This window comes from Gymnoscopelus microlampas (genome assembly GCF_963454915.1).
Source record: "Gymnoscopelus microlampas genome assembly, chromosome: 19".
NCBI lineage: Eukaryota > Metazoa > Chordata > Actinopteri > Myctophiformes > Myctophidae > Gymnoscopelus > Gymnoscopelus microlampas.
In genome coordinates, this window is record NC_139956.1 from 38,908,443 (window position 1) to 38,980,531 (window position 72,089).

Genomic DNA, 72,089 nt, shown 5'->3' on the forward strand with positions numbered 1-72,089 from the left:
GCACACACACTCCCTGGGTGCCAATTCAGAACCTCTCCCCCAAATTTTTCACATGGGCCTGTTATATACAAAACACATTTTTTGACAGTACTCCTACAGATTTATCCAAACATCACGCAAATCGGTATACATTATCTCTATAGTCATTAAACAAAAAGGGTTTTCTGATTTTTCATAATCCATCCTGATTGGCTAAGAATGGCTTCCAAAGTTTGCAGGAGTGGTCCGTTTTGAACAAAATGTCTCAAATCATGAATGCAGCGTCCAATTGCGGTTAAACCTTGCACTAAGTTGAGGAATAAATGCCACCCTTTCAACATTGCCTTATTATAGTGCCACCAGGAGGCAGATTTTTGCAAAAAAAGATAGGTATATATATTTTACTCCTACAAATCAAATCACGCAAATCGGTACATATTATCTCTTTAGTCAAGTGATCAAGACGGATCCGTCCGATCCATCCGATTTTTTACATTCCAACCTGATTGGCGAATTCCGAACATTGCTGGTCCAAACTAACCTACCTGACCTGGTGGAGACCTGTGCTCTGAGAAGCACTTTTTCTAGTTTGATTTCAAAAGAGTCAATATTGGTATCCCCACAGATTAAAAGTACTCTTTGGTTATTTACATCTCTTCGATCCAGTCCTTAAAAACCTTTATACTAGAATAAACTAATTATTGCATTTTTACTATTTTAACAGATTTCAATTGGTAAACATCGTGACTACTAATTGAAGCCGAGGCCGAATTGGGCCAAATCGCATGGATGAGCCCTGACAGCACATGGTTGGTGCTACAGACTCCAAATTTCGCACACAGATAGCTCAGACCTTTGCCTACGATCTTAGCTAGGCCTCGACCCGACCCTATATGCGGTTTTCCGGAACCAACGCGAAAGGTTCGGAATCTCCATATGCGGAGTCCTGACTACTAATTGAAGCCAATGGACGCCGAATCCAAATTGGCCCGAATCGCATGGATGAGCCCTGAAAGCACATGGTTGGTGCTACAGACTCCAAATTTCGCACACAGATAGCTCAGACCTTTGCCTACGATCTTAGCTAGGCCTCGACCCGACCCGATACACAGTTTTTCGGATCCGGCACGAAAGGTTTGGAATCTCCGTATGCGGAGATGACTGACATCGGGCTGTTCCGGAGCAAGCGCTGACTCATTGTGACATCACTTCATAAAAGGCATCACATACACTAGATGAGTCAACAAAAAATCTCTGAGTGTGGCATAAACTATAGTCTTTCTTCCTCTCACTCCGAGGTGACAGATGAAAGTATATAAGCCGGCTTCTAAGCTAAGTCCAGCACTCTTGACAGACGGTTTTCCGGAACCAACGCGAAAGGTTCGGAATCTCCATATGCGGAGTCCTGACTACTAATTGAAGCCAATGGACGCCGAATCCAAATTGGCCCGAATCGCATGGATGAGCCCTGAAAGCACATGGTTGGTGCTACAGACTCCAAATTTCGCACACAGATAGCTCAGACCTTTGCCTACGATCTTAGCTAGGCCTCGACCCGACCCGATACACAGTTTTTCGGAACTCCTCTGAACAATGACATCCGAGAAATCAACAACATATGCTTGGCTGACTTACCTACAGAAGAGAGAGTCTACCTTTCAGCCGACTCAATTCAGGAGAACGACCACAAGGATTACGTGACTGTGGAATTACTCAATTCACTGACACCCTCTGGAATCCCTGATCATAACCTCAAATTGAAAGTAGGCGCACCAGTCATGCTGCTTAGAAACCTGCAATCAGGTCCTGACCGCACTCTCAAGAATGGCACCAGAATGGTGGTAATGCAAATGATGGACAGAGTCATTGAGTGTGAGATTGCAGTAGGCACAAACAGGGGTGAAACAATCTTCCTACCAAGAATACCTCACTATGACAGAGGTGAGCTTCCCTTCACCTTCATTAGACGACAGTTCCCTATCCGCTTAGCATTCTCTGTTACAATCAATAAGGTACAGGGCCAAGAGAATGAACGAGTTGGCATCTACTCGCCTAAACCTGTGTTCGCTCATGGCCAACTCTACACAGCCTTCTCTAGAGGAAAGAGAGCCAGCGCTGTAAAAGTTTTCATTGTGGATAATGACAAGGGCATTACTGACAACATTGTTTATAGCGAACTCCTTTAGGATAATGGGCATAAATGGACACAGACAGACACAGAGATCTCCATATACGGGCATAAAAGGGACACACCCAGACACATACAGAGATGTCCATATATCACAGACACAGATAGCTCCATATATGGGCATAAATGCACACACAGATGGGCATAAATGGACACAGGCAAACAGATGGCCAAAACGGGTCCTATGACAACAGGTATAATGGGGTTTGATTTAAAGGGTGGAGCATTCATTCCCTATTTACATCGTTCCTGTGTAGGCCGGTCCCCGACTAGACCCTCGGCCACCCGAAGGGCTAGACCCTCGGCCGCCCGAAGGGCGGCCGAGCTTCTAGTTCTACTAAGTTATCAATCACAGTTGTCATGCTTTCTACCACCATATAGTTCAAATTACTATCCACATGCACAGCTACTCCCCCGCCACCCTCACAATATCAGTTTATATAGTTAAATTCACAGCGTTGTCAACGGATGTTATCTATGAAGTTGGATGGGGTTAAACAGGTTTTCACCCTGTTCCATTATGATATTGTGTCATACAATTGTGATATTGTATGTTCAATGTAATTTACAGCACTCATACTTAACAAGAATCTGTCATGGTTCTGTAGTGCAGTAGTTTTCAAACTGTGGACCATGACCCTTAAGTGGGTCACAGAAAGGGGTCAGGTGGGTCGCATTTTTGTCTTTCTTTTTTTAAATACATAAAATAAACTTTTGTATGGATGCATATTCTTTCAGTGAGTACTGTAAGCTGAATGGAAACATTTACATGTTTAAGACCCCCAACTTGATATGTATATGGCAGCGGACCCCCATCTGAAAAGAGTTTGAGTCTGGGGCCTCCTTTAAGAGAGTTATTTTCAAGATTTATCTAAATGTTTTGAAAGGTCTATAAGTGCATGTTGCATCACAAGCTTATAGTAGATTGTCTATTGTCAAATAGTATACAAGGGTTAAAGTGGTTAAACTGATTAGATCCTGACCAATCCAGTCGGTGTGGATTCATGTTCCTCTCATTATCATCACGTTATCATTAAGACCTGATGTCACTGTTAACGTCACCAAAACACCTGATGTCATGACCAGACCCGATGTTGCTATTAATGTCACCACAACACATGTTCTTCCTCGTGTGCCGTGTTAAACACAAGGAAGAACATTTCCTGCTCATCTGCATTCTCTCTGCATCTTGATGAAAGTGTGTCCATTTCCACACCCACCTATAGTGTATATAAGAGAGCTGCTGTTTCTGACATTCAACACTTCAACACAGGACGAACCACAACACATCATTCTACTGAAGGTTTGACATGACTCCTCATCTCCTCTGTCCTTGTTGTTACTTCTCTGACTTTCAGAGGTATCTCTAACATGTCTGTTTCTTTCTAGAAGGAAATCATCTTCATCTCCGTCATTATCATCATCATCATGACCATGAGGATGCTGAGTGTGCCTCTACTTCTCTGCGCTGTGATGGTCTGGACCACTGCTGCTGCTCCTGGTGCAGGTGTGTGTGTGTGTGTGTGTGTGTGTGTGTGTGTGTGTGTGTGTGTGTGTGTGTGTGTGTGTGTGTGTGTGTGTGTGTGTGTGTGTGTGTGTGTGTGTGTGTGTGTGTGTGTGTGTGTGTGTGTGTGTGTTCTATAGCTAAAGCAATTTGCTTTAATTATTACATTCTACTATAAAATGAACAAATCTGCCCATCCATCAGTCTGTATATCCTTCGGTCTGTCCATCCTCATCCTTTTTTTCTCCTTAGTAGGATGACCAATCAATCTGAGCTTGCACATGGGCATTGACTTTTCCCATATTTACGCTGTTTATTAGCGTTTTCACCATAGGGTCTGCAGTCACAATCCCATAGCTTGGATGAAATGCAAAGCCTGCAAGCAATCTATGGGATCTGTAGTTATACAGTCCTATAGCTCGGATGGATGGCAGGTGGAAATACATGTACAGTATGGACTAGTATCTTGGAATGGTACAACAACAAAAAATCATTTAAAAAGTTAAATTGATAACAGATGTGTTTCTGTTTACAGTAACTGTTGAAACTGGCTCATTACTACCTTGCAGATTATTTTGTTGTTTTAGGATTTCCTGATTTTGTTAGTTTAGGTGTTGTTGTTGTTGTTGTTGTTGTTGTTGTTGTTGTTGTTGTTGTTGTTGTTGTTGTTGTTGTTGTTGTTGTTGCTTTCAAAGGGTTGACTTCAATGTCTGTTGTATTTTCAGGAGAGCATGCAGTTGTCAAGAGGTGTGCAAATGACTGGATTGAATGGAATGGACACTGTTACATATTTGAAAAGGCTGTGATGGGTTGGGCTGATGCAGAGGTAGAATATACGAACACATGATTTCATCTTGCACTGTATTTCTATATGCATCTATGTTATTATGTGATTTGAATACAATTCTGTTGTTCTGTAGAAAACCTGTTTGTCTCAGGGTGGAAACCTAGCATCCATTCACTACAAAAGAGAACACACATTCATTCAAGGCCTGATACCTTCCAGTACTCGAGCGTGGATCGGTGGCTATGATGCAACAGGCACGGTAAGGAACATTAACAATTATAAACTGTGTCTGATAAAACGTTACCTTATATTATACTGACATGGTACACTACACACTGTACCTGCATGTCAACATAGTGAGTTGTTAAATGGTAACATATTATAATGTATTGACGTTTATGATGTTGTATTGTCATCTAGAATGGTGGTTGGATGTGGAGTGACGGTAGCCCAATGACCTTCACAGACTGGGCGAAGGGAGAACCCAACCATGGACTACAGAACTGCATGGTTTTGAACGGCAGCAGTAAGTACCTTTAACAAAATGTTTGTTTTAACAACAAAAATGTATAATAATAATAATACAAATTATCACTAACAGCACCTTTACATAATAACGTAATATGAGACTTAATGTGGTCTTTATATTAAACTTTCTCTTTCTCTTTATATAACAGGTCAACACCTGTGGGATGATATCCAATGCCTTTATGAATATCCCTCTGTCTGCAAAAAAACAGCTGAGAGCGCTGAATAACGTGGAGATTACGCACGCACACACGCACGCACGCATGCACACACACGCACGCACGCACGCACGCACGCACGCACGCACGCACGCACGCACGCTTTGTGTGTGTGTGTGTGTGTGTGTGTGTGTGTGTTTGTGTGACTCCTATATCTATGCCCTGCAAAGCCAAAGTGCAGTAACTACACAAAATAATCAAACTAATAAAAAGTATTTAAAGCGCTTCAATTGGTCAGTCAATTGGGTTATCTGTATATAAAGTGATTTTGCACTAATTGTAAAACCGTTCATAAGGTAATTGTTTATCCCCCAAAAGCATGAAGACTGAAAAAAAAGTCTGTCAATGTGTCCAAAAATATAGTTGCTGCACTTTGGCTTTACACATTGTAACGCTACTGAAGGAATGAAGAGACAAGTGACATTAACAGCAGATGGACAGTGACTCTCAGGTGTTGTGGTGATAATGAGAGGAACATGAATGGAATGGATGGTTTGATTTAAGCAGCACATAACTTGCTTCAATGTCTTTACTTGCATCAAAAAAAAAGAATAAAAAAATCATTTAAATAATTCAGTTTGAGTCATTCAGAGAGAACCTCTGCTTTTTATGCTGCTCCTCTGTCATGTCCACCTACAACAATATACAGTATGCTGCTCTTCAACCCATTAAGACCTGAGGCCCATTCTAAAAATGTCTTCTAAATCCTATACAATATTCTGAAAAATGTTGTTATATCAGTGCAGTCCTCATTGGTTTTCAAACCTTTTCATGTCATGGATCTGATGTTAATGAATGTGGTCAAAGTGGGGTCCTTGAGGTGGTTCCAGTGGGCCCCAGTAAAATGTGTTAATATATCATTATAACAATCTGTTCAACCACTTTAACGCTATTTTATACTTTGGATATTCAAAAATAAAAAGGGCTTCCATTTAGCAGTGGTGGAAGAAGTACTCACATGTTTTACTTAAGTAAAAGTATCAATATCACCATGTAGAAATACTCTGTTACAAGTACAAGTCGGGTATTAAGAAGAATGTACTTGAGTAAAAGTATAAAAGTATTGGCATCAAAATATACTTACAGTCCTAAAAGCAAAAGTACTCATTATGTAGAATGTTCCATTACACAAGTTTTCAAATGTGTAAAATGTATACAAATCTTTTGAAAATAGCAGATCTAAAAACTCACAACGTGTCGCTTTGCGAAGTGTTGTGAGCTAATAGATCTGCTGTTTTCAAATAGCCGAAGAATTATATAGGGCTGAAGTGGTTAATGTATGTTCTGTAATAATAATCTAAATCTACAAAGTAACTAGTTTCTAAAGTTTTCAAATAATTGTAGTGGAGTAAGCCTCAGAGATGTAGTGGAGTAAGTAAAACTATTGAAAACTGGAAATACTCCAGTTAAAGTAAAACCTCAGAATAGTAGCCTACTTGAGTAAATATACTTAGTTACTTTCCACCACTGCCATTTAGCCTACAAACACATCTTTATGATTTTCAACTTGAAGCACACTGCCTTCCCTATGATTGTGTTTAGCAGGACCACTGTTGCTGAATAAATGAGAAAACAGCAGAGTAACTCATTTTGTATCTGCTGACTGAAGTGGATGAAGAAAATAACTGCAGACAGCAGTGTGATTCTGTGTGTATCTGCTGACCTCAAGTGGATAAAGACAAGTACTGTGAACATCAATATATTTCCCAGAGATACAGCATGGTAGTATGACAACTTTTGCCAGTGATACAATTAAAAAGGACTGATATCGTTTTTGATGATGTTCTTGTTTGCATATCAAATATTTGCTTCTGGGGGTCCCTTGAACAAAATATTTTGAGATGGGCCAAATACATATAATTGTGGGGGTCCTTGAGACGTTTGAGAACCACTGATCTATAGCAACATACATTTTTCAGAGTTAGGATTTAGAAGACATTTTTAGAATGGGTCTCAGGTCTTAATGGGTTAAAGAGCAGCATACTGTATATTGTTGTAGGTGGGGCGGCAGTGGCTCAGGGGTAGAGTGGCCGGGTAGAGTGAACTGGAAGACCGCAAGGTTCCCAGTTCGATCCCGGGCTGGGGCGCTCACCCTAGAGTTAGTGTCGAAGTGTCCTTGAGCAAGACGCTGAACCCCTAATTGCTCCCGATGAGCAGGTTGGTGCCTTGCATGGTTTCCTCCGCCATTGGTGTATGAATGTGTGTGTGAATGGGTTAATGGCACAATCAATGTAAAGCGCTTCGGATAGAAGCGCTATATAAATGCACCATTTACCATTTATTTACCATTTACATTTTATTTTTCTCAAAGGTCAAATCAGTCTTCATGCTTTTTGGGGATAAACAATTACTGTATGAACGGATGTACAATTAGTGCAATATCACGTTATATACACAGATAACCCATTTGACTAACCAAATAAAGCACTTTAACGTTTTAATTAGCTTGATTATGTTGTGTAGTTACTGCACTTTGGCTTTGCAGGGCATAGGTATTGGGAGTCACACAAACACAAACACACACACACACACACACACACACACACACACACACACACACACACACACACACACACACACACACACACACACACACACACACACACCTGCAGCAGCAGCAGTGGTCCAGACCATCACAGCACAGAGAAGTAGAGACACACTCAGCATCCTCATGGTCATGATGATGATGATGATGATGATGGAGATGAAGATGATTTCCTTCTAGAAAGAAACAGACATGTTAGAGATACCTCTGAAAGTCAGAGAAGTAACAACGAGGACAGAGGAGACGAGGAGTCATGTCAAACCTTCAGTAGAATGATATGTTGTGGTTCGTCCTGTGTTGAAGTGTTACAGAGACAAAGCAGATAGGAAATGCAAAACCTGCACTTATTTCCTTGATAGTGTTTTCCCTTGAAAACCCCACTCTGCCATAGTTCCTTGTCACCTCTGCATATGGAGTTGTATGGAGTTCTGTTTTTAAGTTGGTGAATAAAGAGTATGATGTGGATATAAACATAAACCCTATATATTCCATGACTGGACCTGATTACCTCTGCAATACATTTCTAGTAGATTGCGTTTTACATTTTAATTACAATGTGAACTAATTCAGATTGGCTGACTTGAATGAAAATCCTCGATCTTGTATTTGACACTTACATTGTAATAATCAGAGACATGACACCGGTCTGGTTTCTTTTCGATGGTAATTGGGGAGGCGGCATCCTCTCTAGTCCCCTTTTCCTGTGATGTACCCCAGAGATACATTTTGGGTTACTGTATTGTTTTCAATTAGAATTTCACTTGGGTCATATTATTTGTAACCACACCATAATTTGAACCTGCGAGCGTTCCGGGTTCTCAAGAGGCCACACTACCTCCTGAACCACGGCCACCCCGACTTATGTCACGGCGCACCATGGGAACCACCGCTTTAGACCAAATGTATATATATGTATGTATATATATATATATATATATATATATATATATATATATATATATATATATATATATATATATATATATATATATATATATATATATATATATATATATATATATATATATATAATCTGAGGGTTCCTGATATGAAAAGGTTTGAGAACCACTGATCCATGGTGTAGCAGCATAGCAGCATAGTACACAAAAACAGGTCCTTATAAAATAAATCTCTCTCTCTCTGATTGAGCTATCCCTCACCCATCTTCTGGGGTCCATTTTTAGCAGCATTTTAAACGAAAACAGGTCCATATAAAATAAATCAGTCTCTCTGATGGAGCTATACCTTACCCATCTTCTGGGGTATATCCTTAGTAGAAAATAAAATACATTGTAAAATAAATCTACGTATGTGAGGGCTACACCTCACGCCCATCGTTTGGGGTGCCTACTTAGCTGCGTATAAAACAGCTCCTTATATAATGCAGTACTTTTTTTCCAGAAAAGATGAGGATATCTTTCTGACAATGTCACCTGCTGTGGAAAACACCCTCTCACGCTGTGCCAACATGGCAATGTGAGGGTACAAGCTGTCATGGCCTTTCCACCATTTCAGTGGATCATCATCCATGGGAATGCAGTCCGCTGCCCTGTACAAGTTCACCTCTCTAAAATAAAATAACCTGAATTAACCCTTCCATTGTGTTATAGGGTCATTTTTGACCAGTTTTCAAGTTTAAATAGTTAAAAAGTACCCTTTACATTTCTTTATTGGAACAAGGCTTCATGATATCCTAGTGGCATTTCTTCCTCGGCCTAGTGAGAATGTGCGTGCAAAATGTCATGGAAATTGCATGCTGCGTTCATGATTTGCAACATTTTGTTCAAAACGGGCCACTCCTGCAAACTTTAGATGTCAATCTTAGCCAATCAGGATGGAATATGAAAAATCTAACAGATCCATTTGATCACATGACTATGGAGATCATGTCTTCAGATTTGCGTGAAGACATGATCTTTATTTAATTTAACATTTAACAGCAGTAGCCTATGTTAATTTGTTTCACTCCATCTATTGTTATTATAACTTGTACTGTCCTGTCGCATGCCATTGTTGCTACCAGCAAAAGTATGTTTATAAATGTTTAAAAGTATCTATAGTGCCAATCCAACCCTGTCCTCTTGAGATTCAGGTTAATTCATAGGCTACTGCGTGGTATGACGTGGTATGTCGCTTGCCGGAAAAAAACACAGATTTTCAGCATATACAATACTGTTGTGCAGTGGTTTATAAATTAAGCTAGAGTATAAATTAAGCTACCAGCTAGCTCATGTCGCTTGTAAATCGGCTATTTTTGCTATTTGTGTAGGACATACTGAATTTATAAGTGGTTAGCTCATTTGTAGTTCTTCTGATTTCATACACTGCAAAACACAGTGACATCTCTGTTCAGTCATTCATTCGTGTTTAGTTTGGCTCGTTGTTCAGCAAGGTAATCACTGGGGCCTCAGTTCACTTAGGAAGAAGAAAGAGGACAAACTAAAAAAAAGTGCTCCTCGGAGCACAAGTCTCCGCCAGGTCAGCTAGGTTATTATGGCCTCCTGGTTGCGCTATAATAGGCCAATGTGAAAAGGGTGCCATTTCTTCTTAGGCCTTGCACGGCAATCGGACACTGCATTCATGAGTTGAGGCATTTTGTTCCAAAAATGTGGTTTGCTAAATTAGACCAGCTGGTGGCGCTATAACAGGCCAATGTGAAAAGGGTGGCATTTCTTCCTCGGCTTAGTGGGAATGTGCGTGCAAAATTTCACAGAAATCGCACACTGCGTTCATGATTTGAGGAATTTTATTAAAAACGGACCTATCCTGCAAACTTTAGAAGCCAATGTTAGCCAAGTAGGATAGAATATGAAGTATCGGACACATCCATCTTGATCACATGACTATAGAGAGACTGTGTACCGATTTGCGTGATTTTTGAACAGAATCTGAACGAGTAAAGAGCAAACAATGTGTTTTTCAAATCTCAGCCTCCTGGTGGCGCTCTAAAAGGCATATGTGAAAAATGCACGGCAAAGGCTTTTCCTTGGGGTGTGCATGCAAAGTTGCACGCAGATCGGTGCAGTTATAGCTAAAAACGTGAATCGGCCTGTTATAGCCACCATGAGGCTGATTTGAAAGTTTTCAAATGACAATTCTTCCTGGGCCAAGTGGGAATGTACGTGGAAAATTGCACGGAAAGTGCATGTTGCGTTCATGATTTGAGGCATTTTGTTCAAAATGAACCAATCCTGCTAACTTTGGAAGCCAATCTTAGCCAATCAGGATGGAATATGGAAAATCGGACAGATCCGTGTTGATCACATGGCTATAGAGATACTGTGTACCGATTTGTGTGTTATTTGGAGAAAATCTATAGGAGTAACATTAAAAAATGTGTTTTGCAAAAGTCGGCCTCATGGTGGCGCTATGACTGGCTGATCTGAAAAATGTGGGGCAGAGGTTCTGCTGTGGCATCCAGGGAGTGTGTGTGTGCAGTTTCACAGTGATTGGGCCAACGGTGGCGGAGATTAGCTGGTCGCAGACAGAAGGACGGACGGACGGACACACGGACACACGGACACACGGACGGACGGACGGACGGACGGAGGGTAAAACATACTCTCTCGCCATGCCTATCGGCCTGGCGGAGACAATGATGGAGAGATGAGAGGTGGAATGAGAAGGAAGTAAGCGCCGAGGAGAGAAAGATAGTCATCTGGACCCACTTTAGGACAATTCTCATCCCTCCCTCCCACACTCCAAACCGGAGACCCCACCTCCACCTCCAACAGCCTTTCACCATTATCTTCTTTGAGGTGCCGTCCTATTCACGGCAAGTGAAATATGTGCTTCCTCGGGGGCAGAGGAGGAAGTGTCATCATCAACCTCACAGACATTCCCATGTCTGTGAGGTCAGAGTCGAGACAGATTGATTATTAGAAAGATTCCTCCATAAACCTCCTCAGATCGCATATTTTAGAGCTGTCTGTGCTATAAATTAACCACAAGGCTTTGTGTTCGGTTTTGCTTTGGTGCATTTCTCCAGATGTCTCTTTTGATAACGAACAACTTAGCCAAGCACGTAAAATGAACAGAACACAAGTACATTTTGAATTCCGGACTTTTACTTGTAGTGTGTGTGTGTGTGTGTGTGTGTGTGTGTGTGTGTGTGTGTGTGTGTGTGCGTGTGCGTGCGTGCGTGCGTGCGTGCGTGCGTGCGCATATGCGTGTGCGTGCATGCGTGTGTGTGTGTGCGCGTGCCTCTTCTCCATGCGTAGCGGCCCGGTGTTGGCTGATTGATATGGCTTTCCCGGCTGTGGGCAGATTCCCGAGCATAGCGAGCTTTGATCCCCGTATCATTTTTTAACATTCCAGGATGCTACGCTGACGTGGGAACAGTAAGGGAACAGCTCATATAGACGACACACACACACACACACACACACACACACACACACACACACACACACACACACACACACACACACACACACACACACACACACACACACACACCACTTACGGGACGAGTACCACACACAGGGGTAATTACTCACAGAACAAAAGCTTATTGGGTGAATCAAACTTCTGTTTAAAATCTAAACTATTTAAAGTTCCATATAATTCATTTGACCACAAGTTTTCTTTTAAATATTTTCTTGGATTTAATGGTTAGACTTTCAGACTTGTAAGGCATTTGTGTTTCATTTGATTATAAAGGTTGGCTGGATTTTTTTTTAAGACTGCAGTATAGTGTAGTTTATTGTGTATACTATACTATACATTATTCATTGTTCTCGCCATAGAGGACAATCACACCATTGCTCGAAATTAGTGGCCAGCATATGTTTTCTTGTGGTATGGCGCTCCTGGCGTGCGCTCCTTTCTTGCGCTGTAGTCATGTTTTTGTGGCAGTTTTAGACGCGCATAAAAGTAAAAAAAAGTGCAGAGTCACACCGCTCATCACAGTGTTTTGTTAACCACCTGGACCGGAGTCCCTTAGGGCTCTATACTACTGTAGTGTATTTTCTGTTTTCTGTTATTGTGGGGAAAGCTTTCGCTGACGCGCTGTGAGCTTGTCGATCTGCTTTGTTCTGTGCAATGACGTGTGTGTGTGTGTGTGTGTGTGTGTGTGTGTGTGTGTGTGTGTGTGTGTGCTCTCAAGCTCACAACGCGTCGTATCGCGACACGTTATGAGCTTGTAGATCTGCTATTTTCAAGCATTTTAGTACTTTTGGTACTTTAAGTATATTTTGATGCCAATACTTTTGTACTTTTACATTTTTTTTTTACATTTTTAACAGGTCCTTGTAACAGGGTATTTTTATATTGTGGTATTGCTACTTTTACTTAAATAAAATATCTGAGTACTTCTTCCACCACTGCAGACATTCATGCCACCCACACCACTACACCCCCCCTGTTCACCCCCCCCCCCCCCCCCCCGTATGCAGAAACATGTAGGTTTATGAGAATCTACCCACACCACTACACCCCTCATCCTGTCTCTAGCCTTCTCACCATCATCACCCTCCTTCCTGTAGAATGACATGTGACCATGAAGAACCAATCACATGCCAGAGAAAACCCACAGACACACAGACACATACATGACTCATGCACAAGTCAGACATATGAGGTGTGTCAGACATATGTGTGTGTGTGTGTGTGTGTGTGTGTGTGTGTGTGTGTGTGTGTGTGTGTGTGTGTGTGTGTGTGTGTGTGTGTGTGTGTGTGTGTGTGTGTGTGTGTGTGTGTGTGTCTGCGTCTTAGGGCTCTATACTACTGTAGTGTATTTTCTGTTTTCTGTTATTGTGGGGAAAGCTTTCGTTGACGCGCTGTGAGCTTGTCGATCTGCTTTTTTTCTGTGAAAGCTTTCCCCACAATACGGATGCTGGGGTTTAAGTGGTTAACATCAGGCAGCTAAAACATATACGCTCTCTGTGGACAGAGACACACAGTAACAATATTTCTCCCCCTTAGTCACCTGTTCAAGGCTGTGTTTCATTGTTACATATTGTGTACAGGTACATAAAGTAAAACTTTTGTTTGGCTTCCTTCAGACAATGCAACAGCCTACAGTAGGAGTGACTAAGGCACACACACACACACACACACGCATGTGCACGTGCAAGCGCACACATACACGCACGCACGCACGCACGCACACACGCACGCACGCACGCACGCACGCACGCACGCACGCACGCACGCACGCACGCACGCACGCACGCACGCGCACACACACACACACACACACACACACACACACACACACACACACACACACACACACACACACACACTCACCTCACCTCATTTGATAATGCATGTGATCAATTGATCCCATAATAGTTTACTTCTTGGGTATACAGTCCTCATCCAACAGCAGTACTAGTGATATTTATATCATTCACAAAATAAAATCATCAGTGGTTAGATGAACCCACAGTGTATATGCATAATACTCCAACCATACAACCTTGATGAGTGAGTTTCACTCCGAGAAGAGAAATGAACGTCAACATTACTTTGGATCCTTGATTTTATGCAGTTATTGTTAATAAATATTACACAGAGCATATTCCTTCTGTTTGCACTGTGTTTGCATGTGTTGGCAGAGGGAGAGTAGCGCCCAGGATTACATTGGCAATTGGCACTGGGTGAAAAAATGGGTTACAAAATCGTGGGATAAAAAAAAAAAGTTTTCACAATGATACCAATATATAAGAAATTAACTCCATTGATCCAAGCTGGAACACAATCGATTGATTGACCATAACATGCTCTAAAAATGCACGCGGGCCACCCATCTGACCAGTTAATAGGCTGCCGTGTTAAGTGGTTAGAAGGGTGGGCCGTGAACGCTTTTGAGATTTTCAAGTGGGCCGTGATGCAGAAAAGGTTGAGATTCACTGTCCTAGACCACCGATTACAGATGTTTTGGCCGATATTTTGTCAAAGAGTGCATGTGGTATATTGAGTCTGGCCTTGGAAAGGATGGTGGCTATGAAAATGAGTGAGTCAGTCAGGCAAAAATGAGGTTACAATAAAAATAGGGTTTATTGAAGATCGTAGGAAGGTTCTCGTGGTTCTGGGGCTCTGGGGCTATTGTCCTGTCTGAGGTACTTATATGTTGGTTGTCCATGTATGTGTACTGTATGTACAGTATGTGCTCTCACTGTACACATGTGTGAGGGGTAAGATGCCCGTGCGTGATGAAGATGCGCATACATGTGTGAGTGAGTGTGTGTGCATTAGACAAACGTGCATGGATGGAGATAGCAGTATTTGTCCCTATATGGCATTGGAGTGAGCCTGTGCGTGCATACATGTGTCGTGCATGTATGTACTCTTAATGTAAACCATGTGGCACCAGGTGTCATTTGTCTGTTTTATGGGCGAATGTGTGTGTGTGTCCTAACTTACTATGTGTGTGTGTATGTTGGTGTGTGATACGTGCGTGAGGGTGTGTGTGTATGTTAATGCTTAGGGAATCATCAATCTGTTGAGGAATGTGTATATGTGTGTGTGTGTGCTTGGGGCCGTCGAAGAATGAGTATGTGTGTGTGTGTGTGTGTGTGTGTGTGTGTGTGTGTGTGTGTGTGTGTGTGTGTGTGTGTGTGTGTGTGTGTGTGTGTGTGTGTGTGTGTGTGTGTGTGTGTGTGTGTGTGTGTGTGAGGGGCCTTGTGTGCATGTGTGCATATGGTGTGCGTGTTGTATGTGTGTCCTCAGATACGACATGCAGCATTTTATAATCAATTTGAAAAACTTTAATATTTGATTAAAGTTTCTGTATGAGAACGTTGAGCTTATGACCAAACAAATACATACAAATAACTTGTTGATGAATAAAGAATAAACGCATAAACTTACCTTTTTTATCTAACCTCTTAAGCCCTATTCAAAAACAAATTCAAAATGGTTAAAAAACAGCTACATAATTGCTAATACCAATTGCGTGAAAAACGTTATATGAAAAGGTTATATATATATATATATATATCTATATCTGCACACCTACATCATTCTGTAAATCCAATTAGTACATTTGGAATTCACATAGACCCTTGCTGTAATGACATTGTTTTGCATGCATGTGCATGGGACACCCAAAGTCTGATTTGTACTTAGTCATGTCCCGCACCAATGCGTAGTGAGTTTGTAGATCTGCTGTTTTTTTGCGCGGGGCACTATTGTTTTATCGATGGTGGATACTGTTAATGTGCGTGACAACAGAAAGGAAATTCAACTCAAGGATGACAGTTTTACACACGCACACAGCATAGTGTGTATTTAAGGGAGGTTTTAGGACAATCAAGGTAAATACAGGCTTTTATTTGATGTATGATGACGCATCAATGTTGTCAGTTACTTGGAAGTCGGACATGTGTATTTCACGTGAAAGTGTGTCCATTTCCACCCCCACATAACGTATATAAGAGCTGCCGTTTCTGATATTCAACACTTCAACACAGGAAGAACCACGACACTCTACTGAAGGTTTGACGACTGCTGCTGCTCCTCCTACTGCAGGTGTGTGTGTGTGTGTGTGTGTGTGTGTGTGTGTGTGTGTGTGTGTGTGTGTGTGTGTGTGTGTGTGTGTGCGTGTGCGTGTGCGTGTGTGTGTGTGTGTGTGTGTGTGTGTGATCAATCGATCAATAATGCTCATTACCACTTTAGTATCCACTACTATGGCTGTTATATTTACCTCACTCTGGATTGCTGTTGGTACATTTTCATTAATATTGTTGATAGACTGTACATATTCATTAATATATTCATTGTTGATAGACTGTACATATTCATTAATATATTCATTGTTGATATAATCAGTGGTGGAAAAATTACTCCAATTTTTACTGAAGTAAAAGTATCAATTCTGCAATGTAGAAATACTTTGTTACAAGTAAAAGTCTGGTATTTGAAATTTACTTGAGTAAAAGTTAAAAGTATTACAATGTACTTAAAGTACCAAAGTAAAAGTAGGCTACTCATTATGCAGAATGTCCCAATTCACAAGGTATCATATGTACAATATACAATCTTTTGAAAATAGCTGATCTACAAGCTCACAATTTGTGTTGCAAATCCTGCATATTGCAGCTTTAAAGAGGTAGCTTACCTAAATTGTTTTCTTCCATCAATTGCTCACCCCATGAAGCCTTGAATTCATGGAGCTTTTGTTTTTGTCGCATTCCTGATCCAATTTTCCAATATTTCTAATTATGTATTAGTAAAGGATAAGGATAATTCCTTTTAACAGGTCATTCATGAAAGTCCTTGCGGTCTTGTTTCCAATGAGAACCTGTGAGCATTTAGGGGTTAAGAGTCTTGCTCAGGGACAAATTTCATTTCATCGACACATACTGTATGCTGGCCTGGCCTGGAATCGAACCTGGGGCAACCAGGGCCTCTGGCTCCCGGGCTCACTAACCACTCAGCTATGGCCGCCCACATAGGAGGCTAATCTTAACTAAAGCAATACTATATTTAAAATATTGTTTTGGAGTTATGCATTTTTATATAGTTCTGCCTTGGCCTCATATTTACTTCAATTGGATCAGGAATGCGACAAAAACACAAACATCTCCTTGAATTCAAGGCTGCATGGGCTGAGTAATTGATTAAAAACTTTCTTTTGGGGTGAACTACCCCTTGGCAGTCCTAGGGCTCATTCACTTTTCACCTTTTTAGGGGCTCAGATATAGTTCTGGGCTCAGCCTGACTATAGTATATTAATCCATCCAATCCCGGAACGCATCTGTGCCACTTTAGATGTCTTTGGCTATTCAGTAATAGCAGATATATAAGCTCATAGCACGGAGCTTAGAGATCTGCTATTTTTGGGGGAAAAATCTAGATTTTTTTTTAAATCTTTGAATATATAGGTATACATTTTTAACAAACATTTTTGCTTCTGGGGGTCAATGGAACAACATATTTTGAGATGGGGGTCCACGTCCAAATACATATCATGTTGGGTTGTCCTTGACATGAAAAGGTTTGAGAACTATAACAACATGTTCTCTTTAAAAAAAAAATATGGCAATGGTAACAATTTCAGTTCTTTAGTTTAGTTTTTAGTTCTTTAGTGTATTTATTTTTCTCAGTTCTCTGTATGCTGTAAATGTCCAGTCAAATGATGTGTGGTTTGTAGGCAAGGGTCTTTCCAAGTTCTCTTTCTTCACCATCACTGTGCAGTGTGCTGTGCTGATGAGACACATAATTACTTAGAAAACGTAATGATGAGAGAGCTCTATCCAGTTCCATGTATGGTACACAAATCCATATGGCTGAGATTTCAGTTCCTTCTTGTCAGTTCTCAGTCTGCTGGAAAGCTCTAGTCAAATGATATACCCTATATGGTTTGTCAGAAAGTGTCTTTCCAAGTTCCCTTTCTTCACTGCATAGTTGTTGCAATTCATTCCCAAACTCATTCAAGTCTTGTCTCATTAGATACCGTCTGCACACTCATAACATGAAGACCCTCCAGAGCCTGTTTCTTGTGGCTTTAGCCCTCTCTATTGGTGAGTAGCACTTTACAAATGTTGTTGATCATGCTACAATCATGGTGGTCATATGAACTATATATTGTCTTTTTAAAAGGTTTTCACAATTTGTCAAAATCAATGCAAGGCATTGTGAGCTTATATTTTGAACAGCCGAAGTATAAAATAGGGCTTAATTGGTTTTGGTTAATGTATGTTTAGTATTAATAATCTAAATCTGAAAAGTAACTTGTATAAAGTACACTATTCGCCTCTGAGATGTAGTGGAGTAGAAGTATAAAGTATTGAATCAAATCCAAGTAAAATTTGCAAAAAAATACTTACATATTCAAAAGTACATGCTTTTGAAAACACTTAAGTATTCAAAAGTAAAAGCAAATGTTAGTATCAATGCATTATAGTACAGATACTCAAATATTTGACTTAAAGGTAAGGTAAGTGATTTACTTTGGCTAAAATAAGTGTTAAATAGCTCTATATTCTGATCGTACTCATTGCTATAGAGTGTTTGTTCAGTAAAAGGAGTCTCCCAGGTCTCTCCAGCTCTATATTAAACAGAAAAGTGCTCTTTCAGTGCTCTCTCCTGATTGGTTTAAATGTTGGCACCTACCTGAAAATGTACTACTGTATATTCTAAAGTTTACTAAAGAGCTGGAGAGACTGCTGTGACCGAATACACGCTCTGTAGCAATGATTACTATCAGAATATAGTACTTTAACCTTTTTAACAAAGAAAAAGAAAAAACAACATATCACATCCATAACTTTAAGTACAATACTCAAGTAAATATAGTACTGTCCACCACTGGAAATAATGAAGTGAAGTAGCATAAGTACCATAACAACGTGCTTAAGTGCAGTACTTGCTGATCATGACTTGTTTGACTACTATAGGGTGGTCATATGAACTATAGACATTATAGGAAATGCATACATACATTCAATATATGTTTGAGTGTACTGTATATGCATTTATGTGGGAATATTTAATTGTGTGAGTTTACTTGTATTACTATTTATAAGTCCACATATGTCCCCAGAAGTAGTAGAATTTGTAGTAGAATTTGAGAAATAGTCATTATGAGGACACATTTGCTGTTTTATGGTTATTTCTTTTTATAAATTTAGAGTTTGGAGGCTTACAATTAGGAAAAATTTCAGGTTAGGATTAGGATCAAGTACTTAGAGGTTAGGTTAAGGGGTTGGAGTTTGGAGTTATGCCTGTGTTATACTTAGTTGCGCGTGAGCTTGTAGATCGGCTATTTTCAGTTTCAGGTTTAGTGTTATAAATGGTAAACGTGTGTGTGTGTGTGTGTGTGTGTGTGTGTGTGTGTGTGTGTGTGTGTGTTTTGTGCTGTTCCAGCCCAGGCACGTGATCCGAAGAACCTGCTCGATTTTCAAAGCGTCATTAAGTGTGCGATTCCGAACAGCTCGCCCCTCAGGGACTATGCTGACTATGGCTGCTACTGCGGCGTGGGAGGCTCCGGGAGACCCGTGGACGGACTGGACAGGTCAGTGCCCTTTCACCACCACAAAGTGATGAACAGCTACATCAGTGGTTCTCTAGACTGAAAGAACGAGCCCAATTGATGGTCTTGAAGGGCGGATCCAAACTAGCCGGCAGATTCCTGCGGCGGCTTCCTATTGCTTCACCAATCTATGACTTTCCTCTTTGAGACTTTTGGATTAAAAACATCTCTTACGTTTAAACAAACAAACCAAAGCTTTGTTTCACATGCCTTAAATTATGCATCGTTTCTCTCCGTTCTAAGAGACATTAAACCATGAAAGAGCTCTTGTTCAAAAAGGAGTATGACTCCTTGTCTCCAGATAAAATTTTCTTTTGAAACTTTTTTGACAAACTAAATATTCTGTAAGTGCCACAAGGATGAGGCCTGCATAAAAATATTACACAAGCATTTCTGTATGCACCTGTAACATTTGATTCCAAACGCATTTCTATCAATTGTTACACCACACACATCTTTATTTATTAACTTTCATAACAATTTACAACATAAGAGGAGTTTTTTTTTTTTTTTTTTACAAGTTCCAGGTACTACATTAGCCATCGATTGTGTTCTTGTGGCCCACCATCTAATGGCTTAGAAAAAGTTTAGTACTTGCCGAGCCCTGCTTCACACCACTGGACCAGGTGCATCAGACAATACATCTGTGTGAACATTCTTGGCCAGTGAGCTGATTCAGATTCAGAAGTCTCAATTGTGTCTCTTTCTTTGACATTCATGTGCTGTCAGGTGCATGACTAGTCTCCTATAGCACAGACTCTTCCACAGCTCTGCCTACCCTGTGGAGAGTCTGGCCATGCGAGACTAGTGCATGACTGTTGTTGTTACAAATGTGTCTCTTTCGTTGAAATGTAGGTGCTGTCAGGTACATGACAATTGTTACGGTGTTGCTCAGAAGCATCCTAAGTGCAGGAACTTCTGGTTCTTCGTTTCCCCTACATACAAGCCTTACTTGAGGCCCTACCAATGGAGCTGTCGTGGAAGGAAGCCAACCTGTCAAAGCAAGTACATTTGAGCTGATCCCTGTTTATTTGACACATTCTTGCTGTAAAAAAAAAAAAAATGACCAAAAAAACGCATCTTTATAAAACGTTTAGTTCAGTTTGTTGATTCAGATTGGAGTCCCACATAGTAAAAGAAGTATTGTTCAGCTACTCTCAACCTGTGGCCCCGGGGCCCACTGGTGGGCCATGAGGATATTGCACGCGAGCCCCAAAATAATTGGCAAACGCTAAGATTGTATTGATAATATGATAATATTAATATACAAATATTGTAACAAAATGTTTTTCTTTAAAATCTTTTGAATTTCTTTCTCCCATTTCTCTACACCATTGATTGATTGACCATTAAAATAAACACTGAAAATGCTGCCTATATATATATATATATATATATATATATAATGTGAAATGTAGTTTACCCGTCTGTCTGAGCAACTGCTGTTCAGATTCTTTTAGGTGCTGTAAGTGATATTGTTTTGGTTAAAGGTGCTATAAGTGGTATATATATATATATATATATATATATATATATATAGATATATATATATATATATATATATACACACACGTATAATATATATATACTGTATATTGACCACATTAACAGAGGATTTTACTTCCCATCCTCAGATGGTCCTCAAAACAACGAATGTCAGTGGTTTATCTGCGAGTGTGACAGGAAGGCTGCAGAGTGCTTCCGCAAGAATGTCTACAATCCTCAACATCGCAACCTCGACCAAAGAAAGTGTCGTCCCTCTCGGGGCTAAAGCACACAGGGGAAATGAAGAGCACCCGCGTGTGCGTGCGTTGCGCACCCAGGAGCGCGGACACAAATCGGCGCCACTGTCCGTTTCAGTGACACCTACTCTACTACTACACCTACGCACGCACGCACGCACACTTTAACCACACAAAATCTTTGTGTGTGTTTGTGTGTGTGTGACTCCTAATATCTATGCCGTGCAAAGCCAAAGCGCAGTAAACACAAAATAGTCAAACTAATAAAAAGTCTTTAAAGTGCTTCAATTGGTCAGTCAAATGGGTTATCTCTATATAAAGTGATACTGCACTAATTGTATATCCGTTCATCAGGTAATTGTTTATCCCCGAAAAGTATGAAGACTGATTTGACCTTTGAGAAAAATAAATAAGTCAATCTGTCAATGTGTCCAAAAATATAGTTACTGCATTTTGGCTTTACACATTGTAACGCTACTGAAGGAATGAAGAGACAAGTGACATTAACAGCAGATGGACAGTGACTCTCAGGTGTTGTGGTGATAATGAGAGGAACATGAATGGAATGGATGGTTTGCTTTAAGCAGCACATAACTTGCTTCAATGTCTTTACTTGCATCAAAAAATAAAATAAAACAACATTTAAATAATTCAGTGTGAGTCATTCAGAGAGAACCTCTGCTTTTATGCTGCTCCACTGTCATGTCCTCCTACAATAACATACAGTATGCTGCTCTTTAAGACCTGAGGCCCAATTTAAAAATGTCTTCTAAATCCTAACTCTGAAAAATGTATGTTGCTATAGATCAGTGGTTCTTAAACTTTTTCACATCAAGGACCCCCACAATTATATGTATTTGGCCCATCTCAAAATATTTTGTTGAAGGGACCCCCAGAAGCAAAGATTTGAGTTAAAAATGTTACTTTAAAATATATATATTTTGATTTTTCAAAAATAACAGATCTACAAGCTTTGTTGTTGTGGTTACAAATAATATGACCCAAGTGAAATTCTAATTGAAAACAATAAAATGACCCAAAATGTATCTCTGGGATACATCACAGGAAAAGGGGAACTGAGAGGATCCCCCCTCCCCAATTACCATCAAAAAGTCTCTGTCAGTGAGGTGAAACCAGACCAGTGTCATGTATCTGATGACAACCCATTTCCAGGCAAATTATTACAATGGTGTCAAATACAAGGATTGAGGATTTTCATTCATTAACTTAGCTTAACACTGTTTTCTTGCAATCACTTCTGTGTGTGCGTGCAGCGTCCGTGTATAATCATGTCTTGTGCAAGCTGCCAGCAGGCCAAAGAACTAATTCCCAATGAACAGCTTTGTGTTGGGGCACTGCATGACCATACCAGGGTTTATTTCTCAATTATGACTGTAGTACACAAAGAAAAAAAGAAAATAACTTGACACAATATAAACAAATAATTTGACACGAAATATAACAGCATTTTGGATTGATTTAAAAAGGATTTAATTGCTTCCGCTAAAGAAAATAGTCCATTAGATTACAGTTGCAACAGGTGTAACAAATGAGTTGATTATTAAAGCAATTAACATCATTTACCAGACCTCATTCTGCAGAATTATATGATCCAGGTGATCGCCATCAGTGGTTCTCTTCCAATTCTCATAGAAGCATCTCAATGTTACAGTGTCCCCAACATCAGCTGTTCTAAGGCCTCTGTATATTGATGGAAGGCTGAGGCTTGTTTCAGATTACTGTAACTGCAGCTGTAAAAATAGACATCAATTTCAGAATTATCAATATGGAGTAGGCTATATTAGGGTGCATCAAAAAATACAATTTTAACCTGCTGATCTGTTAATGTGATAAAAGTGTTCCAATGCATGTTGTTACAACATATGCAAAATATTTTTGCAATACGAGGTGATTTAGAGGTGCAACGGCCATCAGCTTTTATGGCAAAAGGGGGTAACCAGCATACTATGCATGTTTTTACCTTTTGTTTATTTGTTTGTATTTTTTTTAATCTAATTTAATATTACTGCCATCACCAACACATTGTGCATAATGCACTTTAGCTACAACTTTCATTTCGACATTCAACATAATGTTTATTTGGTAGCCATGCTAACCTGAGAGAATCAAGGACAATTCTAATGCTAACGAAGCACAATGCTGTGAGGCAAAAAGACTCCACCCTTGACCTGAAGACAATTGAGGTAATCTACTCTCTATTCTTTGTGTTGATGTACTTTTATTAAGGATATTTTCATATGAGTTGTACTTTTGGGAGCTGCCTGGCAGGCACGCTTTACCAAGGAGCAGCAGGAAATGACAGGTGAAGTCCAGAATGGCGATGTTGGAGAGCGAAAGTGATGAGCATAGCGAAGACTGGCACCACAGCCTGCTTTCCACCCTACATCCTCAGCCGGCCGAGTCTCGTGTCACTGGCTACACTGTTGAAGATCACACCGATGCAGCAGGCTGCCTTCACGCGCAAGTTCAGAGTTGGGCGGTAATTGTGCAAATATTTCAGCATCCTATGCGACAGCAGATCGATCACGCCGCCAAGTGCTGGAGGCTGTCAATAAAGAACACCACAAGCAGTGGACACCATCTCCCATGTGCACCCTGCACTGGGACAGCAAGTTGACACTGATGTTCAGCAATGTGCGCCAGTTGGAGGAGTGTTTGACAGTGGTGGTTGGAGATGCGGAGCAGCTCAAACTGCTTGGTGTGCCAGCGTATACAAAGAGGAAAGACGAGGCGTGCGTAGAGATCATCGCCCGGCTGACATACAAGCTACTGCAGGACTGGTGCTGTGCCGACCAGGTTATCAACATGGTATTTGACACCACTGCATCACAGCAGTCTGCCTTGCCATCCAGCTCTCACTTGGTAGACCACTGCTCTGGTCCGGGTGCCGGCATCACATTAGTGAGGTGCTCCCTACCACATTTTCACTGATCTCAAGGTGGAGACGTCACGCTCACCAGAAGTTACCTTGTTTAGGCGTCTGCAGGACAACTGAACTTGCTGCCGCACAATTACAGTGGCCCATTGTCCCACTACATTACTGCCAATGCCGAACAACCGTTACTGGGCAAGTTACGTGCTGAACTCACTGTGTGTACTGCAGCAGATAGACTACAAGCGAGGCGACTACCACAAGTTTGTGCATCTGTGTCTTGTCTATCTGGGTGCAGATGATGCAGCACAGACTGCAGTATACTTTCAACGGTCAGGAGCTCTGCACAAGGCGTGCTGGATGGCCAAGCTCCTCTACACTCTCAAGCTGGCTTTGATGGAGCAGCATATCGCCATGCTTCCCCAGGGCATCATCACCACATGGCAGTAGGTGCCGAAGATTCTGGTGTTTGCCATCTTCATTACGCACATCTACGCAACATGGTGGCTGACCTGTGACACAGCCGTAGATGCCGCATAGAATGACCTCAAACTCTACCACAACCTACAAGTCTGTTGACGAGGGCATTGTAACATCAGCCATGAAAGCGCTGAAGAGGCACCTCAGGTACCTGACCGGTGAGAAGATGCCCCTGGCACTCTTCAGCACCAAGGTGCCAGCTGCGTCGTGCACTTGTGGATGCCATCTTGGAGCACAAGCTAGATGATCTTCCCATGCAAGCCCCAAAGCAGCGTTTTGGCACTGGTTTCGGCAAGCCAAAGCTTCCAATCCTCTCGCCGACCACTAAGTTGGCCGACCTCGCCAACCCAGATTGCTGGTTCGGTATGCACCAGCTGCACATCGATCCAGAATTTCTGGATGAAGAGGATTGGGCTACAGTGCATCATTCCAGGCAGGTGTGGTGAATGTGCGTGCCATCAACATTGTGAAAGACTGTGCCGAGCGTGGAGTCAAACTCACAACGGACTTTGTGGCATCAGCCAAGAGTGAGCAACATCTGCAGAATCTGCAGGCAGTTGAGCATGACCACTGAACAGCCCAATCTTCGCTGCTGCAAGCGCAAGCTGAACACAGTGTTTTTTTTGTTTTTGTTAGAATGTTCGAATTTTTTATTTTTCTGAAAATGTTTCAGTGATGTTCAATGAAAATGTCAATGTTTCTTCTTAATAAACACATTTTGCTCTTTTCAAAAACATCTTCTCAATAACTGTTTGTTGTATTTTTGAGAAATGACCATGTTATGTTATCAAGAAATGGGAGTTCAAAAAGCACCCAAAACGACATTTTTTGGCAAAATAGCAAAATTTGACATGCTGCGTTGCACCTCTAAATCTGAATGAATTTCCCCCAAACTTTGCACAAATCATTTGTATAGACAATGGAACAAAATGCAACACCTAACAGTTTGATATTTTGAGATTAAAATTTTTGCATTGAATTTTGATGCACCCTAGGCTATATTCAAGAGAGAAGAAAAATATGCTCAAAAGGTATACAAATTCCAGGTCCAGGCACTCAAGGTGGATTTTGTAGGTGAAATTTGGGCTACAAACATTAATCTACCTTGAGTGCCTGGACCTGGATTTTTGCATGCCTTTTGGCATAGTTTTTCCTCTCTCCTGAACATCATTCCCTTCCATGAGCACTGGTGGTCTGAGGGATACCAGTAGCACTCCTGTAACTTATTTTTTTCTGCATGGCATGTATAGTGATCCAAAATGTTTTATGGTCAAATTAATTACAAAAAAGCATTAGTCTGAACTTTATACAGAATGATATGATCCAGGTGATCGCCGGTAAGGTCAGTACGTTTTAAACACACATTAAGCAATTTAAAATGGCCCAACTTACCCATTTTCTAAAAGAACAGAAATATGAGACTTGTGAACTGTTCAGAGCCTCTGTTCAGAGATGTGGTCGACTTTGATTGGCCAACCAGATCTGTTTGAGTTTGGTGAATGCCTTATTTAGGTCAAATAGACCACCTATGCATTGTCTCCTCCTATGACGTTTTATTTAATTGATTTAGAACAGATTTCTGAACAACTATGTCCTCTCATTTTTGAAGAAAAAACTATTCCCATATTGTTAAATCAATAGGATCACAGAGAAATAACTGGTAAACTGTCATATGTTTAACAATAAGTTAACTCTTATAATGTAAAATGAAAACAAATGGACCCTTGACACCTTTTATTATTATTTTTATTTTAATTATACACTTTTAATTCTATACTTTGTGTAGACATTTGGTCCTTACTCACTCACCCCCACTTTTCTATGTGTTTTTCAGCCTGGAACCAACATGGTGGAGTATCTCCAAGCAGCCAAGAACTCCCAAACTGAAATCTACGTCCTAACATTGGTCAACAACTCTCAGCAACCATCTCAGGTCTTTGCGATTATAGATGGACAGGCTTTGGAACAGGAGAAACTTCTTCAGGCCATCGACGTCTGCTTCAAGGCCTACTACATCTTTAACATCGAGTACCCCAAAAAGTGTCAACTTGAGTGGGACTTCTAGAGTGTTATCTACGGAATTTCACTACAAGAGTCCAAGAAAATGGTTGAGTTTCTGCACACTAGCATTCTGGCTTGCCAGTAGAGCTCACACACAACACCCCCAACACATTACCCACCCAATCAACCCACGTACCCACCCATTCAACCCACGTACCCGTTAGTCATTGAGGGCAGCCATGTTGGCCAGGTGGCCATTGAGCGGCTACTGCTTCTGCTTTTAGACAAACACTCAGTCTTCATCGTGCTCTCTGGGGGAACACAAAGAATCCGGCGTGTTTCTATAGGAACGTCATATTTAGTAAACAGTGCCATGTTGGTCCCTGTTACATAATAATGTCGCCCTGATATGTGTACTCTGTGGGGAGGAACAACCTCATTATGTCCTGATATGTATTCTCTGTGGGGTGGAACGACCTCAATGGTCCCAAAACTCTTTACTTTTTCTAATTTAAAAAAGCATCAAAAATAGCAGATCTACAAGCTCTAAAACGAGCTTCTTGCTCTTGTAGATCTGCTGTTTTTGATGCTGTAGTGATCAAAGTAGGGGTTAATAGAACTCAAAAATGTTGTTAATGTTTAAATGTTCATTAACTTTCCATGCTTGTCATGCTTTTGTTATAATCTTTTGGTATTATATATGAAGTTTACCACTTTTTGAGTATATAAGTAAAGAGCTGTGTAAGAGGCTGTTTCAGATACAGGGGGAGAGGTAGACGTAGCCTGCTGCAAGACTGATATTCTGAACTCTCACCCAGCCAGCTCAGCTAATGAAATAATATACTTGGAGCTATTTAAAGACTCATTGCAAAAGCATGCAGTGGCGGGAGGAGATGTGTAACACAACACACATGGCAGGATAAGACAGGTTTCCCCTGTCTGACCTGGGATTGCCACATGCACTTGAAAGGTCAATATTCTTGGATTAAGAAACTATTCTAATAATGTAATGAATAATACTTTGACCTTTTAGGCCGCTATAAAATAGATCTAAGAGTGGCGTTCAGGAGCTCACTCCGCTACTTCTACTGAAGGTTTGACATGACTCCTCGTCTCCTCTGTCCTTGTTGTTACTTCTCTGACTTTCAGAGGTATCTCTAACATGTCTGTTTCTTTCTAGAAGGAAATCATCTTCATCTCCATCATCATCATCATCATTATCATGAGGATGCTGAGTGTGCCTCTACTTCTCTGTGCTGTGATGGTCTGGACTACTGCTGCTCCTACTGCAGGTGTGTGTGTGTGTGTGTGTGTGTGTGTGTGTGTGTGTGTGTGTGTGTGTGTGTGTGTGTGTGTGTGTGTGCGTGTGCGTGTGCGTGTGCGTGTGCGTGTGTGTGTTTATGTGTATGAAATTATTACTGAGTTCTATAGCTAAAGCAATTTGTTTTAAATAAGTTCTCTTTTCCCACATTATTATTCTACTATAAAATGAACAAATCTGCCCATCCATCCGTCTGTCTATCCTTCGGTCTGTCCATCCTCATCCTTTTGTCTCCTTTTTTGGTTGACAATCAATCTGAGCTTATGGGCATTGACCTTTCCCATTTATACGTTGTTTAATAGCGTTTTCACCACTGTGGTCGCAATCCCATAGCTTGGATGAAAGGCAAAGCTATGCATGTCTATGGTTACAGTCCTATAGCTTGGATGGATGGCGGGTGTAAATACATGTATGGACTAGTATCATTGAATGGTACAACAACAAAAGCTAAATTGATAACAGATGTTTCTGTTTACAGTAACTGTTGAAACTGTCTCATTACTACCTTGCAGATTATGTTTGTTTTAGGATTTCCTGATTTTGTTAGTTTAGGTGTTGTTGTTGTTGTTGTTGTTGTTGTTGTTGTTGTTGCTTTCAAATGACTTCAAGTGTCTGTTGTATTTTCAGGAGAGCGTGCAGTTGTCAAGAGGTGTCCGAGTGACTGGATTCAATGGAATGGACACTGTTACATATTTGAAGCGGCTCAGGTGGCTTGGGCTGATGCAGAGGTAAAATATACGAACACATGATTGCATCTTGTACTTTATTTCTATATGCATCTATTTGTTATGTTATTTGAATAATATTCTATTGTTCTGTAGAAAACCTGTGTGTCTCAGGGTGGACACCTAGCATCCATTCACTACAAAAGAGAAACCACATTAATTCACCGCCTTTCCAGTCTTCGAATGTGGATCGGTGGCTATGATGCAACAGGCACAGTAAGGAACATTAACCCTTATAAACTGTGTCTGATAAAACCTTACCTTATATTACACTGAGACTTGATACACTACACTCTGTACCTGTATGTCAACATAGTGAGTTGTTAAATGGTAACACATTATATTGTATTGACATTTATGATGTTGTATTGTCATCTAGAATCATGCTTGGATGTGGAGTGACGGTACCCCAATGACCTTCGCAGACTGGGAGATTGGAGAACCCAACAACAGTGGAGGAGTAAAACAGAACTGCATGGCTATGAACCATGGTACCGGTAAGTCACAACATTTTAACAAAATGTTCGTTTTAAAAACAAAAAAGTGAGCTCGGGTGGCGCAGTGGTAAAGTCCCTGCCCACCACCATGGGGGTTGTGGGTTTGAATCCACCGTGGTGCATCCGGCTTTGTCGAGCATCTACACGAACACAATTGGCCCGTGTTCGGGGGAGGGAAGCCGGGCAGGGAGGGTGATAATTGTCATTGAACGTACTCCTACGGGCTGGGGAGGCACCTGTCAGCAGGGAGCGTTGGGCGGGAGGAGTAGGATAGAGGCTCTACGTCCTCCCGGTGGGGGCTCCTCACTGTCAGGTGAGTCAGTAGGATACAACTGCAGTGACAACACAGAAATGTGTGTGGGGAGGAATCAATTGGCATAACGACTAAATTGGGGAGAAAAAGAGGTATTAAATAATTGGCTACTTTTAATTAAAAAAATATCATAATATTACAATAAAATAAATAAAAAGTATGATATTAATAACACAATATGAGACTTAACGTGGTCTTTATGCTTAACTTTGTCTTTATATAACAGGTCTCCAGTGGGAAGATGTTGACTGCATGGGGAAAGCTGCCTCTGTCTGCAAAAAAACAGCTGAGAGTGCTGAATAACGTGGAGATTATGCACACACACGCACACACACACACACACACACACACACACACACACACACACACACACACACACACACACACACACACACACACACACACACACACACACACACACACACACGCATGCACACTTTAACCACATAAAATCATTGTGTGTGTTTTTGAGTGGTGCCAACCACTCCTACATTTGACCGTGTGTGTGTGTGTGTGTGTGTGTGTGTGTGTGTGTGTGTCTGTCTGTCCATATGTTTGCGGACGGGACGGCCTCAACAGCTGCAGCTGATTGCAACACAAAGATGCAACCAGTTACACTAATTAAACACAAACAGGAGTGCAACACCTGTGCATAATGAACTCATCAAAAGCACCACTCACTTCACACTGGGTGTGATTTTTAAAAGTCTTTAAAGTGCTTCAATTGGTCATTGGGTTATCTGTATATAAAGTGATATTGCACTAATTGTATAATCCGTTCTTCAGATAATTGTTTATCCCCCAAAAGCATGAAGACTGATTTGACCTTTGAGAAAAATAAATAAGCCAATGTGGCCAAAAATGTAGTTACTGCACTCTTGCTTTACACATTGTAACGCTACTGAAGGAATGAAGAGACAAGTGACATTAACAGCAGATGGACAGTGACTCTCAGGTGTTGTGGTGATAATGAGAGGAACATGAATGGAATGGATGGTTTGCTTTAAGCACCACATAACTTGCTTCAATGTCTTTACTTGCATCAATAACAGAAGACCAAGAACCTTTAAGACCAAGCACGCACGCACGCACGCACTTACACACTTTAATCACATAAAGTCTGTGTGCTTGTGTGTGTGTGTGTGTGTGTGTGTGTGTGTGTGTGTGCGTGTGTGCGCGTGCGCGCGTGCGTGCGTGCGTGCGTGCGTGCGTGCGTGCGTGCGTGCGTGCGTGCGTGTGTGTGTGTTTGTGTTTGTGTGACATCTATGCTGCATTTTGGCTTTACACATTGTAACGCTACTGAAGGAATGAAGAGACAAGTGACATTAACAGCAGATGGACAGTGACTCTCAGGTGTTGTGGTGATAATGAGAGGAACATGAATGGAATGGATGGTTTGATTTAAGCAGCACATAACTTGCTTCAATGTCTTTACTTGCATCAATAAAATAAAATATTAAAATTGAAATAATTCAGTGTGAGTCATTCAGAGAGAACCTCTGCTTTTATGCTGCTCCACTGTCATGTCCACCTACAACAACATACAGTATGCTGCTCTTTAACCCATTAAGACCTGAGGCCCATTCTAAACATGTCTTCTAAATCCTTTACAGTTTTCTAAAAAATGTTGTTATATCAGTGGTTCTCAAACTTTTTCATGTCAGGATCTAATGTTAATGAATGTGGTCAACGTGGGGTCATTGAATTGGTTCCAGTGGGTCCCAGTAAAATGTGTTAATATAGCATTATAACTATCTGTTCAACCACTTTAACGCTATTTTATTCTTTGGTTATTCAAAAATAAAAAGGGCTTCCATTTAGCAGTGGTGGAATAAGTACTCACATGTTTTACTTAAGCAAAAGTATCAATATCACCATGTAGAGATACTCTGTTACAAGTACAAATCCGGTATTCTAAATGTACTTGAGTAAAGTATAAAAGTATTGGCATCAAAATATACTTACAGTGGTTAATGTATGTTTTGTAATAATAATCTAAATCTAAAAAGTAACTAGTACCTTAACTTTTCAAATACTTGTAGTGGAGTAAGTAAACGTTTTGAAAACTGGAAATACTCCAGTTGAGTAAAACATACCTCAAAATTGTACTTTTAAGTACAGTACTTGAGTAAATGTACTTAGTTACTTTCCACCACTGCCATTTAGCCTACAAACCAGTCTTTATGATGTTCTTCTTGAAGCCCACTCCCCCCATGAGTGTGTTTAGCAGGATCACTGTTGCTGAATCAATGAGAAAACAGCAGTATAACTCATTCTGTAGTAGTGTAGCAGTGTAATTCTGTGTGTATCTGCTGACCTCCAGTGGAAAAAGACAAGAACTGCGAACATCAATGTATTTCCCAGAGATACAGCATGGCAATATGACATTTTTTGCCAGTGATACAATTAAAAAGGATTGATATTGTTTGCCTATATATATATCCACTGGGAGAATTTAAAATATTAATACATTAATTATTAACCCTTCCCACTCAATCCTGTAGTCTTTATTTTCATCCAAATGTATTGAGGGTTAAAACAAGAGACGGTGACCATTTAGAACTATTAATACAATTTATAAAAGGCAATCAGAAGTATCTTTCACATCATCTGAATAAAACCTTTGGTACAGGTGTGTTGCTAGAGTGGTATTAAGAGTAACTCATATAGGCTACTACTGTGTGCGCTTGTGTGAGTGTGTGTGTGTGGGTGTGTGCACATGCGTTCCTGCTTGCGTGCATGTGTGCGTGCATACGTGTACATGTTTCAAATCATTGTCCTGCTGCTGGAATAAATACAATCAGCAACCCTTTTCAAATGAACATTCTTTAACCATTTATACCCTATTTCAAAATATAGCTAAAATAAAGCAATAAGCCACTAGAGGTTGCAGTTTACAGAATATGTTGTAATGACTGAGGGCCGTTGTGAGGCAGGTCAATGTCATTGTATTGTCATGATCCATTGCATCCTGGTCATTGTGTATTTCCCCTGTCACGGCCCTGTAGTCTGGTTTACGGTCCTGTGTTGTGTCTTGTGTACTCTTGTCTTTAGTGTCTTGCACAGGGCCAGTAGGTTGGGGAATTGGGGTGCCAATCAAGTGCATTGGGAGCACCTGGCCAGTGTTCCCCAGTATGCCCTATAAAAGGCTGGGTGTGGCCACACAAGTGGATGAAGAAAATAACTGCAGACAGCAGTGTAATTCTGTGTGTATCTGCTGACATCAAGTGGATAAAGACAAGAACTGCGAACATCAATATATTTCCCAGAGACACAGCATGGCAGTATGACAACTTTTGTCAGTGATACAATTAAAAAGGACTGATATTGTTTGCATATATATATATATATACATGTATATATATATATATATATATATATATATATATATATATATATATATATATATATATATATATATACACACATTGTTACCAAGTGGGATGGTGTATAGGCATTTTAGTCAGTGGAAAACCCTTTGAATGTCATAGATCGACCAGGAAGCAGGCTTGCAGGTGAAAATGAAAAGTATTTATTCCAGGATATGTGAAAGAACAAAAGAAATAAACAACTCAAACTCAACAGAACATAAATAACAGAGAGGTAAGATGTTAACCTCTCCCCATGGCAGCCCACACACTACAGAGCAGCTCTCCTTTATATAGTCTATGCAGACCCCACCCATGGCTACAATCAACCAACCCTGTGCATTCGAAATCCACCCCAGCTGCTCCCCATGTAGGGGAGGCTCGGGTCTTACTCCTCCAGACGATTCGGGAGGACGAGGTCTTTTTCGATTCCCTGGCGGCTACAGCAGAGAGCTGTGCCTCTGGTATCCTGAACGACACGGTGCCTGACTGCCACTTGGAACCACGAAAGGAGCCTCCTGGCAAGGATCCATTACCCAGGGGTGCTCCTGCCAAAGAACCAGAGGCCTGGCCTGCGCTGGGTCAGGGTGCCATACCCAAACGGCCCAACACGACTGAGTCTTGGAATTTGGTGCGTGGCGAAAGGAGGAAGCGCGGTAGGACTGCACAGCGAGCTGCTTCTCCTCCTATTCCATTGGGAAACTCCTTCGAGCCATTGGCGTCTCTCCTAGACGATCACCAGTCCTCTCCCAGGGCAAAGAGAGTCAAGAGCTGGGGGAGCTCCATGCTTCCCTCGCCTACCTTTCCTGGAGATGCTGACCACTCGCCCCATCATCGCGTGGCGGTAGTCTCCGATCGGAGTTTATGCACCGGCACTAAAGCTGGGGACGTTGACCCGTCCCATCGAGAGGCGGTAGTCTCCAGCCGCTGGTTGCACCCTGGCACTGGAGCCAGAGATGCGGACCCCTCGTTCCAACAACGTGAGGGGGTAGCCTCCGTCCACTGTGCGCCCTCCGGCGCGCGCGCTGCTCCAGCTGTCCACTTCACCTCCGGTCCATCATCATCATCCAGCTCTCTGCCCCGGGCTACAGTGCAGTCCCGTCCTCGGCACACCCGATCTCCTCCATCACATCCACCCTCACCTCCCACAGTGCTAATCATTGGCGATTCCATGGTCAGAAACATCCATATGCCCAACGCCATAACCTACTGCTATCCAGGTGCAAATACACAATTTATCCTTAACCGACTCCCCATTATTTTGGCCTCTGTCCCATCCACCGTAAACCAACTCGTCCTGCATGTTGGAGTAAATGACCGAGAGTCGGTGAAATCGAGGGATAACTTTAAGAACATCCTTGATCTTCTCCTTGGCTGTGGGAAACAGATCTTTATCTCGGGTCCAACGCCGCTACTCCGCAGGGGGGAGGGGCGCTTCAACCGGCTGCTGGACATGCACTACTGGCTTCAGGCTGTCTGTTCCTCATGCGGCATAAATTATATTCATAATTTTCATTTGTTTTGGGCACGTCCTGACTTTTATGCTCGTGATGGCCTGCACCCGAGTGCATTAGGAAATAATTCATTATCACTTCACATGCAGCGCATACTGCGCGCAAATGCTGCTTGACTGTTGGTCCCACTCTCAAACAAGTCCGTCTCAAACGTGGTTCCTGATCAAACTCATTTCTGTTCCAGCCCTGTTCACTGCCTCAGCGTGGCACCTGCCCCCTATTGGTCAAATGGACTAAATGCTAAGGTTTCATCCTCAGCCACAGAGGAAGCTAGTAGTGTTGCAAATCATTATTTTAATATTGAAGTCAGAAATCATTCTATGCGTCTACCTAGGCATGTGGCAAGGCCAAAAGGAGTAAATAACTTTAACTTAACTTCAATTATCCTGCAACCCCCCCTCACCACTACTACAACCAATAATGTAATTTGCTCTGATCTAAAAACTGCACACGATTTGCAAGCTTGTAATGGTTTAAAATTCATACATTGGAATATTAGAAGTATGGCTCCAAAACTGGATTTTGTGAATATTCTAATTAAGGGGGGCTCCCCGGATGTCCTTGTCTTAACTGAGACATGGTTGTCTGACCTCAAATCAGACTCTGAGATTGCCATAAATGGTTATAACATGTTTAGAATAGATAGAAAAGCAAGAGCAGGAGGTGTTGTAATTTTGGTTAAGGAGCATTTAGCCTCACATTTACTGGAAATGTCATCTATCCCAGACCGTGTTGAATATATTGTTGTAGATATTTGTCTGGGTGGTGATATCCACTGCTCAGTCATTGGTGCGTATCGCCCTCCATCAGCACCAGTTCTGGCCCTGGAAGAATTTGGGATGCTGCTATCCAAATATGTTTCCTCTGAGGTTCTCCTTTTGTCTGATCTGAATTTGGATTGGGTTTCGACCAAGTCTACGCGGTTGAAGCAAATTTGTACTGACCTAAACTTAGCTCAGTTAATACAGCACACCACTAGACCTAATTTAAATAACCCCTCAAATTCTACCTTAATTGACTTAATTTTAACAAATAGACCTTTTAAATATCCTTATAGTGGCGTATTTGCTCAAGGAGCCAGTGACCATTGCCCTATAGCGTGTGTCAGAGTGGCTAAAGGGATAAAAACATCTGGTCGGATGATTCAAAAGCGCAATTTTAAAGTGTTCTCTAAACAAGCATTGATTGAAAACAACCCAATCAATTCTTCCCCCCAGAATTTTCGTTCAGAACAGTAACACATACTGAGGTTTCAAATATGCTCTCAAAAATCTGCACAAAAAAATCAAAGGGTGCAGATGATCTTGACCCATATCTGCTGCAACTGAGTGCAAGTATAATTGTCTCACCACTTGCCCACATTTTTAACTTGTCACTTAAATCAGGCAAAATACCTGCCATATGGAAAGAGGCACACGTTATACCACTTTTTAAAGGTGGTAATCAGGTTGATGTTAACAACTACAGGCCAATATCTAAATTGTGCTGTCTTGCCAAGATTTTAGAATCCCTTGTTAGTTCCCAACTACGTGCATTTCTGAGTGTGCACAACTGTCTACAACCTCAACAATCTGGGTTTAGACCTGGCCATAGCACAGTGACAGCTACAACGCTGGTCACAAACAACATTTTAAATGGTCTGGATAATTACCAGCATTGTGCGGCCATTTTTATTGATCTGTCCAAAGCCTTTGACACCGTGGACCACCATATTTTATTGGAGAAATTATCTTCCGTCGGCTTGGATGCCCCTTCCATCCGGTGGTTCTCTAATTATTTGACGGGGAGAACACAATCTGTCACTGCAGATGGTTTTAAGTCCAGCTCTCTTTTAATTGATAAAGGTGTTCCTCAAGGATCGATTTTAGGTCCTCTTTTATTTACTCTCTATATAAATAATATTGTACTTCCCTCCCCGCTCTGTGACGTCCATTTTTATGCGGACGACACAATCTTATGTAGCACTGGCCCAACTGTTGAAGTTGCCACTGCAAATTTGCAGTCTGCCTTTAATAGGTTCCAACTGGCCCTAATCAAGTTAAAGCTGGTCTTAAACTCGGATAAAACAAAGTGCATGATCTTCACAAGGTCCCCAAACACAAATGCCACTACAGGTATCTGTACTCTTAAAGGTGAACTCATTGAACGGGTTAAATATTACAAATATCTGGGCATCTGGCTAGATGAGAAGCTCTCCTTTAAGGTTCATGTAGAGCAATTAACCAAAAAACTAAGAGGACAAATTGGGTTCCTTTACAGAAACAGGTCTTGTTTTTCTTATACCAGTAGAAAAACTATTGTTCAATCTGTAATAATGTCTGTGTTTGATTATGGGGATGTGATATATATGCATGCTTCAGGGGCCACACTGAAACCTCTTGACGCTGTATACCACAGTGCCTTGCGATTCATTACTGGTGATGGTTATCTCACACATCACTGCCTGCTATATGTGAAAGTGGGTTGGACATCTCTCACAGTTCGTAGAGAGCAACACTGTATTTTATTTATTTATAAGGCCTTATGTGGTAAACTTCCTTTATACTTATCTTCGTTGTTAGATCAGAAAGTCACTGGTCATGCAACACGTGCACAGGCACACATCAGATATACCTGTCCAACTATGAATAGTGAGCAAGGTAAGACTGCATTCGTGCATTATGCTCCACATAAATGGGAATCAATACAGAACTCTTTAAAACTGTCTCAATTGGTCTCAATAGAGAAATTTAAAGTCCTTATTGAGGACACACTACATAGTGACTGTACCTGCTTCGTGTAATGGCTAGTCTTGCATTTATGATCTTCACCGTACTGAGATTCTGTTGCTTGTTGCTGTTGTATTATCTGTATTGTTGTATTATTTATCATTGCTGTATTGTATGTGTTGTGATCAGGGTGTCCTTGAAAAAGAGAGCTTGCTCTCAACGGGCTCCCCTGAATAAATAAAGGAAAAAGAAAGATGTAGCATTAAGCAGCTCCCCAGGCTTCAAGGCAGCCTCCCCTTTACAGCATCTGATAAATAGATAAACACAAGTATATTAGATTCCATGTCACAACAGAATGTGCACCTTCTGTGGGACTGAGAATCTACAAGTTATACACAACAGCATCATATACAATGAATGTGTAATACTAGTAAATTAGTCAAGCTGCTCTGTCACAGACATTGCTATGAATTAAAATAGAAATTCATAACACAACTATTAAACACATGGATTGCTTAGTCTTTAAACAATAAATCACACCATTCCATACCCATAATCAGCACCTGCCCCTGCACTTGGCACACACAACTTGAAAGACAGCATGTGTATTATTGGCATGGTGCAACTCTGAGGTCGGCTACGTGCAGTCAATATAGCTTTGTGTATTTGGGCATTAATTTCACTGCTTCTAACAGTCAGTAGGCATATGCAATGCCAGTTGGTACCACAAGGTAGTGCATGATTCCTTTTGTTTTGCTATTCTTCTCAGTGTAATATACCTGACGTCAGGAAGTTACCTCATTAATATACACTGCATAATATTTGAATATGATAACATTTGACATAATTGGAAAACCTTCCAAGAGCTTATACAGTTTGCAAAACCTGTACTTTTCCCATGAAAACCCCACTCTGCCATGAGTTCCTTGTCATCTCTGCATGTGGAGTTGGATGGAGTTCTGTAGTGCAGTAGTTTTCAAACTGTAGACCATAACCCACAAGTGGGTCACCGAAAGGGATCAGTGGGTGGCGGTAAAGCCATAATAACACTTTAAAAAAATAAAATAAATACATCAATAAAATAAAAATGTTATGGACGCGTATTCTTTCAGTGAGTACTGTAAGTTGAATGTAAACATTTACATGTTAAGGACCCCCAACTTGATGTGTATATGGCAGCGGACCCCCATCTGAAAATAGTTTGAGCTTTGGGCCTCCTATAAGAGAAGAGTTCTTTTCAAGATTTTTCATAATATTTTTAAAGGTAGCCAATGTACAGTACAAGCGCATGTTGCATCACAAGCTTGTAAATCGCCTATTGTCGAATAGCCTAAGTATGCAATAGGGTTAAAGTGGTGAAACTGATTAGAGATCCTGACCGATCCAGTCGATGTGGATGGAGATTTAAATGATCAATGAAGTTACACTGCTGCGTGCCTCGTGTGAAAACGTGCAATGTGCCCAGGGGTCATCAACATTTCCGTACACGACAAACGTGTCTGTGGCAAGACTTGTCTATGTCCGTAGTCCATTTAAGTATTATTCTTTACTGTATTCTTTTGAAAAAGAAGATAAACTGTATGTGTATTCTTTTTTTCATCGATAATGTAAAAACATATTTTGTCAGTATAAAAGAAAAAAACAAGCCTCACCTCTGTTCTAGGATGTTTAATACAGTCATGTCTCTGTAAATATGCTGCACAAACATGTTATCATGGGCACAAACAACAAATCACACCATTCCACACCCATAATCAGCACCTGCCCCTGCACTTGCCAATAATATGCATGCTCTCTTTCAAGTTGTGTGTGCAACACTGTAACCTGACTCCATGTAAGAAGCTTACTTCACACTTGTTTCACAACCTAATTCTGGTACAGCAAGGCTACCAAGTGGTTGCACAACCCAGTGCCAGCCACACATGCAGAGATAAAAAATCACACCCTGTGTGAAGAGAGTGGTGCCTTCCTTTGATGAGCCCCGTATCGATGTTGTCATCAATGTTTGTCTTTTGGACATACACCAAACAATGTTTGTCTTTTGGACATACGGACACACGGACAAAGTCAGATATAGGAGTGGTTGGCACCACTCAAAAATAGAGAATCACCTCTTCCTTCACCTGTTCGGCTGTCAAAATCACAAATATGAATTATACACAAACAGGAAGTTACCTACACTGCATAATAGTTTTGTACAGACAGAAAACTAAGATAGACTCACCCTTTCATGGTCACACTTCCTTTTATAGGCCCTCCTCAGCTGCCAGCGGAGGCATTCATTGTACTGACTCAATTCCTCTTTCTCTGTCCTCACACTCACCTTCTATTTTACATTTGAATTAGTTGTACTTGATGATTTGGCCTTCTGTGATTTGAAGCACCACCTACACGCACGCACGCACGCGCGCGCACACATACACATACACATACACATACACATACACATACACATACACATACACATACTAACACATACACATACACATACACATACACATACACATACACATACACATACACATACACATACACATACACATACACATACACATACACACTAGGGCATTAACGACTTCAGATTTATTCAGGTCGACTCAACTCACACTAAAGTCGAAGTCGAGTCGACCTGGACCCCCTGCGCGCGCGGTTATGGTTCGGGTTTTCCCCCTTTTTATGTCGGGTTTTTCATATTTAATTCGGTTCCTTCGGTTCATTCGGTTCAAAAAAATGTACGTCGCAGCCAAGGGGCGCGCAGAATGGTCCATGCACATTTATAGCAGAGAGGTTCACATTTAACTATAGCCGTACTCATTCAATTCTGAACCGATTCTTAAAATTTAAAATTCTCTATGAGATGTGAAGGGTCTTCTTTCATGTGTACTACTGATCGTTTCGCCATCAACAATATCAAGCAAAAGGGAAACCAGCGCCATATAAGGAGAAACCACACTGACACACTGCTGTCCAAATTAAGCAACTTTACTTATTGAAAAAATATGTCTTCACTTTCACAACATACAATCATGTGCGTTTTCATTGCATTTCTTTTCTCTCTTTCTTTTTTTTTTTACCAGTAACAGCTCAGAATCAAAACACAGTACACTGACTGAAATAATAATAATAATAATCAGATGGCAAAAATCCACACCCAAAAACAACAGCTTGCCTTTACAATAGGCCAATGAATAGAATAAGCCAGTTAGAGATAATTTCCATGGTGAAATGTAATCGAAAATCCAAGGTTTAAAACCCCAAAATAAACGTCAGCTTGGCTTTACAATAACACCAGTTAGCGCATCTTTCAGACATTAATAAACCAAATTGAAGGCTTTAATTGCACACCACAAAACAAGTCAGCTTGAGTTATAATAAAAAAATAAACGAAATGTAGCCAAACCAAACATTAAAGCTTTTTCAAAATGCGCTGCCCATGGTCAGCTCTCAGAAGACAACTTCAACTTATACAAATAAATAATATAATTCAAAACTCACCCAGATATCCTTTAGAAATGAAACGACAATCAAGTAATCCCAATAAAACGTTAAATAATATTCCAATGGTATTAAAGTCCACTGTCAATAGCACCAGTAATCCTATTCTTCGTCGCTGTCAATCTCTTTCACAATCTTGGCCTTGCGCTCCTGGTTTTCATGGAGGAAGATGAGGGTATCAACATGTTCAGGATGAAGGCTTGCCCGCTGCCGGGTGATGGTATTCCCGGCCAGAGAGAACACCCTCTCGCTGGGGGTGCTGGTAGCTGGCACAGCCCAGTATCGATGAGCCAGTTTGGCTAATCTAGGGAACTGGTCCTGGTTCCGGGCCCACCATTTAAGTGGGTTCTCCATGGTGGGAATGTGAGGTGTTGCGAAATAATCCCGCAGCTCCTCGGCTGGAGTGGAGCGACCCTCTTTCTTCCCGCTTTCATAGTGTGGTCCAAAAAGTTCCTCAAAGTCACTTTCCATTCTGGATTTCTTCATCACCGGGCCCGGCGCAGCACCAACGTCCTCAGCTTGGATATCATCTTCATCTTCGCCGTCATCATTTTCAGCTGCAACGGCAATTAATAACGCTGATCAGTTTCTTCACAAACAACCACATATACGCAAGAATAATTAGGTAATAATTACAGCCAAATTGTATAAAAGATCAGACCTACATTTCAATAGCCACCAAGGTAATTATAGTTTTACGAAATAAATATAAAAATGAACGAATGATTTTTTTGTATAATAAATTAACAATAACCTGGATAGCTACGAAAGCAGCTGTAGCTTTTGACGTAGGCTATTGTGACAACATAAGTAATTTCACTTGACAAAATGATAGACTGGACTGTAGGCCTAACTTTACCTGTAGCATCTGTGGCAGGCGCCTGGGGTGGGTCTGTCTCCTCTCGCAGCAGCTTATGCAGGTGGTCGTGGGCATCATCTCTCGTGCTGGACGGGAGGAACAGCAGATGTTTGAAGCGGGGGTCTAGCAGACAGGCGATGATGGGAATGGACTCTGCCAGGCCTTCAGACTCTAGTTTGAAGCGTTTTTGTAGCTGTTTTTTCACAGTGGTTTTGAAGGAGCGGATCGCACCCAAGTCCGACTCCTGGACACCGAGGGTGGTGTTGATGACGTTTAAAATCACGGGATAGATGAAAGACAGGCCAACGTGCAACTCGCCACACATCACTTTGGTAGCCTTTGCCAGGGGAGCTAACACAGGAATAAGTTGCTCTATGAGCTCCCAATGTGACGCTCGCATGGTGAGGGTCTTCAGAACACTTGGCTTTGTGACTGTTTCATCTGCCAGAACAGCCTGCACAGGGATTCTTTGCTCGTGCAAGCGCTCCAGCATCATGAAAGTGGAATTCCACCTAACCGCACAGTCATTTTGGAGCTTATTTTGTTTATTTTTGGTCACGTTCAGGTCAGACTGTTTTTTCTTCAGAGCGCCACTTGCCACGCTTGAGTGGCGAAAATGACTTACAATGCGTCTGGCTGCATCGACGGACTTGGTGATTTCAGGTAGGACTAATCCAGCTTTTATTTCCAACTGAAGAGTGTGCCCGGTGCATCCTAGGTCTTGTGGGGACATCTCGCACATTTCCAAGGCCAGGTTCATGTTTGAGGCATTATCGTGCACCGTACAAAACGCCTGTAGTCCCCACTCTTTTATTGTTGCATCCAGGCGAGCTGAGATGTTGACAGCTGTGTGTCGCTCCGTCATGAGAGAGGTAGTCAGGACTCTGGCTTTCATGTTCCACCCGTCTGTAATATAATGAGCAGTAATTGTGATGTAAGGCTCCATGGTTGGGGATGTCCATAAGTCAGTTGTTAGCGACACACTCCTGCCTTTCATCTCCTCCTTGATGCTCTTTTGCAGGGCGTCACACTGCCGGTTGATATTAGCCCACAGTGTTGTGTGGCTCGGGACGGTGTAGTCCGGTTCAAAATATTTCAGTATTTCTTTGAAGCCTACCCCTTGCACTGCAGCCAAAGGTCGCACGTCTTTGACGATGAAATTAGCGAGCAAACCCGCGATGTGCTGTTTTTTCTGATCTGTTAGATGCTTTTTTGTGTAGTTGCTCATGACCTTCTGCACCCGACCACTCGCACTCCCACCACTCCCTTCATTATTTAGGTTAACTGGATGCGTTTTCAGATGGCCGAGCATAACGCTCGTATTGTTGTTATACTTGTAGCACTTCTTGCATAGTGTACAGGTCACTGTACGTTCTTCATCATCTAGAGTGAAGTACTTCCACACAGATGATCTGTGACTGTGTTGTTTGTTTTTATGCGTATCTGATTCTGAATCCTCTATAGCCGCCATGTCTGTATTGTTGTTGTTGTCTGCTTCTGTTCATTTTCCCTCCACCGCGCTAAGTACCGCCCCTTGATTTTAGACATGAAGTGATTATTGGTTAAAGGTAGGATACACTATCAGGGTAAACCAATCAGAGACCGGGTTTGCAGTCCGCACCCACCTCCCTCCCACACACACACACACACACATGGAGAAAAAAAAAACTTGAAAAAAAAAAAAAAAGAAAAACAACTTTCGACTTCACCAGGTGGGAGTCGACTTGTGCTAATTAAGTCGACTCAAGTCGAAGTCGACTTTTTGGTGAATGCCCTAATACACACACATACGCACAGACACAGACACAGACACAAATACGATCAATGATTTCATGTGACATTTGTGTCTAGTAATGTGTAATAGTACAGTATGCGTGTGTCCATGCATGCGCAAGTTATTTATTTTTTATTTTTTTTGGGGGGGGGGCAGTTTTGTCCAATGTAAAACTCGAGTCGCTTCCTGACCTGCCTACGTCATGGAAATACGAGTCAAAAAGGACACTGCATGGCCAAACCGAGTAGTGCAGCGAGAAGAAAACGTAGAGACGAGACAGGCTGGATTCCAGGCTAGTGGAAAAGTACAAACTTTCATCAAGTTGCAGAGAGAATGCAGACACGAAGAAAATATCCATGTTCTTCCTTGAGTATTGTGTTTCTAACCATGATAACGTTTGACAACCTTCCAAGAGCTTATACTATATGCAAATCCTGTCCTTTTCCCACTCTGTCATTAGTTCCTTGTCACCTCTGCATATGGAGTTGGATGGAGTTCTGTACTGAAGTGGACTATGACCCACAAGTGGGTCAAACAAAGTGGTCAAGTGGGTGGCGGTATAGCCATAATAATATATATTTTTTAATGAAATAAATACATGAATAAAATCCTCTTTTTAATTATTTTTTTTATCAAGAACTGGCACGAATACGGTGTCGTATCTTACTGTAATCTAAACTGAATGTAAAAATGTACATGTTAAGGACCCCCACCTTGATGTGTATATGGCAGCAGACCCCCATCTGAAAATAGTTTGAGCTTGGGAGAAGAGTTCTTTTCAAGGTTTTTGAAAATGTTTTGAAAGAAAGCCAATCTACAAGCGCATGTTGCATCACAAGCTTTGTAGATTGTCTATCGTTGAATAGCCTATAAGTATACAATAGGGTTAAAGTGGTTAACTGATTAGATCCTGACCGATCCAGTCGGTGTGGATGAAGATTTAAATTATCAATGAAATTACACTGCCGTACCTTGTGTGAAAATGTGCATTGTGCCTTAAAGATGTTGTTGTAGGACATGACAGCGGACCAGCATAAAAGCAGAGGTCCGCTCTGAATGACTCATTCATGCACTTATGAATCGGCTTTAATTTCTTTCAAAGCATTTTCAAAAATCTTGAAAAGAACTCTTCTGTGTAGTTATTATTATCTCTGCCATGATGGACATAATGTTTGATCATCACAGATATAAAACATTGTAATAAAATACATTGTTATTATACTTGACTTACATAGATAGAGTGGTATTGCAATGTTGAGGAGAGCTAGAACAGCACAAAGCAATCCTAAACTGACTCCAACCCGCCTGTTACTGTCTTATGTCTGGAGGACGCACGCGCGCGCACACACACACACACACACACACACACACACACACACACACACACACACACACACACACACACACACACACACACACACACACCGTAATGTGTACAGTATGTGTGTGTGTGTCCATGCATGTGTGTTTTCTTTTTTTTCTTTTTTTACAGACAGAAGTGAATCTGAAATGTTAGCACTGATCATCCCAAAGGTGTTGACCTGTTATATATAAAGCATTTAAAGACCATATTAATTCAACTCATATTGAGTTGTTACTTAGAGGTAATGTTAGTCGTGAGATGAAGTGTCGAAAACAGAAACAACAGTTCAAATATACACTTTTTTTATGGCTGTAGAAATGTAGCTTGGGATCCAGCCTGATTGCTACATTCAGCGTTTTGTTTTTTGTCTCACTTTGCTTCACCATCTGGAAAGCCTCCTATCTTTGTGGCCAAATGGGAGAAAAAAGCCCACTGCTTCTGATTGGTCTGTAGAGGGGGGGGGGGGGGGGGGACCAGTGTTGTCCAATGTAAAACTCGAGTCACTTCCTGACCTGCCTACGTCATGGAAATACGAGTCAAAAAGGACACTGCATGGCCAAACTGAGTAGTGAAGCGAGAAAAAACGTAGCGACGAGTCAGGCTGGATTCCAGGCAAGTGGAAAATTACAAACTTTCATCAAGATGTAGAGAGAATGCAGATGCAATGAAAATAATTATCCATGTTCTTCCTTGAGTATTGTGTTTCTAACCATGATAACATTTGACAACCTTCCAAGAGCTTATACTGTATGCAAAACCTGTCCTTTTCCCACTCTGCCATTAGTTCCTTGTCACCTCTGCATTATGGAGTTGGATGGAGTTCTGTAGTGCAGTCAAACTGTAGACCGTAACCCACAAGTGGGTCACACAAAGGGGTCAGGTGGGTGGTGGTATAGCTATAATAATATATATTTTTAATAAAATAAATACATAAATAAAATCCTTTTTTTTATGGATGCATATTCTTACTGTACTGTAAACTGAATGTAAACAATTACATGTTAAGGACCCCCACCTTGATGTGTATATGGAAGCGGACCCCCATCTGAAATAGTTTGAGCTTGGGGCCTCTTATAAGAGAATAGTTATTTTCACACACATAGATATTAGGAATCACACACACACACACACGCACACTTACACTTACACTTACACGCACGCACGCACGCACGCACGCACGCACGCACGCACGCACGCACGCACGCACGCACGCACACACACACACACACACACACACACACACACACACACACACACACACACACACACACACACACACACACACACACACACATAGAGCATTGTGTTAAACAGAGCTAAGTCACATTGTAACATTATACATGTTGGTATGTTTATACTATAAAGCTTTTTGAAACTAAATAGCACAAAATTACTTTTGGGACAATTAGCAGCATTTTCTCCAAAACTATTTAAAATATACAAAAAGCCTCAGATTTCAAATGTGAAGGTATAGCAGCTCTGTTTATATGTGCAGTAGGTCTATGTCAGAGGCAGAGGTGGACAGTAATGGAGTAAATGTACTTAAGTACATATTCTGAAGATCTGTACTTTACTTGAGTATTATATTTCTTTGATACTTATTACTCTTACTCAAATACATTTCCAACTTTTACTCGGGTACATTTCTAGGAAGACTTTTAAGTTTGCTTGTTGTTGTTTTTTCCCCTAAAATGGCAACAGCTGTGCTCGTCAAAGAAGGAACACTGTGCACCCACGCGCACACGACCGAACGTTGACGCGCACATCTGAAATCTCCACTCAGCCTCTGTCAGTCCCCTCAGAGGCAGAGCGCAGCCTGTGTCTCTCTCTCTCTCTCTCTCTCTCTCTCTCTCTCTCTCTCTCTCTCTCTCTCTCTCTCTCTCCTCTCTCTCTCTCTCTGTGAGTGTCTGTGTGTGTGTGTGTGTGTGTGTGTGTGTGTGTGTGTGTGTGTGTGTGTGTGTGTGTGTGTGTGTGTGTGTGTGTGTGTGCGCGCGCGCGCACGCGTGACACTGACATTTACTCCATGTGGAGTGAATGACACTGGTCTCGCCCCCCCCTCTACAGACCAATCAGAAGTCATGGGCTGTTTTCTCTCGTTTGGGCACAAAGATAGGAGGCTTTCCAGACTGTGAAGCGAAGTGAGAAATAAGAGAAACGCTGAATTTCCACACCCACATAAAGTGTGTGTGTGTGTGTGTGTGTGTGTGTGTGTGTGTGTGTGTGTGTGTGTGTGTGTGTGTGTGTGTGTGTGTGTGTGTGTGTGTGTGTGTGTGCGCGCGCGCGTGTGCGCACGTGTGCGCGCGTGACACTGACATTTACTCTGCGTCGAGTGAATGTCAGTGTCACGCACTGACGCAAGAAGAAGAGAAATAAGAAAGGTACTTTTACTTGTATTTGTACTTAAGTATTTTTAAAAGCATGTACTCTTGATTACTTAAGTATATTTAAAATCAAGTACTTTTTTACTCTTACTTGAGTAACATTTTGACTGAGCTATACTTTTACTTTTAGTAGAGTAAATTTAACCAGGGAGTATCTGTAGGCTACTCTTACTCAAGTATTGGGGTCGAGTACTCTGTCCACCTCTGGTCAGAGGTCCACTCGGTACAGATCATGGTACAGATAGTGGTACAGATGGTGGTACATATAGTTTAGAAAACACAATGGAAATCAATATGTTCTTCCTCATGTCTCTAACAATGCAAAACCTGAATTTATTTCCTTAGTTAGTTAGTGTTTTCACATTTAACCCATCTGTGTCATTTTAGATTTTTGCATTGGGATCACGTTGTACAAATGGTTGGGGGGGGGGGGGGGGGGGGGGCTCTTTTCAAAATGTTTGTATATCATTTAAAACATTTTTATTTCACAATTATTTTTCTTTGTCTAATGATAGGTTTAAGGTGTGGCCATTGAATAGAACAGTTTGAGAACCCGGAACGAGTTAGTGTTGAAAGTGTCCTTAAAATAAATTCCAGACCATATAGCCATCACATAAAACATTGTATGAGTGTCAGCCGATCTGAATTGGTTCAAATTATAATGAAAATGTAAAACATAATCTACTATAAATGTAGTGCAGAGGTAATCAGATCCAGTCATGATCCACATCATACTCTGTATTCACCAACTTAAAAACAGAACTCCATACAACTCCATATGCAGAGTTAACAAGGAACTAATGGCAGAGTACGGTTTTCATGGGAAAACGTTTTTTTTAAAATGCATGCCAAATGTTTTCATGGTTAGAATTACATTTCCTGCTCATCTGCCTTCCCTCTGTGTTCACATGTATTTCACGTGAAAGTGTGTCCATTTCCACACCCACATAAAGTATATAAGAGCTGCTGTTTCTAATATTCAACACTTCAACACAGGAAGAACCACAACACTCTACTGAAGGTTTGACATGACTCCTCGTCTCCTCTGTCCTTGTTGTTACTTCTCTGACTTTCAGAGGTATCTCTAACATGTCTGTTTCTTTCTAGAAGGAAATCATCTTCATCTCCATTGTTATCATCATCATCATCATGACCATGAGGATGCTGAGTGTGTCTCTACTTCTCTGCGCTGTGATGGCCTGGACTACTGCTGCTGCTACTGCAGGTGTGTGTGTGTGTGTGTGTGTGTGTGTGTGTGTGTGTGTGTGTGTGTGTGTGTGTGTGTGTGTGTGTGTGTGTGTGTGTGTGTGTGCGTGCGTGCGTGCGTGCGTGCGTGTGTGCGTGCGTGCGTGCGTGTGTGTGTGCGCGCGTGCCTGTGCGTGTCTGTGTCTGTGCCTATGAAGGTATTACTGAGTTATAGCTAAAGCAATTTGTTTTAAATTAAGTTATCTTTCCCCAAATTATTACATTCTATAAAATGAACAAATCTGCCCATCCATCCGTCTGGATGTCTATCCTTCGGTCTGTCCATCCTCATCCTTTTTTTCTCCTTAGTAGGATGACCAATCAATCTGAGCTTGCACATGGACATTGACTTTTCCCATACAGTATATACGCTGTTTATTAGCATTTTGAATGGTACAACAACAAGAAAAAAAAAGCTAAATTGATAACAGATGTGTTTCTGTTAACAGTAACTGTTGAAACTGGCTCATTACTACCTTAAAGATTATGTTTGTTTTAGGATTTCCTGATTTTGTTAGTTGTTGTTGTTGTTGTTGTTGTTGTTGTTGCTTTCAAACGGTTGACTTCAAGTGTCTGTTGTATTTTCAGGAGAGCATGCAGTTGTCAAGAGGTGTCCGAGTGACTGGATTGAATGGAATGGACACTGTTACATATTTGAAAAGGCTAAGATGGCTTGGGCTGATGCAGAGGTAAAATATACGAACACATGATTGCATCTTTTACTGTATTTCTATGCATCTATGTTGTTATGTTATTTGAATAATATTCTATTGTTCTCTAGAAAACCTGTGTGTCTCAGGGTGGAAACCTAGCATCCATTCACTACAAAAGAGAACACACATTCTTGCAAGGCCTGATACATTCCAGTGCTCTAACGTGGATCGGTGGCTATGATGCAACAGGCACGGTAAGGAACATTAACCCTTATAAACGGTGTCTGATATAACGTTACCATATTACACTGACACATGATACACTACACTCTGTACCTGTATGTCAACATAGTGAGTTGTTAAATGGTAACATATTATAATGTATTGACATTTATTATGTTGTATTGTCATCTAGAATGGTGGTTGGCTGTGGAGTGACGGTAGCCCAATGACCTTCACAGACTGGAGGAAGAAAGAACCAAACAACTATCGAGGAAGCCTACAGAACTGCATGGAAATGGAGCATGGTAAGTCACAACATTTTAACAAATGTTTGTTTTAACAACAAAAAAAGTATAATATTAATAATAATCAATAACAGCTCCTTTAAGTAATAACACAATATGAGACTTAACTCTTTGAATGCCGTTGACTCGATAACGCGCCAATTGCTAGTTTGTCCAGTTGGCTGTCGACGCGTTAGACGCGTTAGACGCGTTAGACGTGTTGGACGCGCGTTTATTGTTTAATCTCTGATCGCGCTGTGCTGCTTATTATTCAATCTTGGTTTCAAGTTCCACTTACTTCACCCACATCTGCATCCGGTTTCATGACCGGGGTTCCGTTTCCGTTTTTTTTTTTTTTCCCCCGGTCATTTTCGTCCAGAATAGGGAAACACACGGTTTTTCACACGGTGTAATAAACAAACGGATGCGTTCTCTTCTATAATCTATGGTCTGGGTGACGATCAGTCATCGCCGTCGTGTATCAAATCGTAATTTTGCCGATCGGACAATCTGAGACCACGTCACATCAGGTTTGATGTATTTCACTGTTTGACTGGGTGTGGATGGGGCGAGTGAGACAAGGAGCTGATCAAAGCTGTCATTTGCTGCTCTCTAGTGGCGGATTTGTGCTATGAGTTTACAAAAACACTGTGACCATTTAAATTCATGAAAAATGACAAAATTAAAAAATTTAAAAACAACAAAATCGCTAGCACTGGGGGAGTACTTTATGAAAATACTCTGGCAGTCATGTGGTCTTTATGTTCAACTTTGTCTTTCTCTTTATACAACAGGTTTGCTGTGGGATGATGTCGGCTGCTCTTACAAATTTGCCTCTGTCTGCAAAAAAAGAGCTGAGAACACTTAATAACGTGGAGATTACGCACAAACGCACGCACGCACGCAAACTTCAACCACATCAAATCATTGTGTTGTGTTTGTGTTTTTAAAAGTCTTTAAAGTGCTTCAATTGGTCAGTCATATGGGTTATCTGTATATAAAGTGATATTGCACTAATTGTACATCCGTTCATCAGATAATTGTTAATTCCCAAAAAGTATGAAGACTGATTTGACCTTTGAGAAAAATAAATAAGTCAAAATATCAATGTGTCTAAAAATGTAGTTACTGCACTCTTGCTTTACACATTGTAACGCTACTGAAGGAATGAAGAGACAAGTGACATTAACAGCAGATGGACAGTGACTCTCAGGTGTTGTGGTGATAATGAGAGGAACATGAATGGAATGGATGGTTTGATTTAAGCAGCACATAACTTGCTTCAATGTCTTTACTTGCATCATAAAAAGAATAAAAAAATCATTTAAATAATTCAGTGTGAGTTATTCAGAGAGAACCTCTGCTTGTATGCTGCTCCGCTGTCATGTCCACCTACAACAACATACAGTATGCTGCTCTTTAACCCATTAAGACCTGAGGCCCAATTTAAAAATGTCTTCTAAATCCTATACAATATTCTGAATTTTTTTGTTATATCAGTTTCTCATTGGTTTTCTAACTTTTTCATGTCATGGATCTGATGTTAATGAATGTGGTCAAAGTGGGTCCTTGAGGTGGTTCCAGTGGGTTCCAGTAGAATGTGTTAATATAGCATTATAACAATCTGTTCAACCACTTTAATGCTATTTTATACTTTGGATATTCAAAAATAAAAAGGGCTTCCATTTAGCAGTGGTGGAAGTACTTAAGTAGCCTACTTAAGTAAAAGTATCAATATCACAATGTAGAAATAAGTCCGGTATTCTAAATTTACTTGAGTAAAAGTGTAAAAGTATTGGCATCAAAATATACTTACAGTACTAAAAGCAAAAGTACTCATTACGCAGAATGTTCCATTTCACAAGTTTTCAAATGTACAAAATGTATACAAATCTTTTGAGAATAGCAGATCTACAAGCTCACAACGTGTCACTTTGCGAAGCGGTGTGAGCTTGTACATCTGCTATTTTCAATAAATAGCCAAAGTATTATATAGGACTGAAGTGGTTAATTTATGTTTTGTAATAATAATCTAAATCTACAAAGTAAATAGTAACTTAAGTTTTCAAATAATTGTAGTGGAGTAAAAGTACAACATTTGCCTCAGAGATGTAGTGGAGTAAGTAAAAGTATTGAAAGCCAGTTGAGTAAAACTTACCTCAAAATTGTACTTAAGTACAGTACTTGAGTAAATGTACTTAGTTACTTTCCACCACTGCCATTTAGCCTACAAACAAATCTTTATGATTCTCTTCTTGAAGCCCACTGCCCCCATGAGTGTGTTTAGCAGGACCACTGTTGCTGAATCAATGAGAAAACAGCAGAGTAACTCATTCTGTATCTGCTAACTCAAGTGGATGAAGAAAATAACTGCAGACAGCAGTGTAATTCTGTGTGTATCTGCTGACCTCAAGTGGATAAAGACAAGAACTGCGAACATCAATGTATTTCCCAGAGATACAGCGTGGCAGTATGACAATGTTTGCCAGTGATCAGTGTTGGAAAGTAACTAAAGTAATATGTAACTTAAAGTAATATTATTTTTTTCCAGTAACTAGTAAAGTAACTAATTACTTTCATGTTTTGAGTAATAACATTACTTTTACGTTTTTCCAAAAGTAAGTTATTACTTTTTTTCACGAGCCTTGGTGGTAATGTTAGACTGGTTGGGATCGAATTGCTTTGCAGGCTGCTGATCTGGTCTAAGTCTACACTCTAGAGCGGATACGGAAACGTTGCGCACTTGTCTGTGTGTGAATTATCAGCTGCGGAAGGGCAGGCCTTAAACCAGATCAAACAGTGTTGCCATGTCTGCTTATTATATAAGTGACTTGTTAACCGATGAAGACGCGCTGTAAGCTTGTAGGTAGCAGTCAAACAAAATGATTGCTTTTTTTTTTACTTGCATTTGCTTCTACATTCTGTCAGAAACCCACAATGATATGTGTTGCTATGGGAGCCTTTTTATTTTAGTATTTTATTAGAATACATTTTGTTTACAAAGAAATATAGCAGTTTATGAAGATGTTTTGTTGTTTAACTGGTTGCTGCTGTATGCACACACTTTTGATTTCTTTATTATTTTCAGTTTGAATGTGTTTTGTGTCCTGACTGAGTCCTCCTGATGCTTTCAGTTTTGATGGCCAGTCAGTCATATAGAAATGTTAGTTTTTCTATATTTTTGGATTGCATTGAAATGCACTGGCACATGTAGCCTTATTGGCCTAGCACTATTAGGACTAGTTTTCAAATTGTTGAAAATGCAAAGTCAGACTTTTGGGGAGAAAGGATGCAATTACTAGGGGCGAGAGAAAAAAGTAAAGTAAAGTAATAAGTAACTAATTACAGGGATTAATATGATATGTAAAGTAAAGATATTACTGGTTTTGAGTAACTTTTCCAACACTGCCAGTGATACAATTAAAAAGGATTGATATTGTTTGCATACATATATATATATATATATATATATATATATATATATATATATATATATATATATATATATATATATATATATATATATATATATATATATATACATATATATACATATATATACATATATATACATATATATACACATATATATACATATATATATATATATATATATATATATATATATATATAAATATATATCCATTGGTAGAATTTATAATATGAATGTATACATTGTTAACCCTTCCCACTCAATCCTGTAGTCTTTATTCATCCACAAGTATTGAGGGTTAAAACAAGAGAGAGTGACCATTTACAACTATTATTACAATTTATTAAAGGCCATCAGAAGTCTCTTGGACATCATCTGAATAAAACCTTTGGTACAGGTGTGTTGCTAGAGTGGTATTAAGAGTAACTCATATAGGCTACTGTGTGCGCTTTTGTGTGTGTGTGTGTGTGTGTGTGTGTGTGTGTGTGTGTGTGTGTGTGTGTGTGTGTGTGTGTGTGTGTGTGTGTGTGTGTGTGTGTGTGTGTGTGTGTGTGTGTGTGTGTGTGTGTGTGTGTGTGTGCGCACACACTGCTGAACTACTGACTACTTGGTCATTCTCAATAAGACACTGACCTCTTTGTGTTAACTAATTGAATGATATTTGAAAGATACATAACACACACTTGGTAAGACTTTGGGTTCTGAGAGATGTTCTGGTCGGGAATCGAACTGGTGACCTTTCAATCCACTGCTCCCCGGCCCAAAATACAAATATTTGAACTGGGGACCCCCCACCCTGACAAGCAATTGAAATTGTACCATTACATTTCGTTTGACTCAATTATTATTACTTTTTTTTTAAATGTTTGCCTCTTTCTTACGTAATATTTGACAATTTGGTATTAAAAAAGTTCCAACCAGTCTACTGTATGTTGGTTTGTTTACTGTTGAGTGAGAAAACATTGTTGCACATTGAGCTAATCATCTGGGGACCCCCAAAAAAATATTTGCCCAGTTTGGGAACGATTCTTCCTATTCTTGGCATGTCGTAATAGGCAAACAATGCGATGCCTTGTGAGCAATTCTTTGTTGTGGTGTAGAGCAGGGGTCTTCAACAGGGGGTCCGGGACCCCTAGGGGGTCCTCAGAGTTACTACAGGGGGTCCACAAAGTCTTTGCGATATGATTTCAAAGAGTTATAGGTGTAGAGGGAAAAAAAAGCAGCAAACGTTTATCTGAAACACAATCTTATATAATATAGAGGGGGTCCCTTCTTCATCTCTCTCTCAGCTAGGTCCTTGGCCTGAAAACGTTGAAGACCCCTGGTGTAGAGGGAACACAGTAGGGGGACAAGCATAAACCCCTGGGGGATCCCTGTCAGCGAAGTGGTTACTTTACTTAAAGCACTTTGTAACCCAGTTTTGAAAGGTGCTATATGAATAAAGTTGTATTATTATTTACTATACCTTGCATTCAGGAGTGAACAGAGTCCAGATGCATCTAGACTATACCAAGGTGGGTGCAAATTAAACGTCAGCTGAGCAAGCAAAGGCAGGTGTGTGTTTCCCACTGATGATATCTGTTCCAGGGGTGATGAAATAGTGGCGCAACAGGTGCAATGTTAAAACTATTAATTTGCTTGTACAATGAGACAAATTACTGGAGATTTGAGACCTGCTGCCATTAATTAACAAGGACACAGCGGTGCTACTGTAGTCTATTGTACAGTGTCATAATACAGGGAGGGAAGAGCAAATTACCCAAAATGTAAATATATAAAAATAAATAACAGTATTGTAATGACCGGTGGGTTTCAGATGGAAAGGATTGGCCTTGGGAAAGAGCACTTTTATTTTTGCGATGCAGCAAACCAAACGCCAACTTGACAGACAGGATTTTATTTTTCCGGCCAAAGAATAAATGAATCGCCCATATTATAATTAACGTCACATGCGTGTTTAGATATGCACACCCAACTAATAATTACACCTTGTCACGTTAGCTGTGCGCTTCTTTCCACTTTATCACAGATGCATTCTGTTCCTGTTTGTATAGACAGTTTAGAGCTTATTATACTAAATAATATCTATGAACTCCATCATGCAAAGGTGTCGCTAGCCAAAAAAATAACTTAATAAAGTGGGTGTGAGTGAACTGATTGTGCGGCTTCATCGCACAGTATAAGCAAATATGTTTTGGGCTTTACATCTCATTCAACCTTAATATGCAAAACGTACTGTTTTGGTTTTGTTTTCTTAATGTTATGTCATGATGACACAAGGAAGGTTGATTACTTTGCCTGCAATGTATGTGCCATCAACTTTAACCACTATCCATCGCAGTCAGTTACTCTGCTTGCTTGTGTATCCTCGACCCATACGAGTTTGGGTCCCTGTTTTATTATGGTCAATTATTAGGGCGCGGCTTGGTTCAGATTCTATCAGAACCCCAGTTCTGTTTACCATAACACCCAGGCAAACCAGACCCGCACTCAGCGCTGTGTAAAGCTTGATTTGTGCTTCACCGTATGACGGTGTTGCTGTGTATCGAAAATAGCAGACATATAAGCTCACAACGTGGCGCGTTGTGACGTGTTGTGAGCTTGTACATCTGATATTTTCAAGGCGCGACACCATCGTATGACGAATAGGCTGATCTATCAGATAACTGCAGCGCACAGCAGCAGCAGGCTGTCGGGAATTAAATCTTTATGATGGTGTTAATGGTTGTAAACTACGTATTGAAAATGTTCTGAAATCACTCATCGAATTAAACAATTGAAAAGAGACTAGGAGCACGTGATTGTTTTGGGTGACAGTTTGAGTAAAATGTTAAGTGTAAAATACCTTGAACAGAGAAGTCATGGAAGAATGGTAACAATCCACTGTCTTTTCTCAGACTTCATGGAAGTATTATTGTATTATTGTATGTAATTATTCTTTTAAGAGGCTCCTAAATGCCCCAGGGCTCTATATTAGGAGTCCCCTCTTGTTTTCGCTCTATACTAAATAGAGCGCGATGCATTGTGAGCTTGTAGATCTGCTATTTTCACAGAATGCTTCATGTGGCAAAAACAAACAATGTTTACAGTGTTAGTGTATATCATACAGTAAACCATTGTCTATCAGTGTGAGAGCAGGGCAAACTAAAGCAAGAGTCTTCACCACAGAGCTGAACTCATGATCCACATCCTTTTATTCACTTTAATTCAAACACAGTCAGAAGTCAGAAGTGGGCTGAAATACACACAAAATGAATTTCACCTTTTCTTCACAATTTCACAATTTCTACATGTGACATTTAGGTTGACTGGATTTCAGAGTTCAATTTAAGGCATAAACTGTTTAGAACTGATCAGTGGTGGAAAAAGTACTCAAATGTTTTACTTAAGTAAAAAAAACTCTGTTACAACTACAAGTCCGGGATTCAAAATGTACTTGAGTAAAAGTAAAAACAAAAGTATTGGCATCGAAATAAAGTACCAAAAGTAAAAGTACTCATTATGCCGAACGTCCCATTTCAAGTTTTCAAATGTATAAACATCTTTTGAAAATAGCAGATCTACAAGGTCACAATGCATTGTGAGCCTGTAGATCGGCTATTTTCAAATGGCCGAAATGTACAGGGCTGAAGTGGTTAATGTATGTTTTGTAATAACAATAATCTAAATCTACAAAGTAAATAGTAAGTTTTCAAGTAAATGTACTTAGTTACTTTCCACCACTGGAACTGATACTTCAAATACAACATCCTGTGCATGTTCCTCTTCATGAGAGCCTTATTGCGATACAATGGGTCATCTCATTAGCCATGTCCCATCAGAGTGTCCAGGCTGTCTGATCAAATGTGAGACTAAGGCACATCTTGAATTAGACAGTGGACACTAGAGGGAGACAGAGACAGAGAGACAGACAGACAGACAGACAGACAGACAGACAGACAGAGATGATGAATAAATAGATGAAATGAACCCAGTGGTAATTAATGTGGCATAAGTGTTGTATTTTCCTGGTGTTAATCCCCTCACCACTTAAAACTATATACTGTACTTATCCAATCTATATCATTCTCTAGAATCTCTTCACTGAAATAGCTGATCTACGTTATCACAACGCATTGCGACACGTTGAGATTTGCCAAATTTTGCCAAACGTTCACCTACTTTCACAGATTGTTCAACTATTATGACATGCCCAGAATAGAGAAGCTATAGGTTACATGTGGTTAAACCCTGTTTTAAACTGTACGTTTTGTTACAGTTCACAATGCAAAACGATGCGACAATATTAGTGTCACAACATGACATTGTCTTAACAGCCCTAGTAAATAAGCTGTAGGGCTGTCACGATTATGACATTTTACGTGACGATGAATTGTCGCACAAAAAAAATGCGTTTAGCGATTTAATTGCGTTTTTGTTTGTTGAACACTGGGAACATAATGATAAAAAAATATTATTATTCTGTTCTCGCTTTTAGGCTTTAAAGTTGCACATGGCAGATGTGACAAAATAACCTAAATGTACAAATAAATGACATATTTAACAACTTTATAAAAAAATTAAAAAAAATAACTCATTGACTGCCACTAGTTGGCCCACACTGCCAATGATGAGTTGACGAGTGTGTGGTGTTTTACATTTTTCAAAGGTTAGTAAAAACGCTCGGAATCGCTGGCAAGGGCAGCTATAGATGATGTTTTAACTCTGGCAGTCAATGAATTAATAGTGATAGTAATAACTGTGACAGGCCTAATAAGCAGGCTGACACACTGACAGCCATGAGTCACAATATGCTCGGAGGCAATTAGTGCTAGATTAGATGGACCAGAGGGAGGGGAGCTTTCCTTTTGTTTCACTCTCAATTTAAAGGGATATTTCACTTTCAAACATGTTTTGGAGGCTTCTGTGTTTCACCCCAGACAGTTTTTAAGTTGCTTGATTCAGTATATAGATATTCAATATTCATTTGATCAGACACGCCCCCTTCCTATACAAACCCATTGTAACTTCAAACTCCATTTTAATCAATATACTCATTTATTTGTTTTTATTTTGGGGGGGAAATAAAAAAAATGGAAAAAAAACAAAACACAGCCCCTCACATATTATTATTAGGAGGGCAGTATGAGAAGGACAGGTGTTTTTGAATCTATCATGGTTAAAATGAAGTTACAATGGGTTTGTATAGGAAGGGGGCGTGTCTGATCAAAAATAATAACAATCTAAATACTGAAACAAGCAACTTAAAAACCGTCCGGGGTGAAACACAAAAGCCTGAGTAGATGTTACAATGACCCCACACATGTTTGAAAGTGAAATATCCCTTTAACACCTCCTAGATACCTTATCATCTCTTTTTTGATTCCTTCTTTTTTTAGTGACTTAGTTTTAGTCACCAAAGCTTAGTTTTTATTTAGTTTTCGTCAGTAAAAAAAGGTAGTCGACGGACATAGTTTTGGCCGACGAAGTCAACACCGGGCAGCAGATTAGTGTATCATAGCTTTTTTGTGGTGACTTTCTTGTGGCGTTCTTACCCAACATTGCTCAACACTTCATCTGCTCCTGTCTCAGTGCTGTCCACGGTCTCTGCAGGGTTGGAGGACCTGTTCCCCTGGTAAGGTAAGTCTTTGACTTTACTTTTGGAGCCTTTGGGCCGGCCTGCCCCCTTCTTCTTGGACTTGTTGACAGCCTTCACTCCCAGCAATGAATGAACCTCTGTATACAGAACATTATACACAATCCAATGCAATTATGATCCAAACATTTTGCTTTTTCTTCAATAGTGTTACCTTTATGAACGATAACTATGAATAAGTATATAAAAATATTACAAAGCTTCAAGTTTGACTCAAAATAAAGAGCAAGACGTACAAGTCATTATTTGTACCATTAGATGTGTTGCTATGAGTGTCGATGGTGTCTTGTATATTATTGTATGTCTATAAACGTCTTGATGAATTGAATACACAGGATCACAATGGAAACAAGCCCCAGAGCTTTTTGTGTTATCCTTCAAGCGTCATTGTAAAATAATTGAAAAATGCTAATAAAGTCAACCTTATCTAAAATACTGTAGCTATTATAAAATGTTGTTCAAAGTTTCTTTGTATTATTCTAGTTCCAATTTTGCCTGCACTTTTACTTTTTCTTTCATCATTTCCAATTTAACATATTCTTATATCCTTATACCCCATATTAATTCTTTCTCCTGATTGAATGAAATTGAAATCCCAACCTGAACATTTGTTTTCTGTTTACTAAAGAGCTGGAGAGGTGGGGAGACCCCGGTTACTGAACAAACACTATAACAATGATTACAGTATGAATATATAGATATTTAACACTTAAAAGCATCTGTGTTATTTTAGATTTGAGCTATTTTCAATCATTTTAACCACTTTAACCACTATTATATACTTTGGCTATTCAAAAGTAGCAGATGTACAAGCTCATAGCGCATCGCTTCGTGCCGCGCTATGAGCTTGTAGATCTGCTATTTTCTTTGAATATGTATACTGTATATTCTTTAAGCGAAAAATTTTAACTAAAATCTTTGCTTCTGGGGGTCCCTGGAACAAAGTTGGCAGCCAAATACATATCATTTTGGGGGTCCTTGACATGAAACAGGTTTGAACACCACTGATATAGCAACATAAGTTTTTCATAAAACGGTTAGGATTTAGAAAACATTTTGTCTAATGGGCCTAAGGTATTAATGGGTTAAAGTAAGTCCTGACAATCTCAATAATAATAATAATAATAATATTTTTTCTCTCTCTTACCGTCACTGGGCGCCCCCTGCAGTTCAGGGGTGGAGGTTCGGCTCTTCTTTTTAACAGCCGCTCCATCAGAAGAGGCCTGTTGCTGCTTCTTGTCATCTGCTGCAGAAACAAACAAATAAATAAATAAAATACAATGATAAAACAAGAAAACGACATAGAATCCCAATGAGACACAAACAGCCAATCTACAACGTATCGAGATGTGACGTGTTGTGAGCTTGCAGATCAGGTATTTTAGCAGTTTTTTGAGATTTTTTTTCTACGTCATTCCAGAATAGTGATGCCAGGTTGAATGTGTTTATGTGTGGGTTTTATAAATATTGAACCAAAGTATTAACAAGAGCTTGAGACTAAATAACAATATTGGATCCATTGGAACACAGGGATTGTTTGGACATGCAAGGTGTCCACAATTGTTTCTTAACACATTGCCTGCCAAGGACGTTTAAAAAAATAAATTCAAATCTAACACTTGCCTGCCAAAGACCTTTTAAAACGTCTTTTCCCAAAAAAAAAGATCTCTTTTCTTTTTTTCACACAGAACCAGGGGATAATGTGATCCAAAGATTTACTGCTCCATTCACTTCCTGGTTGGGTTCCTGTATTTTTGGCGAGACATGCTATTTTCAACGGCCTATAACAAGCGAACGGGAAGTCGTGATGATTTTTTATTTTTTTTTGCGGTAGCACAATGAAACCCTCCGTGATTAGCAACCATCAGGGGATCGATCATACTGGAGATTGGAAAGGTACAAAAATCGTTAAAAATGTTGGCAGAGGCTGCAGCCTGTTTTATAAAACCGCTGTCAGTAAATGAGTTAAGAGTTGCGTTTCCAAAGTATTTGCCACAAACTACAACTAATGGTGTATGTATTACCTGTATGAATCCTCATGTGCCTCTTCAGATGAACCATTTGAGTAAAGTCTTTGACACAAACTGTACAAGTTAAGGGCTTTTCCCCTGTATGAGTCATCATGTGTCGTTTAAGATTCCCCATAACACCAAAGCCTTTGGCACAAACTGTACAAGTGAAGGGCTTTTCCCCTGTATGAGTTATCATGTGTTGTTTAAGAGTGCCCATTTCACCAAAGCCTTTGGCACAAACTGTACAAGCAAAGGGCTTTTCCCCTGTATGAGAGCTCACGTGATTCTTCAGATGACTCATTCGGGTAAAGTCTTTGGCACAAACTGTACAAGTGAAGGGCTTTTCCCCTGTATGAGTCATCATGTGTTGTTTAAGACCACCCATTTGAGTAAAGCCTTTGGCACAAACTGTACAAGAAAATGCCTTTTCCCCCGTATGAATCGTCATGTGTCGTTTTAGACGACTCATTTTACCAAAGCCTTTGCCACATTCTGTACAATTAACGCTTTTCTTTCCTGTGTTACTCATCGTGGATGGAGTTTGTTTTGATGATGCCAGGTCCTGGGACAGCTTGTCGCTCAAAGACAATCTTTGTTCTTCCACATTCTGTCTCTTGTGGGATTTCAGTGTGTTTAAAGCTGACTGCTCTCCCTTGCTCTCCTTCCAGTCATTCCTGTCTTCAGTGATGTCAGATTCAGAACAGTGTGAAGAGAGAGGCAGGTCATCACTAATTGGATGTGATGTTCCACAGTCCTCTGCATCAGCTTGTGCTTTCATGTGTTCAGTTGAAGTGTTGGTTAGAGGCTCTGTCTCTCCGTTTACATCATCATCTTCATGTTTCACTGCTAGTAATGTCAACGTTGACCCAGGAGTCTCCTCTGGTATTTGAAGTAGCTTCTCCGGTTCCTCTTTACTCTGTGAAGGTTGTGGTTCCTCTCTGACTAGACTGGAGCTCCTCTCCTGATGTTCAGGGGGAACCTCCTCTTCACACACAGGGAGGTGCAGGAACTCTAGACAAAAGAGAAAATGAGAGTTAAAGGGCAAGACCAATTTGGTAGAGGTTTGGGTTGTGTAGTTACCTTGCCATGGTGTAACTCCAAAGGTGGACAAGAAATTAAAAGTAATTGATCCATTGATTAGAAATGTATAATTCAAAATATGCTCCTCATTGACTTACATTGTCGGTGAAACAGCTTTCAAAGTCACTCTTTTAGCACATAAACAAACACGAACAAAGCTGATTCAGACAATATAGAACATGCCAAAAAAAACAGTACTTTTTATTTTATTTTATTAAAAATGTCAACTTCCTGCTGATTTACTATTTGAAGATCCGGATCCGCAGATCCAGTCTGGGTTTTCTTCTTAACAAAAATAGCAAAATCAACAGTAAGTTGACATAAAAAAAATAAAAAAACAGTGCTGGGTTTGGTGATGTTCTATATTGTCTGAATCAGCTTTGTTTGTGTTTGTTTACATGCTAAAAGAGTGACTTTGAGAACTGTTTTACCATACAATGTAAGTCAATGAGGAGCATATTTAGAATTATCAATTTCTAATCAATGGAGCAATTATTTTTGATTTCTTGTACACCTTTACAGTTACATCATGGCAAGGTAACTACACAACCCAAACCTCTACCAAAGTGGTCTTTCCCTTTAACTACTAGTTAACTCAGTTACTGTAATACCATTAAATATAATGGCATAGCAGAATCTACTAATTAGACAGGGTGCATGCATACTTTGGGGAAAGAAGAAAATGCACGAACAGCTGTGTGCTCCAAATATTCAGAGCATGCAGTTGTTTGTGCAGACTCTTCTATTTCCCTTCAAATATATTGAAAGAATAAAAACACATTGTGTCCACACAGAAGATAATGATAAACAGATCGACTCATTGTGTTGATTAAATTTGGTCATGTTGACATCAGATTATGTCATTCCTTTGCTAAGACTTTTTACAGTAATACTGAATTATAATGAATGATAATAAGTTTGTTGTGACTGTCAGCACAAAAATATGTGCTCCCCTCATAAATCTTGTGTCTTTAGAGTTGCATTTTGGGAAAAAAAAAGCATTTAAAACAGATTAGGAAAAGCTTTTTTTCTCACCTGCATGAGACGCCACATGCCTCCTCAGAAAATGCTTTCGACTGAAGCTGTCTTTGCAAACTGTACAAGTAAAGGGGTTTTCCCCTGTATGAGTCCTCATGTGTGCCCTCAGATTACCAACCCTTGCTTCACAGACTGTACATGTATGAGTCATCATGTGTTTCTTCAGAGTGGATTTTGTATTAAATCTTTGTTCACAAATTGCACAAGTAAATGGCCTTTCCCCCGTATGAATCCTCATGTGTGTCTTCAGATGACCCATGTGACTACAACTTCTACCACAAACTGTACAAATCAAGCTTTTCTTCTCTGTGTGACTGCTCGTGGTTGGAGTTTGTTTTGATGATGTCAGGTCCTGGGACAGCTGGTTGCTCAAAGACAATCTGTGTTCTTCCACATGTTGTGTCTTGTGTGTTTAAAGCTGACTGATCTGCCCCGGTCTCCTCCCAGTCATCACTGACTTCAGTGATGTCAGAATCAGAACAGTGTGAAGCGAGAGGCTGGTCATCACTGGTTGGTTGCGATGTTCCACAGTCCTCTACAACAGCTTGTGCTTTCATGTGTTGAGGTGAGGTGCTGGCTAGAGGCTCTGTCTCTCCGTTTTCATCATCATCTTCACTTTTCACTGCTAGTAATGTAAATGTTGACCCAGCAGCCTCCTCTGGTCTTTGAAGTAGCTCCTGCCGTTCTTCTTTGATCTGTGGAGGCTCTGGTTCCTCCTGCACCAGACTGGAGCTCCTCTCCTGCTGTCCAATGGAAACCTCTTCACACACAGGGAGGTCCAAGAAGTCTAGACAAAAATGTATATAATGAGACAAAATGAGAGTAAACCAGTGAAAGTTTGATTTTAGTTGCAATACCACTATTATATTGTATAAGACCAGCGTTTCCCAACCGCCGTTCCGCGGCCCTTTAGTGTGCCGTCTGAGATGCCTTGGTGTTCCATAATAATAATGAAAAGAATTACCCCTAAAACATACATTTCTACAGCCCCTAGCGGCCTAACAGTGAGGCCAACGGAAATGGCAGTGGATGTATTGGATGCAGCTCAGAGTGAACTTATACTCAGGTATTTAGTTTGTCGCCGTCTGACCTTCCTATCCCGTGTTATCAAAGAAAAATGGAAAACAATGGGCAAAACTCAATAAAAAAAATGGTGATTGAAAATCGGCAAAAGTTGCCGTTATCTCTGGAACAGAAGGTCCAATCTGCTCAGTTCAAAGCTTGTTGGTTGTTGGATGCGTGACTTTGAGGATTATATATATATATATATATATATATATATATATATATTTTAACAAACCAACGAAAAAACATTCTAATTGATTTGTGTCGACAAAATTGATTAAAGTTTACAGTTTAGGCATTTATCAAAGCAATTCCATAAATAAGAAGTGAAAATAGTTAGCCTCGCGTGGCCAAAGGCAGATTCGTCTGGAACCAGGCTAGAAAATAGTAGATCTGCAAGCTCACAACATGTCACATCGCGACGTGTTGTGAACTTGTAGATCTGCTATTTTCACTAGTTTGGGTCTCGGGGAGACAACACATTTCTCTTTTGGGTCCCGAGCTAAAAAGTGGAACCATTGGTTTAGAACAGGGGTCTTCAACGTTTTTCAGGCCAAGGACCCCTTAGCTGAGAGAGAGATGAAGCAGGGACCCCCACTACATGTATAAAATTTAGGGGTGTGCCGATACACTAATTTCACTAAACGATACGATACGATATTTGGCTCACAACTTCGATACGATTTTGATACGATACGATACGCACTTTTTTTATTATGAAAATATATGGAGGAGAAAAAAAGAAAATGCAAACAAATAATTCTGTTTTTGCATTATTCAGACATGCAAACTTGTAGCTTTTCAGCTACAATCCAAATAGTATGACACCTGACCCGAAAAAAAACATGTTGTCAGTCACTCTTTTTCACCGTTTGCATGCCTGATTATTATGATTGTAAAAAAAAAAAAAAAAAAAAAAAAAAAAAATTTTTTTTTTCAAAAACGATATTTTTTTTTTCCAAAACGATACATATCGTCGCGAAAACGTATCGCGATATATCGCGGGACGATATATCGGCACACCCCTAATAAAATTGTGTTGTAAATTCAACTTTTCATAGATTTCATAGATACAGAAGCTTCATAGACTTGTTTGACAGCACTGTCAGCAGTGGTAGTAGCATCAGCACAACAAATCAAAGTGTGACACTAGAATCTCCATGAATGGGGTTTTTGAATGCAAGTGATCACTATGTCATCTTCTGTAGCCGTAAAATTCAAAAACCTAAGGCCGGCTGTCACAAAACAGTCATATCCAGATCCCTAAAAACCTACTCTAGTAAGGCCTTTAATTACAAACTGGAGAAGCTGGACTGGTCCAATGGAATACCGGTCAGGTGGGCACACTGGACATATGGGCACCCAAGTTTCTAGACAACTGGGCACACCAGATAAGTGGGCATACAGACATCTGGGCACACGAGATGACTGGGCACACGGTCATCTGGGCACACAAGATGACTGGGCACATGGACATCTGGGCACACCGTATGACTACCAAGGATTTTTGTGTTCCTTTGATATTTAAGTACCCCCCGCCACCCCACTGTGAGAGAGAGACGGTGGGAGACATTGTGTAATGTCTGTTACTGAGATAGTGTATTGCAGTGTGTCCTTGCAGTTCTGACAGCATCCTCATCCATTTGTTGTGAGCTGTGTATTGCCTCTCCCATGTGTGTGTGTGTGTGTGTGTGTGTGTGTGTGTGTGTGTGTGTGTGTGTGTGTGTGTGTGTGTGTGTGTGTGTGTGTGTGTGTGTGTGTGTGTGTGTGTGTGTGTAGGTTGAATCGGTGGACACTCTTACATTCTAACCCTAACCCTAAACCCTAACCCTAACCCTAACCTGGGTGGAGGGTGATTATGCGGGTGAACTCAGTGGAGGAGGGCCATTAGGTGTAAGCAGTGGGGAGGGACCACTAGGTTGAATCAGTGGAAACTGTCACATCCTAGGCCTATACCTAACTCTCATCCTAACCCTAGGGGGGTGATTATGCGGTTGTCTGAGGGGGGGAACTCAGGAGCGTCTGCTCAGGAACTCAGGAGCAGACAATTCACAGCAGGGGTTCACTAATCTCTGGATTTCATAGAAAGGGGGGGCACATCAAAGCAGAGTGCCCAGCTGTCTTGTGTGCCCACTTGACTGTGTGCCCAGTTGTCTTGTGTGCCCAGTTGACAGTGTGCCCAGTTGACTGTGTGCCCAGCTGTCTTGTGTGCCCAGCTGACTGTGTGCCCAATTGACCTGTGTGCCCAGACGGCTGTGTGCCCAGTTGTCCGGTGTGCCCAGTTGGTTTTTGTGCCCACCTGACCGGTTACCATATACCGTCCAATGAACTCAGGAGTAGCCTACACAGGTTGAAGAGGCATGGCTCAGCTTCAAAACCAAATTCCTAGCAATATTAAATAGCGTCAAGGTCAAAGCCCGCTCGGAGCCATGGATGAATTCGGACATACTGATTGCTATGAAAGTCAGAGACAAAAGGTTTTTTTAAGCTCGCAAATGTAAGTCTAAGCTCGCCAAATGCTTCAACAAGGATCTCACAACCCACCACGTGAAACTCCAAAAACAGGGCAAAATGCTAAAAAAATAAGGTGCTCGCCATGACCAGATCTGCAAAAAAAAACCTACGTCGATGACAAAGTGGACGAAAACATAAAACAAACCATGTGAGCTCTGGAAGTTATTTAACAACCAACTAGGCTGCCGTCAGAAACTGAAAACCAGATTTACAAACATCAACATTAATTTGGACGACTCTTACAGCCAAGCTGTCTGTATGATGTGGCTAATCGCTTAAACATCTTCTTTACAACCATAGCCACAACACTGGTTAACAAACTACCCTCTCACTCTGGGCTTTATGGTGTAAAGCACATCCAAGCATTCTACAAAAGTCTAGGTGTACGCAAAGATGATTTTAAGCTCACCATGGTGACAACAGTGATGATGTGTTTAAAAAAGTGACTGCCCTGCAACAAAACAAGGCCACTGGCCATGACAATATTCCATCCAAATGTCTCAGAGACTCAGGTGGTGGAGGTGAACGGTCAGTAGGACTACCCTTTCGTCTTTTTCCACCCGGACAAAATAACAGCAGCAGCAGAGCTATCCAGTACCCTACTAAATGTCCATTAGTCTCCTCTTCTCTTCCCCCCTCTCTCTCTGTTTTATTCTTTCAGATATGCCAGTGTGGATTATATTTAAATTGGGACAATTTAACTCAGGAACAATTCATTCAACAAAAGCCTAAGAAAAAGACAATCTAAACATGAAAATAAAAAGATTATAAAATCTAAATAAAGGGGGTCCCCAGCTAAATGAGTTAATAGAGCATCAATTTAAACCTCTTTGACACTATATAAAAAAATAGCCGATCTACTAACAGGTTCATAACATTATGAAAAATCTGGAATAATCTTGAATATCTCAAAATATTTTGAGAAGGGCCACGGCTAAATAGATATACATTTGGGGGTCCTTGCAGTGCCTTTTACTGGGCACAGCGCGCCCCACAAAAGTGTCCTCCTTTCTGAGGTCTTGCAGGTGACCGCCTAGCCTGGTAAACCCTCCCTCCGGAAATCTCATTTCCAGAAATGAGATTTCCGGAGGGAGGGTTTACCAGGCTAGGTGACCGCCCTACCCCCCCCCCCCCCCCCCCCAACTATTTACTGTACATATTTTTCTTTTTGATTACAACTCAATGATGTTTTTGCATATTTGTCAGTCAGTAAATGTTTCAATGAATTGAATACATGACCCCAATGGAAACAAGCCATAGTGTTTTTCTTGGGTTTAATCCTTTTAGCATCCCTTTGTAGTGAACTGTTCTTTCTGTGATTTTCTTTTGCAAACTGTTAATAAAGTAGTCAATCAATCAATCAATCAATCAATCAATCAATCAATCAATCAATCAATCAATCAATCAATCAATCAATCAATCGTTCAAGCCAGCAGGTAGGACCTTAGCTACTTTTGTGGCTAAGCTTGTGTGGAATGTAAACATGTAATATGTGTTTGACATGAAGCATTGACCAACCTGCTTTGTTTTGTTTCATTTGAGCCTCCATCTCTCTCTGGAAGAGGTTGCACATGAACTCTGCAGCCGCACTGAGGCGCTCCAACACAAACACTCTGACATTAAGCTTCACACAACAAACACCACTTTGCTGTGTTTCCAAAACACGCAATATCTCCTCTCCCACCGACGTCATGTGTTCATTTATCGACAGCCCAACAGACTCCATTTGACTCGTTTTACCTCCATTATGAGACATTTTCACCAGCTCTCAATGTTCGTACATTAAGGATACTCGCCCAGATATTACTATAACTATATAATCCTTGCTACTGATTGAATGAATGGTAAAAGTACAAGCGCTTCCGGCTTCATGTGTTGTTTGTTTGTTTCAAGCATGCACAGCAAAGGATCCAGGCACTGTTGCCTTTCGCCGCCTGGTGGAGGAGGTGTGTAACCGTGTTGGTGTAACTGAATAAAGGATAACTGTCTGGCTGGCTAGATAGCCAGGCAGACAGACAGACCAGTCTATGAGACAGACAGACTATACACAAAGATGTGTATATTTTTGCAATAAATCTGCACTTTATTTCTAAAGCTTTACTTTTGACTCGTTTTTACCCAACAAATCTGTAGAAAATAGCAGTCAAGCAAAGTTTAGCTTTATATATATACATACACACACACACACACACACACACACACACACACACACACACACACACACACACACACACACACACACACACACACACACACACACACACACACACACACACACACACACACACACACACACACACACACACACACACACACACACACACACACACACACACACACACCTGTATAATCTATGTCACACACTAGATAGATAGATCAGTCCATTATTATTCAGCTCTGTTCATCATACAGTTAAAATATCACTATACAGTTCAAGTATTTATTACTGCTGTACTACTGACTACTTGGTCTTGAATAAAGTTGTATTATTATTTATCATTCCTTGCATTCAGGAGTGTCCAGAGAATTAAACGTCCACCGTGGCGGATTGTGAAAATGCTGTTACTCTTATTAGGCTATTTTATCTTTTAAGCCTATTATTAATATTATTATTTGGATAAAGCATTGGTTCTCAAAGTGGGGCCTGGGGACCCCCAGGGGTCCTTGGGGGGGTACCAGGGGGTCCCCAGCTGTGAGGCGTTGTGAAATTGTAGATCGGCTATTTTTGGCAAAGAGTTAGGTGTAGAGGGAAAAAAGCAGCAAACATTTATCTGAAACACAATTGTATATAATATAGAGGGGGTCCCTGCTTCATCTCTCTCTCAGCTAGGGGGTCCTTGGCCTGAAAACGTTGAAGACCCCTGGTGTAGAGGGAACGCAGTAGGGGGACAAGCATAAACCCCTGGGGGATCCCTGCCAGCGAAGTGGTTACTTTACTTAAAGCACTTTGTAACCCAGTTTTGAAAGGTGCTATATGAATAAAGTTGTATTATTATTTATTATACCTTGCATTCAGGAGTGTCCAGAGTCCAGACGCATCTAGACTATACCAAGGTGGGTGCAAATTAAACGTCAGCTGAGCAAGCAAAGGCAGGTGTGTGTTTCCCACTGATGATATCTGGCCCAGGGGGTGATGAAATAGTGGCGCAACAGGTGCAATGTTAAAACGTTTAATTTGCTGGTGGTACAATGAGACAAATCACTGGAGATTGTTTCAAAACCTGCTGCCATTAATTAACAAGGACACAGCGGTGCTACTGTAGCTACGGTAGTCTATTGTACAGTGTCATAATACAGGGAGGGAAGAGCATATTACCCAAAATGTAAATATATAAAAATAAATAACAGTATTGTAATGACCGGTGGGTTTCAGATGGAAAGGATTGGCCTTGGGAAAGAGCACTTTTATTTTTGCGATGCAGCAAACCAAACGCCATCTTGACAGACGCCCAATCGCCCATATTATAATTAACGTCACATGCGTGTTTAGATATGCACACCCAACTAATAATTAGCCCACCTTGTCACGTTAGCTGTGCGCTTCTTTCCACTTTATCACAGATGCATTCTGTTCCTGTTTGTATAGACAGTTTAGAGTTTATTATACTAAATAATATCTATGAAATCCATCATGCAAAGGTGTCGCTAGCCAAAAAAAAAACTTAAAGGGGCTACACCATGAATTAAAAAAATATATATTATATATAAATATTGCCCCCTAATACGTTTTAAACAGGTTGTAAGCCTAAAAAACATCCAGATATTTTTTCTCACAATCTGACTGTCTGTCATTCCAGCTTTTCAGCTGCAATACCAAAACGTCCTATTGGGCAGGGGGGAGCTACTGAGCAATTCTGTCTGGCCATCATCAATGCAAAATCAGGGCAAGTGACATCACTTGCCCTGCCATTCTGAAATGGCCTGTTCAGACACGCCCATTCAGGAAATCCATGAAATGAGCATGAATGACTGAATGTTAAAACAAAATATTTTTTGGGGTACAAGAGACACTGGGGAGCCCAAAAAATACTAAAAACCTAAAAAAAAATGAAATTCATGGTGTAGCCCCTTTAATAAAGTGGGTGTGAGTGAACTGAATGTGCGGCTCCATCGCACAGTATAAGCAAATATGTTTTGGGCTTTACATCTCATTCAACCTTAATATGCAAAACGTACTGTTTTGGTTTTGTTTTGTTAATGTTATGTCATGATGACACAAGGAAGGTTGATTACTTTGCCTGCAATGTATGTGCCATCAACTTTAACCACTGTCCATCGCAGTCAGTTACTCTGCTTGCTTGTATATCCTTGACCCATACGAGTTTGGGTCCCTGTTTTATTATGGTCAATTATTAGGGCCCGGCTTGGTTCAGATTCTATCAGAACCCCAGTTCTGTTTACCATAACACCCAGGCAAACCAGACCCGCACTCAGCGCTGTGTAAAGCTTGATTTGTGCTTCACCGTATGACGGTGTTCTTGCGTATCGAAAATAGCAGACATAGAAGCAGACATTCAACGCGCGACACCATCGTATGACAAATAGGCTGATCTATCAGATAACTGCAGCGCACAGCAGCAGCAGGCTGTCGGGAATTAAATCTTTATGATGGTGTTGATGGTTGTAAACTACTTATTGAAAATGTTCTGAAATCACTCATCGAATTAAACAATTGAAAAGAGACTATGAGCACGTGATTGTTTTGGGTGACAGTTTGAGTAAAATGTTAAGTGTAAAATACCTCGACAGAGAAGTCATGGAAGAATGGTAACAATCAACCAGTCAGTCTTTTCTCAGACTTTATGGAAGTATTATTGTATTATTGTATGTAATTATTCTTTTAAGAGGCTCCTAAATCCCCCAGGGCTCTATATTAGGAGTCCCCTCTTGTTTTCGCTCTACACTAAATAGAGTGTGATGCATCGTGAGCTTGTAGATCTGCTATTTTCACAGAATGCTTCATGTGGCAAAAACAAACAATGTTTACAGTGTTAGTGTATATCATAAACCATTGTCTATCAGTGTGAGAGCAGGGCAAACTAAAGCAAGAGTCTTCACCACAGAGCTGAACTCATGATCCACATCCTTTTATTCACATTACTTCAAACACAGTCAGATCATTGTCAGAAGAGGGCTGAAATACACAAAAAGATGAATTTCACCTTTTCTTCACAATTTCACAATTTCTACATGTGACATTTAGGTTGACTGGATTTCAGAGTTCAATTTAAGGCATAAACTGTTTAGAACTGATCAGTGGTGGACAAAGTACTCAAATGTTCTACTTAAGTAAAAGTACTCTGTTACAACTACAAGCCCGGGATTCAAACTGTACTTGAGTAAAAGTTAAAAAAAAAAAAAGTACCAAAGTAAAAGCACTCATTATGCACAATGTCCCATTAGTTTTCAAATGTATAAACATCTTTTGAAAATAGCAGATCTACAAGGTCACAATGTATTGTGAGCTTGTAGATTTTCAAATGGCATTTTCAAATGGCCGAAATGTACAGGGCTGAAGTGGTTAATGTATGTTTTGTAATCATAATAATCTAAATCTATAAAGTAACTAGAACGTTTTTAAGTAAATGTACTTAGTTACTTTCCACCACTGGAACTGATACTTCAAATACAACATTCTGTGCATGTTCCTCTTCATGAAAGCCTTATTGCGATACAATGGTTCATCTCATTAGCCATGTCCCATCAGAGTGTCCAGGCTGTCTGATCAAATGTGAGACTAAG

General features: G+C 40.5%; 3 protein-coding genes and 1 long non-coding RNA gene across 4 annotated transcripts in view; all 4 read left to right on the forward strand.

The window, feature by feature from the left end:
* LOC311034515 (C-type mannose receptor 2-like) overlaps window positions 1-5,776 on the forward strand; it is a gene marked incomplete at its 5' end in the record, with an annotated part of 18,202 nt that extends 12,426 nt beyond the window's left edge. Inside the window, 6 exons of the mRNA XM_084042394.1 lie at window positions 3,394-3,470; window positions 3,557-3,674; window positions 4,397-4,497; window positions 4,592-4,717; window positions 4,879-4,984; window positions 5,136-5,776. Coding sequence (XP_083898520.1) covers window positions 3,394-3,470; window positions 3,557-3,674; window positions 4,397-4,497; window positions 4,592-4,717; window positions 4,879-4,984; window positions 5,136-5,215 — 608 coding nt within the window. The 3' untranslated portion in view covers window positions 5,216-5,776. The remainder of the gene's footprint in view (window positions 1-3,393; window positions 3,471-3,556; window positions 3,675-4,396; window positions 4,498-4,591; window positions 4,718-4,878; window positions 4,985-5,135) is intronic.
* Window positions 5,777-11,535: 5,759 nt separating this feature from the next.
* On the forward strand, window positions 11,536-21,503 carry LOC311035117 (phospholipase A2-like; the record flags this gene model as incomplete). Its single annotated transcript, XM_084043195.1, has 4 exons — window positions 11,536-11,603; window positions 19,607-19,714; window positions 20,588-20,733; window positions 21,367-21,503. 4 exons carry the CDS (start codon window positions 11,536-11,538, stop codon window positions 21,501-21,503), a joined length of 459 nt encoding a protein of 152 aa, XP_083899321.1.
* Window positions 21,504-21,662: 159 nt separating this feature from the next.
* Window positions 21,663-30,767, forward strand: LOC311034704. Its single transcript, XR_014599619.1, has 2 exons — window positions 21,663-21,828; window positions 30,491-30,767. It is a non-coding gene; the product is annotated as an uncharacterized lncRNA (long non-coding RNA).
* On the forward strand, window positions 27,900-30,140 carry LOC311034700 (type-2 ice-structuring protein-like). The gene is made up of 6 exons (XM_084042657.1): window positions 27,900-27,942; window positions 28,029-28,140; window positions 28,797-28,897; window positions 28,991-29,110; window positions 29,274-29,391; window positions 29,931-30,140. Exons 2-6 carry the CDS (start codon window positions 28,071-28,073, stop codon window positions 30,005-30,007), a joined length of 486 nt encoding a protein of 161 aa, XP_083898783.1. The 5' UTR covers window positions 27,900-27,942; window positions 28,029-28,070; the 3' UTR covers window positions 30,008-30,140.
* Window positions 30,768-72,089: the final 41,322 nt, after the last annotated feature.

What these genes read in the sequence shown, in the direction of transcription:
- LOC311034700 (XM_084042657.1), top strand. Translation starts at nt 28,071, where the DNA reads ATGAGGATGCTGAGTGTGCCTCTACTTCTCTGTGCTGTGATGGTCTGG. An exon ending in TACTGCTGCTCCTACTGCAG is followed by an intron (nt 28,141 to 28,796) that starts GTGTGTGTGTGT and finishes TTGTATTTTCAG; the next exon opens with GAGAGCGTGCAGTTGTCAAG. An exon ending in GCTATGATGCAACAGGCACA is followed by an intron (nt 29,111 to 29,273) that starts GTAAGGAACATT and finishes ATTGTCATCTAG; the next exon opens with AATCATGCTTGGATGTGGAG.